Below are 50701 nucleotides of genomic sequence, written 5' to 3'. Positions count from 1 at the left end.
CCCCCCTTGGCCTGCCCCAGGGCTGGCAAAGCAGACCGGAGGGGCCCCAGCTCCAGAAATGGGCACCCAGGAGCCCCCAGGCTCTCGGCAACACAGTGAGGCTGGCGTGGGCCCCCAGCACAGGTCAGCCCAGCCAGGCCTGCGGTGCCCAGGAGTCACCGAGGCTCCCTGCCGGGGTCTGTGGGCACACGAAGGCAGCCTGAGACGCTGGGCCCCAGCCTGGGCCCGACAGGGAGACCCCCGCCCACCCGGGGACCCCCAACTTGGCCTGTGGGCCTCCCCACAAAACCTCCTGGGTCCCAGAACCTCGTCCTGACCTCTAAGGGTGCCAAGGGCAGGAGTGCAGGCAGAGCAGCCCTGGATGAAGGGCCCAGGTGACTGCAGTGGGAACACACGTGGATGGGCAACCTGTGCAGGGGTGACGGGGACCTGCAAAGCACAGACCACGAGGTCAACATCCAGTTCGTGCTCCCGAGGACCCTGGCGCCGGCGCCACTGCGGAGCGAGGGCCGCCTGCCCTCAGCCACCTGCCCCAGGATCCTCGGCTGTGCTGCTGAGACCCCAGGCTGAGTCGGGGAGAACGTTCCGGGTCAGACTTGGGGCCCAAGAACCAGGCTCAGAAGTCCTCCCAAGAAGGGGGGGGAGCCAGGCCTGTCACCCCTCAGGACGCGGTTGGGGGGCCCAGGTCACCCCGCAGGATGGAGGGGCTCAGCTCATCACATGGACAGGGGCTGCTGGTCCTGGGATGAGGGTGCGGCCCCAGAGGGCCCGTGTCCCTGAGACCGGGCTCAGCCCAGAGCCCAGAGGAGGCCCCCAGACCCATGTGTGCAGGTGGGGGGCTACCAACCACCAGCCCGCCCACCCTCTTTAGAAGGTTCCAGAGGCCCTGCTTTCCAGAGACTGACAGCACCCCACAGTCGGGGTGATTTTATTTCTAAAAAAGGTGACAAGCGCTACTCAGCCCCGGCGGCCAGTGCACACAGGGAGAGGGGCACAGTGAGGCGCGCCGGGGCACTTCCCCACCCTCCGGCACGGAGACCCAGGCTGCTGCGCCCCCAGGGCTGGTGAGGGTGCAGGGCCGGCTCGGGCAGAGGCTCCGGGCCACATGGGTACCGAGGCAGAGGGGCGGCGGTGTCCAAGCGCGGACGCCCCCACATACCCCTAGGATGGAAAGTGGGTGCCCAGGGTGCTGTGTCCTGGGGAAGAGCCGAGCGGACAGCAGGCTGGAACTGGGGCCGTGAGAGTCCCGGAGCCAGGGTGCACCCCCCGCCCGCCTGCCCGCAGGCTCCAGGCGGCAGCAGCCCAGGCTCCAAAGTGGGGGCGGGGGGGGGGCGGCAGGAGGCGGGCGCAGGCGGGGGCGGGGCAGGGACGCGGCTTCAGAAGCCTGTTTCGATGCTGAGGGTGCGGCGGGTGACGTGCTCCAGCTCCCCGGACACGTAGTCGGCCATGCTGATGCGGTAGTGCGCCAGCATCTTCAGCATGAGTCGCAGGTTCAGCCACCACTGCTCCAGGGGCATGCGGTGCCTGCGGCGGGGCCGGACACGGTCGGGGCGGGGGCGGGGTCAGGGCCAGGGGGCGGGGCAGGCGGGGCCGGGACACGGTCAGGGGCGGGGGCGGGGCCTGCGGCGGGGCGGGGTCAGGGCCAGGGGGCGGTGCCGGCGCCTGCGGCGGGGCGGGGTCAGGGCCAGGGGGCGGGGCAGGCGGGGCCTGCAGCGGGGCCGGGGCGGCGCCTGCGGCGGGGCGGGGTCAGGGCCAGGGGGCGGTGCCGGCGCCTGCGGCGGGGCGGGGTCAGGGCCAGGGGGCGGGGCAGGCGGGGCCAGCGGCGGGGCCGGGACTCGGTCAGGGGCGGGGGCGGGGCCTGCGGCGGGGCGGGGCAGCTCCCGGGTCGGCAGACCGCGAGCGCCCGCAGACCCGACCGTGGCTGACCCCACCCTCAACTCTCTGCCCCGTCGGGAGGAACAGGGACCCGGGGTCAGCCCTGGGCGTGGGGACCGGGCGGCCCTGTGGGATCAGGGGTCCAGGCAGGTCTGGGCCCGGCGGTCCACCCCTCTCTTCGGAGGGACTCACTCAAAGTCGGTGTCCTTCTTGAGCTCGGTGACGGGGCTGAAGGCCACCGCCTTCTTCTGCAGGCCGATCACGCAAGCTGAGTCGGGGGCGTTGGCGAAGACCCGCCCTGCGGACACAGGCACGTGCCGGCAGCCCCACACCCAGGGCCCTCGGCGGGGACAGGCCGCGCTAGCCACCCCCTCCCTCACGCACCCTTGCGGTAGACTGCCCGCAGCTTCTCCGACATCCAGAGTATAGCCTTCACCCCCAGCTTGGTGCCGTAGTTCCGGTCGAAGGGGGTGGGAGCCCCGCCCTGGAAACACAGTGGGTGAGGCCCGGTGTTGGCCCTCAGGGAGGAGCTGGGCCTCAGGCAGCCGAGCCCTGGCCCGAGCCCAGCAAGCAGGCCCTGCCGTGACCTCAGGTGAGCCCTGCCGGGCTGACACCTCGTCCCCTCGACCTGCAGCACTCCGGCCCCTTTCTCCGTCCCACCTCTAAAAACCCCTAAAAGCCACCTCCAGAGGCCGGGCAGTGGGCTGCCTACTCATTGACTGGGGGGCCTCCGTGGGCCCCTGCATCCAGCAGGCAGGTCCCACCACCAGTGAGCAAAGGCCGCCGGGAGAGGGGAGCCCTAGGGGTGCACACGGCCCTCAGTCTGCTTGGAACCCACAGCGCGGGCTTCCTGCAGGGCCTCCAGGGGGCCAGAAGGGGAGGGGCTTGTCAGGGTGGAAGTGGCTCCCGGCCCCGCCCCTTCCTCAGGCTGAGGCCTGGGCAGGAGCAAGCCTTGCTCAGGGGTGTGAGGACGAAGGGGCACCTACAGCTAGGTGCCCCATGAGGAGGGGCACAGAGAGGGGTCCTCATCCTGCCACGGCCTCCTGGGACCCGTCGGCCCGGCACAGCTGGGGGCCGGGGGCCAGGGAGCAGCCCTCCACGGAACCCGTACCTGCTGCAGGTGGCCCAGGACGTTCGTCCTGCAGTCGAAAATGCCCTTCCCCTCGGAGGAGTACAGGTTGTACAGAAACTCCGTGGTGTAGTGTTCGTGGCACTTCTCGTTTCTGGGAAGAAGGGGGTGGGGGCGGCCGGGGAGGCCTCCGGCTCGGCCACAGGCTCTCAGGAAAGCCCGACCCCACCCACTCCTTCCTAAGCCCCCCAGCCTTGCCCCACCCAGCTGCCACCCTGCTGGACCCTGCGGGCTCGCCGGCAGCCTCACCGGAGCACCAGGCCCCTCTGGATGTCCGTCTTCATCTTCTCGGTCATGTGCTCCACGTTGGCCTGTGGGGTGAAGACCTGGGTTGAGCGGAGTCGGGGGCAGCAGCCTGCACTGCACACCCCTTCCCGCAGCCTGAGGCTCTCTGGGAGGGCCTATTCCGGACTAGCCAACAGGTGGGGCTGAGAAGACCCAGATCAGCCTGGGGGCGGGGCGCGGGGACCAGGCTGTGGTTGCTGGAGGGCTGTGTGGGTGGTGCAGGTGTGGGCCTGTGGCTGGACCGTGAAGCCCCAGGGGGAGGGCCAGGGCCAGCCACGGAGGCCACAGGGAGGCAGGAGCACTGCCCGGTCGGGGAAGGGGTGCAGAGGGTCACGGGCTGTGTCCCCTCGAAGGCAGCGAGGCCCCAGCCTGCCGGGCCGCGGCTGCTTGGCAGGGCCCCGCCTCCTCTGCAGGCCTGCTCCACTGCGTCTCGGGAGGGGCCCCTTCAGCCTGGCCGGGAGAAGGGTACGGGCTCGGCTCACCTTTAAGTCCTGGATGTTGAAGGGGTCCTCGAAGACGTAGGCGGCGTCGGCCCCCACAGCGATGCCGGTCACGGTGGCCAGGTAGCCACAGTAGCCCCCCATGGTCTCCACGATGAACACACGGCGCTTGGTCCCCGAGGCCGACTGCTTGATGCGGTCGCAGCTCTGAGGGCCAGGGTGCGGGTCAGAGCCCTCCCCTCGGACCGCGGGGACCCACGACGCTGCGGGGACCCGGGTCTCTCTCCCAATGCGGCTGGGACAGCCCTTGCCCCACGTGCCCAGGGCACTGGCAGCCCTCAGCACACGCCCTCCACGCGGCCACACAGAACTGGGTCCTCAGCCCAGGCGTTGGTGCCCCCAGGACAAGGTGGGCGTCACCAGCATCTAGTGGGTAGGGGCCAGGGACACTCTAGGAGGCTCTCCCTGACCTTGGACCAGGGACACATTGGCCTTAATCGGCTCATGTGCCAATGGGGGAAGACAGTCTGCCACGGCAGGGTCTTCGTAAATAGGGGCCCTGACGACGTGAAGTGAGTGCTCTGCAGTCGCTAATGATAACACGACAAGTGATGACAATCCTAACTGAACAGTTCAACGAAGTTCAAGCATTAAATAAAGAACTGAGGAAAGAAATAAAACAGATATGTAGGTTACTGGTGTCTGAACTATGAGGATAGACCCCAGATAACAGATGAAGAGCAAAGTGGAGGAAACGGCTGCAATGTTTGGCAAAGGGTCTATAGCCTACATATGTAAACAACGTTTACAAATAAAAAAGAAAACGTGCCCAGAGAAAAATAGGCAAATGGTGGAAAAAGATAATTTCAAAAAAACCCCCTGACAATTGGGCAATAAACATATAGAAAAATATTCAACCAGAAATCAGAGCTGCAAATGAAAACCGAACCCTGTCCTCCCTCATCTGGTGAGGGGCAGGGGCACCAGAAGGTTCAGAGGGGCCGTGGGCGACCCACAGCCAGTTCAGATGGGAGGTAAATTCAAAGAAAACCCCTGAGGATCATGGGACTCTGGGTCAGGAGATGGGGGTGGGGTGGGATCTCCTTTAGCCTCTTGTTTCACTTGTATTTTCTCCTCCATCTAAAAACACGCAGCACTTGATTGAGCAACACGCCCCCTTCCAGCTTCAGATCCCCCCAAAACGGAGATAATGAACCCCTGGGGAAGCTAGGCTCATGTGGGGTTAGAGTCGAAGGTGGGAAAGGTCTAGAGAGTGGGGACAGCGGTGGGGATGCCCCCAGAGAGCCCCTGGTGGCGCCAGCCTGCTGGGACCCCTCCAGGAACCGGGCTCCCAGCTCCCACCCTCCCATGTCCCAGCCGGAGCCCTGGGTTTCCCCTAGAGCCACGTGTGGCTGCTTCACCGGACAGAACCGTGGCCCGACGTCCACACCAGTACAGTAGCTCAGTTAGGTCAGTGGTAGCCTTGACCACCGTCATCATCACACCCTGGTGACCCCAGAGTCACAACCTCTCTGCCATCCTTGAGACCTCGGGGGCAGCCATGTCCTGCCCACTCCCCATGCAGGCCGCCAGCCTCGATGGGGGCCCCGCACCCCATCCCACCCCTCGGCAGACCCTCTGGGCGCTCTCCCCCCCAGGCGCCCCGTCCGCCCACTGCCGGCCTAAGTGGGGGCAGCGGCCCCACGCCCCACCTCCATGGCGGCGTTGACGGCGGTGTCCGAGCCCAGGCTGAAGTCGGTGCCCGGCACGTTGTTGCTGATGGTGGCGGGGATGACACACATGACGATGCACAGCTCCTCGTAGCGCTCGCGGGCCTCCACCAGCTGCAGCACCCCCTCGTAGGCCTGCAGGAATCGGGGGGGGCCGGGCTGCCGGACGAGGCACGAGGAGGGGCCCCTGGGTCCTGCTCCCGGCTGTGTGCCTGGCGATGGGCGTCTGGGCCCACCTGCCACAACCCAGGACCGAGACCAGGCGGGCCCCATCCTGGAGCTCTGCAGCCGCCTTCACTGGGGAAACTGGACTCCAAGGAGGACAGGAAGGAGGCCCGCCCACCCTGCCTTGACCCCAGCCCACTCCATGCAGTCTGCGGGGGCTTGGGCTCCTTCAGGAAAGGGCAAGAGTGGGTATCTGTCATTTACGGGGGCTGACCAAGCCCCAGCATCACACCGACGTGCCCCCCACCACCCAGAACTCCGCCGAGAGACACTCTGGACCACCGCCTCAGCAGCGGGAGGCTGAGGCCACGCGACCCTCCTGCCTGGGCCGTCTCACCCCCACTGTCCCTCCCCTGCGGTCAGAGCTGCCCCTGCCTCTCCCCTTCCTTCTCCTCCCTCCTCCCCCCTCCCCCTCCTTCTCCTCCCCCCCTCCTTCTCCTCCCCCTCCCTCTCCTCCCCCTCCCCCTCCCTCTCCTCCCCGTCCCCTCCCCCTCCCCCTCCCCCTCCCGCCCCCCTCCCCCTCCTCACCAGCCCTGCCACACTCACCCTGGTGGCCCCATCAGTCCAGCTGGCTCAAGGTAACCTCCTGCACATGGGGCTTCCGGAAGGGCCACCTCGGCGGCCCACACCCTGGGGCCTCCTGCACCCCCGCTCGCTCCCCGGCAGCTGCCCCCTCACCTCGAAGCCCCCGATGACCAGCAGGGCGTGGATGTTGTGAATGCGGACGTTTTCCACAATTTTCTCCATGTAGCCCTTGGGCAGTGTCCTGCATTGGGAAATAAATCAGATGGACGTGCTGCATCTGTACAGAACGCCAGGCTGGAAGGACCCACGTCTGCACCGTGCCCGACCTTGGGAGAAGGCAGGCCTGGGGCGTGGCGGTGGGATTCCCGATTAGAGGTGGACGCAAAGGTGAGGCACCCGGGGGCGGCAGGGCCCACCAGCGGCCTGGCGCCTATTCAACGCCCTTGCTGGGCACTGGCCACCGCCCTCCCGACAGCCTGGCTGTGAGCCTCACTTCCTGCCCGAGGAGGTCCCTTCTGTAGGTGCGGAGCCGCCCGAGCAGCCTTCCTCTACACAGGTGACTTCAAGTGAGCTCTTGGCCAGGAAGCCCCAGGCAGGAGGGTCTGTGTCCCGCTCTGGACAGGCCACCAGCCAGAGGAGACCTAGCCCGGGGCCACGGGGCTGGTTTCGCCTGCATCCCACCCCCCTGCTGCCCTCGGCAGCCAGGTGCTCACCTCTTGGTCCCCAGCATGGAGCCACCGCGCCCCAGCCAGCCAGCCACGTCATGCCAGCCCACTTCTTGCACCTGCAGGGCGAGGCGCGGCTTCAGGGGGGGCAGGCCAGGGGTGCTGGCCCACCCCTCCTCAGGTGATGGACCTGTCCTCGGGGAGCGCACGTCCTCGGGGGAGGGGGGACAGAGGCCGTGCCTGGCACTGACCATCCTACCACAGGTCAGAGCGGGGTCTCGGGGCCTGGGCCGGGCTAAAGTGGACCCAGGTGCTCCCCCTCCACCCCAAGGAGAGGACCTGGCCTGGCCCTTATACCCACATGGCGAGCCCCTTGGTCCTTGTTTGCTCGTAAGCAAGCCGGGGACACGTCCTAAACTGACCAAAGACACACGGGCCCACCCCCGCAGGCCCCGCCCCCCGCCCGGCCTCAGGCACGGCTACACCTACCTGCCCCTTGGCCAGGCCTTCAAAGCCGTCGTGCACGACGTACACTGTGTGGCCCTGGGAGATGCCGGTACGCACCGCCGAGCGCACGGCCGCGTTCATGCCAGCCGCTGGGGCCCCCACGTTCAGGACGGCCAGGGAGAAGCTGGTCTTCAGAGAAGGTGAGGAGACAAGAGCATGAGCCCCAGCGCGGGGCGGGGGACCGCCGACCCGGACAGAAGTCAGCAGAGAGCCGCTTCCGGAGAAGAGGCCCCAGTCCCCGTTGCAGCCTGGACACGGCCCAGAGATGGGACTCCCCCGGGCACGACAAAGGCCTGTCCTCCCCCCAGTCCCCGTGGCAGCCTGGACACGGCCCAGAGATGGGACCCCCCCCTGGGCACGACAAAGGCCTGTCCTCCCCCCAGTCCCCATGGCAGCCTGCACACGGCCCAGAGATGGGACTCCCCCGGGCACAACAAAGGCCTGTCCTCCCCGCAGTCCCCGTGGCAGCCTGGACACGGCCCAGAGATGGGACTCCCCCCTGGGCACGACAAAGGCCTGTCCTCCTGACACCGCAAGGCTGTGCCCGAGACCACATGAGCCGCGGTGCAGGCCCCGCTCGCTACCGCAAAGTCCTCGGCCAAAGGTAGGAGCGGGACTCGGGCCGCTGTCGGCCAAGCGCGGCTCACGGGGCAGCAGTGGCTCAGGCCAGAGTCAGCGCCTGCCTGGAGGCCCTGGGCAACCACCCCACGCTCAGGGCTCAGGGCAGCAGCACCCCAGAAAGTCCCTGGCGAGCAACACGGGTGCGTGGAGGGAAGGGGGCCACCGCAGCCACAGTAAGAAAGTGCAAAGAAGCAGGCGATGCTCTTTCAATCCTAGGGTTACTGGAACCTGATAGAACCAACACGTCATCACCTCAACCCGGAATCAATGTAAGACATTTTGCTATCGGGCGCTTCCACAGCCGTTTCCCTCGCTGCTGCCCAGAACCTGCGCCAGCGTGGCATGCAGGGACCCCTCACTAGGACAGCCATGTTGCCAGCACTCCGCAGCCGCGTGTGGCCACCGGCTCTGCTGGGCAGCCTGGCTCTAGTGGGTCCTGGTAATACCAGCCTGACGTGCCCGAGGTGGTCATGCCCCAGGCGGTTTTTGAAGGGGATATGGGGACCACCCTGCCTTGCCAGAAGCTGATGCCCAGCCCTGACCAGCTCCCGGGATGAATGGGGGGCCAGGACCCCACCGTCCAAGACTGTCTCGGTGGGACCCTTTCCTTGCCCTTGTGGTTTCAGAAACGAAGCCTGCTGTCATCTTTATTTTGAAGAGAGTCCATTTCCTGAGGGTTTTACCTATTTTGGAATGTGTCATAACACTGTATCCCTCGTCTCCTGAGTTAAACTTCCTCTCCTAACTTAAATTCCTCCAGCTGTTTGATAAGCAACAGGCCAGCGTAATCCCCAGGCCTGTCTGGGACCTGCTGGTCAAGCAGAGGCCAGGTCTGGTCCTCTCAGCTCACAGCTCAGACCCCAGACGGGAGGGCGGGTCCTGGCTCAGAGGCGCCAGCTCCCCGCTCCCTGGCGGGGTGGCAGGGCAGGTGGGAGGAGGCCGAGGGCGCAGCCAGGTGTGGGCTCTGCGGCTCGCCCCTCACCTTCTCCTTGGAGATCTTCTGGTGCGCAAGCAGCTTGTAAATGTTCCAGTTGTTCTCAAAGCTCCTGGAAAGAAAGCGGGACAGCTCAGCACAGCACGGCGCCGGCAGCACAGCCTCAGAGGAGCTGGACACGGGTGCGGCCCACCTCCCCACTCTTGTCGCCACGGACCCTGGCTGGGCGCCGTCGCCGGGCGGCAGAGGCCCCCATGGACACGCGATCCCAACAGCCCCCTCCGCAAAGCGAGCGCCCGCTTTCAGCCTGTGTGGTCTCGGCAGCTCCGCAGTGGGGCAGGAAGCGTGGCCACGGGAACCACAGGAAGCAGACCTGCAGGGCCAGTTGACCTGGCCACCCCGGGCCTGCCTCGCTGCTGCCTTCTGTAGTTCCCCCCTCCCCCTTCCCAGGTACCCTCCGTGTGCTGTGTCTCCCCATCCCCCCAGCGCCCTGCAGGCCCCGCCAGCCCCGTGGGGCGCATGCACACAGCCTGCCTACCTCTCCGACACTGTCGGGCCCTGTCCCTCCTACACGATGCACGCCCCAGGAGGAAGGTCTCAGAGCGCCACCTCTGCAAGTGGGCACGTCCCCGTGTCGGGGGGTGGCCATGTGCGAGCCACTCGGAGTCTGCTGTGGCCCCACTGAGCAGACAGCTGCCCAACACCAGGCCCTCCAGGCCCTCACCTGCCTCGGAGCTGGATGGCCTCTTCAAACCTCTTCTCATCCATGGCCTTCTGCACCTCCTTGGTCTTAAAGAAAACAAGACGCACAGGCTGGAGGCGGAGGCCTGGCACATGCGTCTGAGCCCAACGCGGGGGCCTGACCCAGACCCGCCGGGCAGCTGTCGGAATCGAGAGGGCTGAGGGGCAAGGGGACCCCACCTGGCCTGCCAGGTCCTCCCCTCCCTGGAAGGGGCACCCGGGCCTCGCTCCCCCTCAGCCCTGGGAAGGGGGTGGGGGGCAGCTGGGGTCTAGGAACGAAGGGTGAGGCTGCTCTGGCCCCCAGACCCACCACCCACTGGCGACCAGCCTGCCCGAACGCAGGGCCCAGGGGAGGTCGCCGCAGGAGGATCTTCCAGGAGGAGCGCCAGGGAGGCCCCTCTCCCGCGCCAGCCCACCTCCCCTGGGCAGGCCCTGCTCTGCCCCCAGCTGCAGGGCCCCCCAAACCTACCGAGCCCCGTGCCCCAGTGTCCCCACAGCCAGCCTCTCTCTGCTCCCCACTCCCCGCTCCCGTGGTCCCTGCTCCAACCACATGAGACATCCCGGGGGCTCTGGCCACCCCCTCCCCCTCCCCCTCCCATCCTAGCCCCAGGGCCCCACCCTGCCCAGTTTGCAAAGCCAGTCTGTCCCACTGGCTCTGGGAAGCTAAGTGTCCTGGGCTCCCCCCAGCTACCCCCACAGGCCCCCCACGGGCTCCCCAGCTCCCTGCAGCTCCCACACCTGTCTCGGGCTTGTCTTACCTTGGGGGCACCTTGGGGATGTGCTCACACCTCCCTCCCCCACCTGGAGGACTGCAGGCCTCGGATACCCTGAGGCCCGCTGGGGGGCGCAGCAACACACTCGGAAGGGGGGCCACAACAGAAGGCGCGATGCACCTGCCCCTCGCTCCGTGTAACACGCACGGAGCAGCAGCCGGGCGCCCAGGGGGACAGGGCGGGGGGCTTGCAGCCGGCCTGCTGGCTGGGCCCTGAGGGGCCTGGAAGGACAGGCAGCGCCGGGGCTGTGGCGGGGAGGGGGCACGAGAGCCCCAGGCACCTCCCTGGGAAGCCCCCGTGCCGGCGCCCGGGCCGGCGGGTACTCACCATCTGCACGCACTCCATGAGGGGCAGCCGCACGGACTGGTTCCCGGAGAGACTGACCACGCAGGCCGGCGTGTCGGGCGTGGCCTCCAGCAGGGCCATCACCGCCTCCATGCCCATCTTGCTGCTCTGAGCGGAGAGAGGGGCGGGCGGGGCTCAGGCAGGCGCAGCCGGCACGGAGCCGGCCCCACGCCACGCACACGCCCTTGGCTCTCAGAGCCACACGCACACGGACACGCACACGCACGCACACACTAGAAGCTTCTGGAGTAAGCGATGCTGTTTATTCTAGAAACGGTGACTTAGCATGACCACGTTTCACAGCAGCCCCCCGGCACCATTTCACCGGGTCTCAGCCGGCCCTGCTAGGAGGGCGTGGCCCCTGCACCCCGGGGTTGCAGTGGCAGGGCCAGGGCTGGACTGGGGTTTCTGGAGTTCTCTCCACTATGACGAGGTTTCTCGCTTGGGGCTCCTTTGTCACAGCTGTCCCGGTGTGTGCGCAAACTTGGGCATGGGCTGGTGGGCTGGACCAGCTACAACTGGTCAGGTAAGGACCGCCCTCCATGGAGACAAATCACAAACAGGGGTCCTGCCACGGCCAACGGGAACAGACAGGCGCGCCAGAGACCAAGGCCCGCGGCTCAGCTCGGCGAGACACTGGCGCCCCCAGACCACGCCCCTGGCCTCCCACACTGGCCAGGTGGGTGTCGGGAGCAGCCCTGGAGAATGCTCCTGTGTCCCTCGGGAACCGTGTGACGGCCACTCTCCTGTAACCCACTGTGTGCAGGTGTCGCCCTGCAGGGCCTGGGCTCGGGGACCAGCGGTAAGCTGTGCCTCTGGAGCCCCTTTGCTGCCGACCCAGGCCTCCGGTGTCTCCACCATCTGCAAAAGCAGCAGGTGAGCCCATTCTCCTGCCACCAGGTGAGACCCCGGGGCCCATGCTGGCACTCGACAGCCCCTTCTGTGCGCCAGGCCTGGCGGAGGGCCAGTGCTTGACCCCCCGTCCCGAGTGCACCCCTGGGGCCAGACCCCCTCTGAGGCCAGTGTCCCCACTGCTCTGTGTGGGATGGGGACGCACTGAGGCCTCCTGGGAGAGGTTTGGTCCAGCGGCTCCCCCAGGCCCACGCTGGCCACCCGGCCTCACCCAGCACGGTGGCCCAGGCACAGCTCCGGCCAGCCCTGCAGTCTCCAGCCCCCAGCCCCGGTGACCAGTGCCTCACAGGCAGGCGCTTCACCACCTCGGGGCCTCCCTGGCCCTGGGCCCTGGCCCTGTGGGGCTGCAGCATGACTCCCACCCTGCAGAGGGTGGGGTGGGACCAGCGGTAATCAGGATTCGGCACCCAGGCCCCGGAGCTGGGCACCCAGGCCCTGGGCCAGACTCAGAACAGCCAGACGTCGACCTGCCGCTCACCCGGCCCTCCTTTCCCAAGGTCCTGCCAAAGCCGTCGCCAGGAGGGTGTGGCCTAGGCTGCCAGGCCGTGGTCTCACCCACAAGCACCAGCAGCAGTGAAGAAATGCTCACGCACACCCACGCATGCACACCCACCACGCCACCCGTGCACCAGGGGGACGCCCCACCTACCAGGATGCGGTCGAACGCCGAGGGGGTCCCTCCCCTTTGCACGTGGCCCAGCACGGTCACACGTGTGTCAAAGCCCAGCCTCTGGACTACTAGCTGCTCGTGGGGACAGAGAGGGGGTTCCTGAGTTTGCCACTCTACCCCCCTGTCCCACCACCCTGTGGCCCCCAGCCCTCTCCCCTCCCCCTCCAACCCTGCCTCAGGGATTTCAGGGTGTCAGCTCCCCAGGGGCCCCACAGAGCCAGCCCAGGGTTCACGCCTACAGCCTGAGCGTGTGCACGTGTGCTCCTGTGTGTGTGGGTGTGTGTTTCCATGTGAGTGTGTGGGCGTGTGCTCCCACACGTGCCGGCTGCAGGAGCTCATCATGGTCTCCAGCCCCTGTGGGTCAGGCCTTGCCAGGAACTGTGGCAGGAAGCAGAGCGCACAGGGTCGGCGGAGAGGCCAGCTCCTGGCAGCACCTGGCTGGGACTCAAGGACAGGGTGGGCGGCCAAAGTGAGGAGCGTGGAGGCTCCCAGGGGCTGTGGCCCACTGGGGGACAGGGGCCCAGGGCCCTGGGCAGAACCCGGCAGGTGGGTGCCGCTCACAGGGACGAAGGATTCCCCCCAAAGTTGTTCTGTTATGAATCTGGCACTGGATAGGCAGTGGGCTCCCCTGTCAGTGGGGGGCTGGACAGGGCCCCTAGGATGGGGGATGGTCTGAATGAAGACTGGAAACCAGAGGGCTGGGGGTTCCCAGCAGGCGGGAGCCACACCTCAGCTTCAGAGGGGCCGGGGCTTCTCAGGGGTCCCGGCTGCACCCACCCCACATCTGGCAATCGTTAGGGACAAGAAAGCTCCCTCCAGGAGCTGGGGGTGGGGCCCCAGCAAGAGCACTCGGGGACTGGAGATAAAGGGGAGCCCCCTCCCCAGGGCCCCCACACTCACGTCCTTCACGTAGCGGGACGAGATGGGCTTCCCGTTGCGGTCGATGGCGCCCTCTGCGATGATGATGATGTTCAATCGGGACCCTCGGCTCCGAGTCTGGGTCAGAGACGCGGCAGCGCTCAGCCGCCAGCCCGCAGACCCCGCCCCAGACACGGCCGCGACTGCAAGCCCTCCCCGGGTCCACGCCGCGGGGCTCACGTGGGCGATGGGTGGGCTGAGGCGGGTGAACCAGGACCCCGCTGCCCCTCCTGGGGGTAGAGACTGGGCGACTGGAGGACTCCTCCTCCCCCTCCCCCTCCCCGGACTGCGGGAAGATTCCCTCCATCAGCTGGTGATGGACGAATGAGCGTCACTTAACTGTCGCAAAGGCAAAGCTCTTTGGGGATTTGAAAGTACTTTTTGTTTATGTATTTCCTCAGCAAATGTTTGTGGGATTCACTCTGATCCACCAACCTCAGAAGTTTGCCCCACAGCACCCGGAGAGACTTAGAGAGAAAGATAGGGTCAGAGCAGCTCCTGCAAACCCGGGTACAGAGGGGCGGGGGAGCCAGGAGCAGAGGGCTGCCTGGAGCAGGCGGGCCGGTGCAGTGAAGGGAGACAGCCAGAAGAGCCCACACCTCCCTCAGCCTCACTCGCTGCAGCCCAGGAGGTGGGCAGGGCAGAGGGTGACACCTGCACGTAACAGGTGGGGAAACTGAAGCTCAGGGAACCCCGGGGCGGGGTGGGGCGAGGGCCTTACACACAGCAGCAAAGAACCAGAATGTGAGGCCAGGCCTGAGTCCAGGCCACTTCCAGGAAGACCCAGCCCCAAGTTCTCAGCGAGTAGGCCAAGGCCGAGGTCAGCCAGAGACCGTCACCACCAGAGGCCCCCTCTACCCAGGCGAGGCCACAAGGCCACCCTGGGGTGCAAGGACTTCCCCCAAGGAGAGGACAGAGACCTCTGGCCAGCTTCGCTGCCAGGCTCAGCTCGGCCTTACCCTTGTCTTCACTGGGGAAGGTTCCAGAGGCCAGTCATGGCACTCGGCCCCTCCCACGGCCCTGGGCAGGGGTACAAAACCCTGGGGTGCGAGTGGGAGGTGGGGAGAGCAGCCTCCGGCAGCGGACGGGAGTGATGCCACCACCTCGGTCACATGGGGACACGGACGCTCCAGAGCCAGCCCCGAGCCGCCGCCTCTCCCTCAGGAAACGGGGCCTGGCACTGACCTCCCAGAACAACAGAGCAAACAAAAGGCCCGGCCCCGGGCAGCCTCCACACTCGTCCTGCCCTTGGGCCAGGGTGCAGAGGACTTTGGGGGGTAGACACCGCCCGTTAGGGCCCCAGGCTGGGCCCGAGTGCGAACTGGGGTGCACAGTCTCAGGGGCTCCCCTGCCTTGAATCCAGACTGCAGCCCTCGAGTGCCCCCCGACCCCTGATCTGAAGGCGCCTCCCCCCGTCACAGCCCTCCAGTCCACCACTGGCCTAGCCGAGGGGCCAGCCTATCCTAGCTGGGGGGCCTCGGGGATGCCCGGGGCAGAGTATCTGCCTGTTCTGTGCCAGAGCCCCCAGCTCCACCTTGAAGGGCCTGGACAGCCGCGTTCCAGGCCCCCCGTCTCAGGCACCCCTGCTCATCTCTCCTGGATGAGGCCTCAGACCCCCATCTGCTCCTGCCTCCACAGCCTCTTCTGCTGCAGCCACTGCCCCAGGTTCCCGTCCACCCATCTTCACAAAGCCACCTCCCCTTGCCCAGGCTCAGTGGTCGGGGCCCGAGGGAGCCAGCTTGACCATGTCCCTGCTCCCACCCCTCGCCCATGTCAGCACTGACCACGCAGAGCCCAGCCTGGGGCAGTGGTGAGTGTGCCCCTCAGGCCCCTCTGCGCTCCGGGGCAGCCCCCGGGTGTGTCCATGGGCGTTGGCGCCCCCGGGGGGGATACGTGCAGATGCTTGCTGAACCAGAGAGAAGTGAATCGGCCAAAGCCGGCCACGTGACCCCAGGGACACTCTCGTGGGGGACACAGGCCACGCAGCTCACGGCAGGGACCCTGGGAGAAGACCCCCTGGCCCTCACCTCACCCAGCCGCTCACACATGAAGTTCTCCCAGCCGTCCTCGGGTGGCGCCTCAGGGATGAACAGCCAGTCGGCCCCGGAGGCCAGGGCGGACACCAGGGCCAGGTATCTGGAGGGGCAGGAGGGGGAGGGGCTGCAGTAGGTGGGCCCCGACCCGACACCACGGCCCCGGTCCCTGGGTCACAGGGGAGGTACAGCTCTGAGCGGCACCCAGCCCCACAGTCAGGACTCCCCACACCCCGGCTCTCACACCCACAGTGTCAAGTGAGCACCTGCCACGTGCCAGGAGCCCTGAAGGCGCTGCTCCCTGCTCCCACTGCCCCGAAGCCCCGGGCCCCCCGGCTGACCCGGGCAGCCCTCTTACCCGCAGTGCCGCCCCATCACCTCCAGCACGAAGGTCCTCTGGTGGCTGTGGACGTGGAAAGGGCAGATGGCATCAGTGCAAAGTCCCCCTGAGCGGAGCTGAGCCACGAAGCCTGGCCTCTCGTACCATACCACCCATGGCCCCAGCTCCGCCAAGGGCGTGCCCAGGAGAGACAGAGGATGTGGGAGCAACAGACAGCCTTGTCATTCCCAGGGCGGCCAAGGCCCTGGGCAAAGGGCCACCTCTGTCTCGGGCTCACGGCCAGCTTCACGCTGGTTTTCACCGATCTTTGCTCCTGAGGCTGAAGGCCATTCACCCTGCTGGGGCCTGGCCGTCACCAGCCAGCAGCCTGAGGACCCCCTGTGGGGTGCACCATTGCCCCAGGGCCGGAGACCTGTCAGAGCCCCTGCCCACCTAGGGCAGGGTGGGGACCAGACCCCCAAGCCCCTCTGCTCACCCCGCTGTAAGTCTCCCCCGACACGGGGGCTGGGGGCAGCCAGTACAGGCTCCTAGGGGTGGAATTACGCTGACAAGCCATTGACCCTGCAGAAGGGCAGCCTCAGCCCTCGTCGGGAGACGGGATCCCAAGCTTTCTTGCCTGGTGGCCTGGCTGGGCGGGGGGCCGCAGGCCTCACTCACCTCTGGGCGGTGGTGGTGATGGCGTCGATGACCTCCATGATGCGGTGCAGGGCCGAGTCTGTGCCGATGGTCATGTCAGTGCCGCAGAAGTCGTTGTCAATGGAACCCACCAGCCCGGCGATGCTCAGGTGCGAGTAGGTCTGAGCCGTGCTCTGTGAGATCTTGCCTGAGAAGGAGGAGGCCAGCCCAGCTGCAGCCGCAGCAGCCCCACCCGGCCCCCTTGGCCACAACACGGGGCCCGGACCCCGATCCCCACCCCCTCCCCCAGCCCACCCGGCAGTGCGGCCTGGTCAGGTCCCCAGGGCCCGCAGCAGGGGTCCTGGGGCCGGGCGGCCGTGGCCGAACCGCTGATTACGGACTTGTCACCCTCTGGGAGACGTCCAGGGGAGCCCTGGAGAGTGCACCCCTCACTTCCAGGTCCCCCACGAGCAGCACAGAACCAACGAAGCTCCAGCAGGTCACTTTCCGACTGGTGACCCCCCAGGACTCTGTGTCTTACGTTACCAAATTTTAACTATCACACTTCTGCAACCTGTGACAAGGCCGTAAGCCACGTTGGGGAATGAATCACTCACAGCGCAGGTGAGTCAGCCTGGGAACTGCCATCCAGCACCAGGAGGACAGCACTGCCTGGGGTCCCTGACGTTGGGTCCCCACAGGCCTCACTACCGGCCAAACCCGGGCCCGTGGCTCCTGGAGCCACCGAGGGTCCGCCTGGTCTCAGGCCAGGCCCCACCCCCGGCCAGCAGCCAAGCAGCAGCTCGCTTCCTCTGGTCCTGCCTGTTCCCGGCCCCAGCTGCTCCGCCGCCGACCCACCTTCGCTCACCAGCTCCTCCAGCAGGCTGCCCCACTCGCTGCGGAAGATGTTGGCGCCCGTGAGGCTGCCGTCCCCACCGATGACGCACAGGTTGGTGATGCCACGCTGGACCAGGTTGTAGGCGGCCGCCCGGCGCCCCTCCCGCGTGGTGAAGGCCTTGCAGCGGGCGCTGCCAATGACGGTGCCGCCCTGCACGGAGGAGGGGCAGCCTGGGCCAACGGGGCGCGCCAGGGGGACCCGGGTACTGGGCAGGGGCGGCCTGGGAGACCCCAAGGAACGGAGGGCCAAGTCCAGGGGCTCCTCGGAAGCCTGGGCAGGTGTCCGCCTCCCCCTGCCCCAACCCCCTGGACTTTCTCCTCACGTGTGCAAGGAGGAGACTGTCCACCGTCAGGCTCGGGGAGCTCGACAGGTAAGGGATGAGCAGGCTCTGAGGTCTGTAAGGCGTGCACACACGCACACATGCACGCACTCTGGCCCACACGGCCGGGCACCAACGCAGGGACGTGCCTGGGCAGCTTATGCCGTCGTCCGCGTGCCCCCCCTCCCCTGCCACCGGCTCAGCCTCAGCCCGGGCTCCCCAGGCCCTGCCCACAGGCAGCACTGCCGGCCCCTGCGCTTGGCCAGCTGGTGGGGACAATGTGCTGCTCCCCAGACCACCGAGAGCACCGGGCTGGGCCCCGGGCTTCACGGAAAACGCACATCAGAGCTGGCCCTGGCCCAGCCCAGCCTCCCCTGCGCCCCTCCCCGCTGCCCCCATGCTCTACGCTCCCCACCCGTCTCAACACCAGCCCGCATCCTCACCTGCCCACCTTTCATGCAGCTTCACACCCCAGCTAACACTTGGCCTAAGGCTCCTTCCCCGGGCGGTCTCTCAGGACAGAGGCCACAGCCGTCCTCAGACACAGGCTCAGAGCAGAGCAACGGCTGGATCCAGGCCTGAGGCGTGATGGCCGCCCTCCCTGGACCCCTGGGGTGGAGGACGAGGCACCCAGGCTGCAGCCCCACCCATGACGGGGTCAGGGAGCACCGCACCAGAGCAGAAGGACACGGGGTGGGGGGCTCTGATGAAGAACAGGGTTGTCTGTGCCCCACTGGACCGTTGAGGGCTCAGCAAACGGGCCGCTCCCACGAGCGCCTGGAGCGCGCGGTCCCCTGGGGACGTCCACCCTGGGCAGGAGGGGTGGGTGGCATGGCAGGGTTGGCTGTGCCTGGATGACCCAGGGTCCAGGCCCGCCGCCCACTGCTCCGCTGACCCATACATAGCGTGTGACGACGACAGGCCTCTTAAATAAGCAGGTATCAGCTGGGGGTCTAGGATACACAGGTGACAGGTGCCCCACAGCGGGCCCTGCTCTGTGGGAGGACTCGGGTCTCCCTACAGAGACCTGGTTCAAAGATCCCCGCTCCCAGGAACCCCTGGCCCCAGCGAGGCGCTCAGCGCCCCGCCCTCAGTAAGTAGGATGACGAAGGGGAAGGCGGGGGAGGCGCAGAGAGGCCGCTGAGGCCAAGCATGCCTCTTCCAGGGTGTCCTCCCCTCCCAGAGCCCGCAGCTGGAAGCTGAGACATTCCGGGGCCATCGCACCCCCACGACCTCCCACTCCCGCGTCCCCAAGGCGGTCGGACGACAGTCAGCCGGGAGCCAAGCCCCTGCGGGATGGCGTGTACGCCTGCGTGCCTGTGTGTGCGTCTCTGTGTGTGTCTGGTGTGTGCACCTGTGTATCCCTCTGTGTCCCTCTGTGTGCCTGTGTGTCTCTATGTGTGTGTCTCTGTGTGTCTCTGTGTCCTCTGTGTGTCCCTGTGTGTCTGTGCGTGTGGTGTGTGCACCTGCACATCCCTCCGTGCGTCCCTCCATGTGCCCGAGTGCATGTCCCCGGTGCACACGCGTGCTCATGGCGGGAAGGGCCGCGGGCCTCACCAGCTGGATGATGTTGGAGACGCTGAGCCAGTTGGCTGGCCTGATGTTCTCGCCCCCTTCCACGAGGCCCTCGTAGCCCTGAAAGTGAGGGGACAGGCGTGAGACGGGCGCCCACAGCAGCAGGACACGTAGAACCTCGGCCAAAAGCCCATCTGGCAGGAAGTGGGCCCAGGGGTCCTGAGCACAGAGGCCCCTCCACCCCCAGGGCCTTGGGGGACGAAGCCAGGGTCTGCTGGGGTCAGGGGTGTCAGGGGAGAGGCCGGGGTGCCCAGACGCCTCCCAGGCACGATCTGTGGGGCCTGCAGGGAGCGCGTTACAGACAGAGCACGACTTGCCCGGCAGCGCTCCTGTCGCAGGCAGCCCTGGACGTATGCCCACGAGCCGCAGCTGGGTCACCGCGCCCGGGTCAGAACCAGATCCAGCCCAGCGCCCGGCAGCCCCTCTGCCTTCCAGGACCCTCCCTGCCAGAGACACCCGCTGCCCTGCCTCCCAAGGGTGCCGATTAGATGCGGAAATGACAGCACAGCGTCCCCTCTGCGTCCCCCCTTCGCGCGGCCGGGCATCTGCGAGGCCCCACGAGGTCACGTGCGACTGTGTCTGCGCTCGCTGCCGTGCGGGAGTCCCCTGCGCACTCCCACAGTCTGTGACCTGTCCACCGCTGATGGACTCTGGAGGGATCCGGTTTGGGGCTATTGGAAATAACGCTCCGTATCTCCCGGGAAAGGACTCCCAGGTCACCGGGTGTGCAAGCAGCCACCGACAGCGCTGCCACAGTGCCCAGAGGCGCCTGTGGCCACCCCGTCCATCAGCAGCGCGGCCAGGGCCTCAGAGCGCCCCACCCCCGCGCCGGCCCTTGCTGGTCTCCATCCCGGAGGCTGGATGTGGTCCCTGCAGGGCGTCTCCCATCCCGGAGGCTGGATGTGGTCCCCGCAGGGCTTCTCCCCTGCGTTTCCCTGACGACACATGCTGTTTCGGGTATGACGTAAGCCACAGGCCACCTGGACAGCCTCTGCGAGGGCGACCATTCCAGCGTCTTGCCTGTTTCTGTTCTCGTGTGGCCAACCCCTTCTTATTAGCAGGAGCTCTTTATAGAGTCTGCAGAGAGGACACGTGCTTTCACAAATGGTGAGAAGATGAGGCGCCGCCGAGCTGCAGTGAGCGGGGCCACCTCCTCCGTGCAGCCCTCCCAGCACCTCCAACGAAGCAGCACGAGCCACCGCCCCTGCCTGGGTTCGGCTCTGCGACCCGCCTCCTCCGTTCCCACACTTGGCATTAGATCAGCCGGGGCCTGCAGGGTCCTGGGCAGCGGGGCCTGGGGGGCGGGCGGGGCAAATGCTCCCACCCCTGGGAATAGAGGGGGAAGCAGCTGGGAGAAGGGCCTCAGGACGAGACCCCCGTCTAAGGGATCGCCAAGCTACCCTCCCCAGCTCAGGCCAGGCCTGGCCCCCCCTCGCCCCCTCTCTGTCCGGTCAGGAATTTGGCCACTAGGACACCCCCCCCCCGCGCCCACCCCCTCCCCACAGAGAAGCAGGAAAGTAACCTGAAAACCCACAGCCGCTGTCCAGAGCAAGTGACAAAAGAGGCCACCCTGAGTCCGCAAGACCCCAGCCCCACGGTGCTCCCGGCTGGAGTCAAAGTCTCACAGACACAGTCCTCCTTTCCTGGCCTGGGAACCTTCTGGAATGTCTTTGCACACCTCCAGCCACTTTGTGTCACCTCTCCCCTCTCCCCTCCCCACTCCTCTGCCTTCTCCACTCCCACCTGGCTGGGCACCCAGGCAGCCTCAGAACTGGCCGCAGGCCCAGGGCACTTCCAGCAGCCATCCTTGTGGCAGCTCTGAGCCCGCAGGTGCAGTTTGGGCTGTCACGTGAATAAGGTAGCCCCGTTCACTGAGCCCTTCTCGGCGCCAGGGGCCGTGAAAAGTGCCTTAACTCTCAGTGTTGCATTAGCTTTTCGCCCTAACATCCCCACTTCATAGAAGAAACCAAGGGTCAGGGAGGTGAAGGGATGCCCCTGTCACATGTGTACAACCTCCAGGAGCCGCGCCCTGGACCCACCCCGCCCTGATTGGAGACCACTTGTTCACAAAACTAGGCGACTCCCTGAAGAATCTCACCCTGTCCTTCAGAAGGTTCTAGACCATTATCAGGGCATGGGTTCCACCTGCCCAGCTCCTGAGGCCACAGGTCCTGAGACTCTGAGATGTGCTCCTGAAACATGACCTAAGGCTCTGCAGGGTCCTGGTCGTCCCAGCCTGGCCTGAGGGTCTGGACTCTGCAGGAGGGAGGGGTCTGCAGAACTGCCCGCCCATCTGTTCACTCAACAGCCCCATACAGACAAGGCTGGGGAGGAAGGGCCGGACCTGGACCAGAGTGAAGGGACGGGACGTGGACACACCCAAGGTGGGAGGAGGGAAGCTCTGGGGAGAGCAGAGCAGGTTGGGATGCGCTACACTTTAGCAAAGAGTGAAAACAAAGTAACACAGTGGGAGAGAACTCCAGGACGTGTGTGTGTGTGTGTGTGTGTGTAAGAGAGAGAGAGAGTGTGTGTGCGTGTGTGTGTGTGAGAGAGTGTGTGTGTGAGAGGAGAGAACTCCAGGACTTGTGTGTGTGTAAGAGAGAGAGAGTGTGTGTGCGTGTGTGTGTGTGAGAGAGAGAGTGTGTGTGTGTGTGTGTGTGTGTGAGAGAGAGAGGAGAGAACTCCAGGACTTGTGTGTGTGTGTGTGTGTGTGTGAGAGAGAGTGTGTGTGCGTGTGCGCGTGTGTGTGTGTGTGTGCGCGTGTGACGTGGGGGGACAGGAACGGGGGCTAAGGCGAAGGGCGCACCAGCTTTAGCCGGAGCGAAGTGGCACCATGATTCTCTGCTGCTTTGCGTAAGGAGCCCGTTTTCTGCTGTCACGAGGGTAGCTCGAGCTCGGGTTAGGTGATGAGGGTACAGGAGGGCTGGGCGTCGGAGGACGGGTGGGGCTGAGGTCCCGGCCTCTGAGGAGAACAGCAGCTTCACACCCTCCTCTCTCTCAGGGGATGCGCCCACCCGTGAGCGCCCAGGCTGAGGGCGGACTCCCCATCCACACCCCAGAGCCTGGCAGCCCTGCCCCATCCGCCTTCCTCACCCCTCTCCCCGCACTGCTCCCTGCCAGAGCGTGGGGCGACGACCGCCCTGCCCGCACCTTACCTCGTAGATGAGGAAGACTTTGGCTCCCACGTAAATGCCCATGCGCGTCACGGCTCGGACGGCAGCATTCATGCCTGCGAAGGGGGCCGGGAGACGCCCGTCAGTGGAGACGCGGAGTGTGGGCGCCTTGGACCGTCCCTCCCACATCTCGGGGGGCGCCGAGCCAGGACTCCGAGTCCAGCACGGGGTGAGCCCCCCCGCATTGTATCGGCTTCACACTCAGAAATAAGCCGCCCCAGAGTTAAACTGGGAAGGTCCCCGCCAGGGCCCGACTCCTCCTGAGCCCGGAGCACAGGCACCTGCAGACGTGCGACATCGCTTCTGGCCGCATCCCCGCCACCACGCTCACCTGCGGCCTCTGCTGCCCAGCACAGCCCCCGGCCCCGGCCCCCAGGGCCCTGGGGGAATCGCAGCAGGTCGGGCACATGGCCCCAAGATGCAAAACGGGGCAGGTGGGACGCAGGGGCAGGCGCCTCCCAAATGCGCCTGCAGCCGCTGCTACTCTTGGGCCACCACCCTGGGGGGCAGCTTGGGGAGCACCCTGAGGTCGGTGCCTGTGGCCCTGGGGCCATGAGCCCCCTGCCCCTTGGCCTGCAGGGTGGGCTCCGCGAGACAGGAGAGGAGGACAGCACCCCTTAGGGCCAAGTTCAGGCTCCTGGGGGTTGCACGGCCCCAGTGCAGCTGAGTGGGCCGGCGCCCCTGCTCCCCAGCCTGCAAACATACGCCGGGGCCACCAGGCTCAGCGGGTCACCTCTCTTCCCTGTCCCCCAGCCCTGGGACCCCCAGCCCCCAGCCCCCGTCTACAGCAGCCACCGTGCAGTATAGGCTTCCTGGAAAGACGGACACTCGTGGGGCAGGACGAGGGGGCAGGAAATGCTCAGAAGAGCCCAGAGGAACCTCAGTCCCCTTCCCTCGTGGTCAGTTCTGAGACTGAGACCCAGAGAAGGGAAAGGTGTCCCTCCACGGGGGGCCGTCCCGCTGCGTCCCCGGGGTCTCGCACACAGTCAGGCTCACAAGGCACAACGTGGGCAGCCCCACGAGAGACTCGAGCACCAGCAGTGGCCCACGCCGTGGCCCGGCCCTGCCTGTGGGTGGGACGCGGCCCCACCCGGGGCTGCAGCTGCTGCGGGCCTGGACAGTGCCAGGTCAGGGGCCCTGTGCGGGCACCTGGGGCGGGCCCAGCCTCCACACTGACTGCCACCTGGCTGGGGCCCAGGGACGGGCGAGGGGCAAAGGGTTGCGGGGGCAGGAGCCTGGAATCAGTGGCTGCAGGCACTTTGCCTCAAACCTTCTTGCCCATCACAAAAGATGTCAGTGGTTCGATACAAAGGGGCAGGCAGGGCGGCCCCCACGTACTCAGAGAGGAAGACAGTTGGCCAGTCACCTGCCCTGGGCTCCAGCCTCTGACCCTGGGTCTGGAGGCTGGATCGCGGACATGACCTGCACGTGGTCTGGCCCAGGACCACCCCTGCTCCCCCGGCTTCCTCCTGGTGGTCCTGTCCCTAAGCTGTGAAAGCCTTTCCCTGGAGGCGGCGGGGCCCCAGCCAAGGGTGGCCGAGGCCCCAGGAGCCCTGGCCCACCCCCGGGCGCTCTGAGCTGGTGGACGGGCAGTGCCCATCAGCTTGGGTGTCCTGCGGGAGTGCCGTCACCCCCAGGGTCCCTCGTAGCTTGTGTGGTCCACAGGGTGACCCTGACGTAAAGACTCTCGACCTTTACCGTACTTACACTAGTCTCACCCCGTCTCCAGCCTGGAAGGCGGGCCCAGGGGGAGCCCGTAGCTCCCAGAGGACCGTGGAGGGCTATATAGCATATGGGCACCTCAGGAAGAGCCCAGCGGGCAGAGCCTACCCCAGTGCAGGCTCACGGCACCGGGCTCCCAGGAAATCAGCCCACTGTCACTGCCCCCATTTTCCAGATGAGAAACCGAGGTCCCAGAGGGAAGGCAGGGGAGCTGCTGGAACCCCGGCAGGTGAGGGCAGTGCCAGGATGTACCCTGGACCCTCCTTGGGCTCGGCAAGCTGCCCTGTCCCCAGCCAGCAGCCGAGGCTCCTGCTCTCTGACGTCCAGAGCCAGGGACTCCCGGGGCCGAGGTGCCCAGATGTCACGGCTGGCAGAGCACAGAGGCCAGAAGGGCCCTGAAATGGCCACACTCACAGCTGACACACCTGCCTTTAGCGAAAGAACCCCATTTCTAAAGAAATCATAAAAGTCTCACGGCCCCAAAACGAATGGAAGTGGGGTTTCAGTGACTGCAGTTAGGGGTAGGAGCCCAGAGAGTGTACCCCACCCCCACCCCCAGACAGCCCGGCTGCCCCAGGAACCGGATCCGAAGGGCTGACAGTCCTGCTGCCTGAGGTCAGGGGCCTCGAGCTGCAAGCTCCCTGCCCTGCCTGCCCTCGCTGGCGGGGGGCAGGGCAGGGGCACGGAGGGACATGAGACAGCTGCAGAGCTGCCCCCCCGGCCCCCAGCAGGCCCTGGTCCTGCAGAAGCATTCGGCCGCCTCTGGGGCCTTGGGCAGCCCAGGCTTTCCACCCTCAGGTATCTGCCTCCCCGGCTGCCCTCGCCGGGGTGAGGCCACTGTGGGCTCACTGCAGGCTCAAGTCCAAGCCCCACCCCCTGGCAACTGGAGGGAGGCCAGCAGTTCCGGATGGGGCGGTGGGAGGGGTGGGGGCAGTGGCTGGAGACCCAGGGACTGCAAAGGGCCCCAGGCTTAGGGTAGTGTGCTCAGTCTTGTAGAAAAGAACAAATGACCATATCACAGGAAAACTCTTCAATCTTAGAATGGAATTGTGCCAGCTACCATGGATACGGAGGCCTGAGGGCGTGGGTTTCCCTGTAAACCTCACTGTAAGCTGCTTTCCTGAAAGGGCCTTTTTTATTGCCCTTTAATCTGCTTTTCTTTCTCAAAATAAACCCAGGGTGGCAGCCACAAGCCCCACAGGGCCAGAGGAGCAGGGAGGAGAGCAGCTGCATCTCCCGCTGAAGGAGCAGCCCTGGACCCTCCACTCCACCCTCCAGCCTCCGATGGGCCAGGGACACTGCAACAGATGACTTCCTGCTGGAGGAAACCGACACCACCGCCAGACTGATGTCCGAAGGCGGATGCCCTTGTTCATAATTAGCTTCCGGGAAAACAAAATGGACAAGAAAGAGGTGATCCTGGCAGGACACGGGGCCCCGCAGATTCACACTTAGCATCAGTCGATGTGAAGACTTGGAGCCAGGCTGGGACATAACGAGATGGGGGCGGTCCTCACCCGCAAATACAGGACATCCACGTCCACACGGATCCACCCAGAAAAGGCAGGTCCTGCGCGTTACTGAGGGACAGGGTGGGGTCCGCCCCAGGGGCGAGACCGAGGCGTGGAACCAGTGGGCGGCGGGGCTGTGTTATAGTCTTCTAGTCACTTTTGCACAAAGTAACATCCGTAACGACCACCTTCCCTCAACGCACGGACACCTACTCCCTGCCAACGGGAAGGGCAGAGGACGTGACTTTCAGGCTGGTTGGAAGGAACCTGCCAGGTGGCTTGTCTTGTTTACAGAAGGGGAAACTGAGGCCCGAGGGATGTGCTCGGGTCAAGTCAGAGAGCTGGTCGAGGCCGGCCCCACCGGGACAGGGTCTGCCCGCTCCCCCGCCGCCCACTGCCGCGAGGCTGGCTGGTTTCCACTCACTCCAACAAATGCAGACCTGAGCCTCAGGGAGGCAAGTGCAGGTCGGGGTGGGTGCCCGTTCTCCACGGCGGCTGTCAGCCCCGCGCCCACCCGGGGGGCCCGCGGGGAGGGCCGCCCGGCAGCATCAGGTCCCTAGAGGTCGGCCTCTATTTGGAAGGCCCCGGGGGCCCCTGAGGGCAAACCGAGAACCCATCGCCTGGAGCCAGCTCCCCGGAGCAGTGCCGGCGAGAGGGCGCAGGCCCGGCGCGGACACCCACAGGCTGGCCTTCAGAACTTACAATACAGAAAGGCTCCCTGCCCCCCAGAGAGCCAGCTGGCCCTGGCATCTTCCCCCAGGCATCAGCCCGAGCCCTAAACTGGGGAAGCTTGCAGAGCCCTCCTCTCTCGCAGCCCCGATCAGAAAACCACGTTACAGCCAGGGGTCTAGGGAAGCGAGGACACAGCGCGAGGTGAGGTGGCCGGCCCAGCTGACAGTGCGCTGACGGCCACACTCCTGGGTGTCCAGGAAGCGCTGCTCGTTCCATGTGGGGCATCAGGGCCGGGCTGGCCAAGGGGAGACCTACAGGTCATACAGGCTTTGCCCTCCACTGGCCCGCCGGCCCAGGTCGGCAGCCTCTTCCTCCCTGGCCCTTCAGCTGCCCCCATGATCCCTCGTCCTGTTTAGTCTGTGCCACCCACCGGCTCGGCTCCCCTGCCTCAACGTGCATTTATCTTTCCCAGCCCTCCCTCCAGTGCTGTTGTCTCCATGGTGCAGACAGGAGCCTGGGTGGAGACCCCTGTGCCTGCTCGAGCCGGGGAGCTGGGGCCTCGCAGAGGAAGGGCCTCTCTGGAGAGGCGGGCCCAGCCTCTCAGGAAGTGTCTGTCCCCCACATACCAGGCCCTTCCCGTGGTCCAATCTCACAGGGCAATGCTTCCCCAAGACCACTCTCCTCCCACCTGGCCCCGGCCCACTGGCCGTGCCCTAAGAGGGAGCCGCCGCTGCCCAGCAACAGGCAAGCGCTCTGGCCACGCGGGGCTGCGGACGTGCAGCGGAGCACACTGTCCGCCCGCCAGACCAGGTCCGGAGGGCTCAGCCCAAACCCACACAGGCCGGGACGCAGACAGTGGCTGATGTCTCTGCCTTCCTGGGCTTGCTCCTGTGAAAGCTCCTTCTAGCTCTTCCCTGCTTCTGAGCGGGGAGCGGGGAGTCGGGGGCCTGAGGCAGGGAGAGCAATTCTGCGTCTGGACTTTCTGATCTGGAAGGAGGCAGATCAGGCCCGCCTGTGCAGCCTGAGAGTGCCGGCTAGGCTCCTTCCAGGCCTGCTTCCTGGGCTAATTAAGGTGTCTCCTGAGGTTCAAGGTGTGTGGTGTGGCCATGCGGCCAAGCCCGACAGGTGTGACACTGGCCATCCCAGGCCAGAGGCGCTGAGGAGAGCAGCAGTCAGGACAAGTCCAGGGCACCAGGACAGACCCCAGGAGGGGCACTCATCTAGCTCTACCAGGTCCCAGCTGCAGGACCCTGGGCAGGTCAGCAGGAAGGCCACCACCTTTGGCCTCCCCTGTACAAGGGGGGTGGGAACAGCTCTGCACTAAAGAAAATGCCCCAGAGCGGCCCTGGAGGCAGTGGTTTGGGGGAAGCACGGTGCCCCCGAGTCGTGTTTCATAACGACCTGGTTAGAGCCGGGGCTCTGTGGGCCTGCGGGGACCTGCCCATCCTTCACTGGCCTCCGCTCAGCTTGGCCTCCAGGAAATGGTGCTTCTGAGACGCGCCACCGGGAAGGGGTGCGGGGAGGGCCTGGGGTCGGCAGGAGCGGCGGCCGGCGAGAGCACCCTGTCCGGCCACGGCCGGCAGCGCGGACACACCCCCGGCGGGCCGGACGCAGAGGCCGTGGTGGGCGGCACGTACGCGGGCCCCCGGCGCGCGGGGGCGGGTCCAGGACGCGGACCGGGAAGGGGACCGGGGCTGGGAGGGGGAGGAGGAGGCGGGAGGCGCAGGCCGGGATGAGGACCTGCTGACCGCGTGCCCCAGGTGCCGCCGAGGGAGCGGGAGCGCCCCAGGGACCCGGGGACAGCAGCACCCCCGCCCGCCGGCGACCGGCCCCCGCGTGCCCGCGCCCACCTTGCGCATCGCCGCCGCTGGTCAGCACGCCGATGGCCTTGCCGGCCCCGGACATCCGCAGCTTCTCCAGATCCACGGTGGCCATGGTGGCGCCGACTCGGCCGCACTCGCTCTCCCGCCGCGCGCCGCCGCTGTCGCTGGCCCCGCCCCGCGCCCTGCGCTCCGCCCCGCGCTGTGTGATGTCACCGCTGTCCACGCCGGGGCGGGGCCGACGTGCACCCGGCACCTGGGCGGCGGAACTGGGGCTCGACCCGGCAGCGCCGGCCTTTTTGTTCAAGTTTCTAAACCTGTTCAGTCTAACAAGGGGCGCGTATATTGAGGGGGCGGATCGCGGCCGTCTGGGTCTGTTAGTCACACCCTGCGGCAAAGTTGATCAAGCACGGTGACCAGGCCTGAGGGAAGGCCAGCCAAGGGAGGCCAGACGAGTCCCATTGCCAATCGCTGCCTGCCCGGCTTCCCGCAGGAATTTCTTATTCCAGGCGCCGGTCTGTTTCAACTTCGTTCATTGCAGGAGCCACAGAAGCTCCACCCCGACTCGGGGCACCCCTGGTGATGGCCCTCCCACCCGGAGGGGTGCATGATTAAGATGCGAAAAGAGTTAAGAGGAAAACCAGCCAGCATCCATCCATCCATTCATGTATCCCTTACTTCAATAAATGTTTGCCGGACCCTTGGAAACCTGCACACCAGGCATCGTGTGGGGTGGGCACCTGGGTCAGGACAGGGGGCTCTACCTTGGGTGGTCAGTGGGTCAGTCACTCGGAGCCATGAAGCCCCTCCCCGGATCCAGGTCCCCCGAAAGGTGGGACTCCAGCCCAGTCACCAAACAGACTGGACCCTTGCCCTCAGGAAGACTGGTCGCTGGTGGGAGAGTCCCCGTGAACCAAATCGGGGGCTTTGAGGAAAGGCATCCATCGTGACAGGGCCCAAGACACCCAGTGGGGTGGGGGGCTGGGGGTGGGGGTGGGTAACATTCTGTTTCTTTCTTTGAATTAATTAATTTATTTTTTTATCTGGCTGTGCTGGGTCTTAGTTGCGGCACACGGGATCTTCACTGTGGTGTGCAGGGTCTTTTTTTTTTTTAGTAACGGCATGCGGACCCTTAGTTGCGGCATGCGGGATCTATTTCTCTGACCAGGGATCGAACCCAGGGCCGCTGCCTTGGGAGTGCGGAGGCCTAACTGCCGGACGGCCAGGGCAGTCCCGGTAGCATTCTGTTTCTTGAGCTGAGTGGTGACACAGGTGTGTTTGCTTTATGAAAATTCAACAAGCTGATCACCTATGATTTGTCCCTTTTTCTTTATATATGTTATGTTCTAATACAAAGTTTACGTAAAAATATTCCATTGTTGGGGCAGGGGGAGGTATGAGTCAAAGGGAGAGAGTTTCAGTTCTGCAAGACGAGTGTGTCCCAGAGCTCACTGTCCAGCCTGGTGCTGGAAGTTAATCATTCTGTAGTGGACACTTAAAACGTGGCTCAGAGGGTACACGTATGTTAAGTGTTCTTATCACGAGTAACAGCACATATTTCTTAAATTATCACAGAGGGGAAAGAGGGACCTCATTAGTCACAGCTGTGCCAAGTCAGGCGCGGATAAGAATCTGGGTTAAGAAGATGGAAGAATGGCAGGGTCTCACAGGCAGCCCTCAAACTCTCTGTGCCCCGAGGCCCCCCGCCCTTGTGTGGATGGTGGCCTCACCACTGGGCACACAGCTGTCATCCTGGGGTCTCTGTCACCATCAGTTTCCCTTGTGGACTTCGTGGTCACCAGCTCCCAAATCGTCCTCCTTCGTTTGGGCAGAGCACACATCTCCCAGGAGGTTCCTGAGAAAGGGCTCAGGGCGTTTTGAGATCCTGCCTGTGTGAAATTGGCCTTTCTCGACCCTGTTACTTGATTGAAGACTTGGCTGTGTGTAGAATCCTGGATGAGAAATCATCGTCCTACAGAACTTGGAAGGTGGCTTCCATCATTCCTTGATTCCAGTGTTGCAACTGGGAGCTCAAAGCCGCCTGACTCCTCTGTGTGTGCACAGGACCCAATATTTCCTCCCTAGAAGCGTGCAGGACCTTCCTTTCCCAGGGGCTGTGAAATTCCACAGGAAATGCCTTGTGTGGGTCTGCTTCCCAGTGCGGGGCCGGGCACGTTCTCGGTCCTTCCACGGCAGCAGTGCGTGTGTTCTATCCAGGACAAGTTCCTGCACCATTTCCCCGACAACTCTTTCCTCTCTGCGTTTTCCCTTTACTCTTTCTGGAACTCCTGGTATTTACATTTTGATATCCTATCCTTTACTTTCCATTTTTAGAAAGTCTTAGCTTGACTTTCCTATTTTATAACTCATTCTGCTATATGTTCAGAGAGCTTTCTTCAGCTTGCCACGCCAACCTGGTGTAAAGTTCTCCGTCTCTGCCGTCACAGTTTTGATTTCCAAGAGCTGTTCCTTTTAACAGAGTCTTGTTCTTGTTTCATGAATACAGGGCCTATCTCTCTAAGAATCTTACAGTTTTATTTGGTTTTTTTAACATTCATGCCTCCCTTCTGAGTCTCTCTTTTCATCTGTGCTGCTTTCTTTCTTTCCTTTTGTCTTGGTCTCTGCCATCCTAGGGGCTTCTCCAATGTCTGGGAATCCTTGGCTATCTGTGATTAAGAGGCAGAACCTCTGAATGTGACTTTTGGTTGTTGAGTCTTGCTGTAGGGTGAGCTTTCTGGGCCATTTTTTGGGTAACCCTCAGAACTGTTGTCCCTTTAGGTTGGTCAGATTCAAGAAAAGAATCTTCCAGCCTCTTGTCTGGAGGGAAGATCGCGTCAGGAGCTGGAAGAGGGGCTGGAGCCCCTCATGCAGCCTTCTGCCTGGTGATCTGGCCACTCACTTTCCATGTGGACCCCTTGCCTCAGTTGTTTATGGCATTCCCAGGTCCAGACACTCTGCCCGACCTCCAGAGTAGAGCTCCTGACCTCTGCTGGGGAGAGGGACGGATGGGGGCTCCATTTATCAGCCAGCCTGACCCCTCCTCTCCCACCAGGCTCATCGGCAGAAGCCTCAGGACCACTCAACGCTTGGCCGGGGGGGCCGTGTTTAAGCCCACCGTTCTTCTGGAAGACTGTGGGGGTAGATCGGCTTGCATACTGGGGGACCCCGACCTTGTACTGGCCCAGCCTGGTTGTTCACACCGGCTGCAGAAGCACTTCAGATCCCAGCCCGTCAACCACAGGGATGACCCTTTCCTGGGCTCCAACCACAAGCCTTGTCTGCCTGCTCCAGGCTCATAGTCTGTGAGCCCAGGAGACACAGGTGCTGCACATGGGGTACAAAGTTGGACAGAGACGCGGGGAGGGGACCCTGCCCAGGGAGGTGGGGGACGGGGGGACTGTGAGTGCCCAGGATGGCCCCTCCGGGAGAGAGGCAGGGCAGACCTGGCTGAAAGCAGAAGAGGGGTTTTGATCATCCCCCTGCAACTCGGGAGAGCCTTGAAGGCCTGTGGTCTGGGGTTTGTTGGCTTGCTTTTCCATTTTGCCGTCGAGGATTCAAGCATGCACATAGGCAGAGAGAGCAGTACGATGGCCCCGTGCCCCCCTCTCCAGCCCCCCGAATGTTCCGTTCAGGACAGGGTAGGAATTTCAGGAAGACGGCTCTGAGTGGAGGATGGAGGGAGGGGTGGCGCATCTGGGGGCCGTGAGCAGTGATGGCTGTTCTGGGGCGGTGATGGTGGAGAGGGGACGGATCTGTGAGGTGTCTAAGAGGCCCAGCAGGAGGGTCTGGGCGTGCAGGTGGGGAACGAGGGAGGGGGGCTACTGCATGCCGTGGGAGATTGGGGGGCAGTCGGGGCTGGAGATCCTCTTCCCCCTGACACCCTGCCCTCCCGGTCGCCCCTTTAGCTCTGGAAGCACTGCTGCTGCACCTGTCCCACCCCCATGCCCAGGGCTGCCCCTGATCGCCCCGTAAAGTAACGTCCACCCCCCTTGGAATGACGGGAGCCATTTACAGAGAACAGGGTGCTGGGAGTTCAGCCTCCTTGGGATGGAACGCTGCCCTTCAACACACGGGAGGAAGACGCCCTTGGCTTTCCCACATCCGCTCGTGCAGGGATCCGTGAAGCCAGGCAGCCGGGGCTCAGGGCAGAAGGGGGGCGACTGCCCAGCCACGGAGACCACAGCCTGGCCACCTGCTGCACCAGCCCGCCTCAGCCAGGACGCAGGGACACGGTGGCAAGCAGCTGTGCCTTTTGGAATTCATACTTTTTAAGTTATTTAAAAATCAACCAGAGTGACAGAACGGTTTACAAAGGAAAAATCATCTATAATCCTTGTTTCAACACAACTGTCCTCATCTTTTCAGTGTTTTCTTCCAGTATTCCCCTCTATATACACACACATACACGCATATACATACACATGTACGTATGCATGTCTACATGCGTGTACACACATATATTCATACACACGTCTATGTACATATGCTCTCTTTTTATATACATTCTGTCTCTATATAAATATACACTTTCTAAATGTATATGCATATACAGGGGACCCTTGAAAACATGGGTCTGAACTGTGGGTCCATTTATATGCAGACTTTTTTCAATAAATATATTGGAAAAACTTCTGGAAATTTGTGATCATTTAAAAAAAACTTGCAGACGAGCCACATAACCTAGAATTATCCAAAAAGTTAAGAAAAAGTTAAGTACGTCATGAATGCATAAAATATATATATATATATACATATAACATACAAAATACACGTTAATCAACTGTTTATGTTATCGGTAAGACTTCTGATCAACAGTAGACTATTAGTAATTAAGTTTCAAGGGAGTCAAAAGTTATGCTCAGATTTTCAACTGTACAGGGGTCACTCCTGAGTTGTTCAAGGGTCAACTGTACATACTCTGTCATAGATAGATAGGTAGATAGATAGGAAGATAGGTAGATAGATAGACACGTTCTAAGTACACACGTACACGCTCTCTATATAAAGAGATAAGGGGATGGACGGACAGAGTGTATGTACACACGTATGCACTCTGTGTGTATACATGGATTTTGCATACATATAAATATAATTTAATAAGTATCTTGTTCACCCACCGGGCTTTGGTTATCAGTCTTATTGTCTGTCTGGATAACATCCCAACCTCTGGGATTATTTCTCCTTGGATACTGAACGTTTAGTTCATTTTCAGAGTCGGATTCACTAATTGTGCGGCGCTGGCCAGCCTGGGCTCTGTGCAAACCTGCCCCAGGCCCGCACCGTCTGGAGGGGACGGTCAGAGAGCAAGTGACCAGGCAAAGGGGACTGTGTCCTGAAGGGATGGAGAGGAGGCCGTGGCGAGAACGAGGGGCTTCCCTGAGACTGGGGTGTGTTATGTTTGGGATGGGCGTCCTCTGGTGGGTGGTGTCTGTCGGAGGGCTGGGGGGCTTCAGCGGGGCTGCATGGAGCTCACCATTGCGGTCATCAGTTACCCGGCAGCTTAGAGCCAGGCTGCAGGAAAAGCCGCAGGTGGAGCAGAGCGGCTGTCAGAGCCCCCCCGGGGGCCTGGTCCCCCCTGAGTGCCTGTCCCCGGGATCCCTGTGAGACCCCTGCCTGCGGTGCTGCCACCAACCTCCCAGAGGGACTGCACGTCCTGAGAGAATTAACAGAGGTGAGGCGACCCTCCTGGAAGCTTCAGGTTGACAGTCAGATGACCGGAGCTCGGGTGACAGGGCGAGTCCAGTTCAGACCACCCGCCAAGGGCTCAGCCCCGCTCGGTTATCTCGACTCTGACCGTGTCCAGAGCGCTGTCTGCTCCCAAGCCCACCCAGCCCCCGACACGTCCGCCTGCACCGGGCTCTTCACCGCTTGTTAGTGATGACCCCCGACCCCGTCCAGGGGTCCAGCACGATAGGGTATGAAATTCACACCCCTTGTTCACAGATTGTTAACAACTTCAGAACACTGACAGCTAAGCCTCCAACCAAGTGCGGGAAAATAAGACCTTTGCCAGCCCCGTGCAGATGAAAAGAGCGACGTTGGTGTCACGGCCAAATCCTGTCCCTGTTAAAGAAACAGGTACTCGTGACCCTTGCTAAGGTGGTAAGGAACTTTGTTCTAGGGGGACCCCTGCACTGGGGTTTGCAGGAGGGGAGAGAGGTCCGGCTCAACTCTGAATACAACGTGGAAAGTGGGGATTTATGGCCAAGGAGCAAAGGCGAGGCCAGTGGATGGAAATTACAAAGAGCAAACACTGAGGTTAGGGGATGCGGCTAAGCCCCTCGACGGGGCCCTTCCTGAGGGCGGGCCAGGTGACCAGCTATTGAGGGTGGGGATGAGAAATGCAGCAGATAGTGAGAGACATCAGAGTCCAAGGGTGGGGATCTCCCTGAAACTGACTTGCAAGATTCTTGCCAAAACTAAGGACCAAGGACAGAGGCCAAGTCTGAGCCAGCTCAGAGGAGCCCGGGTGGAGTCTGGTCAAGGGCAGCGTCTGTGCCCCCACCCAGCTCACACGCTGAAGCCTCAGCCTGCAGCACCTCAGGACGTGGCCGTACTTGGAAGCAGGATCTCGTGGAGGTGGCCAAGATAAACGGGGTTGTTAGGATGCGCCCCGGTGTCCCCCTGAGAAGGGGAGATCAGGACACTGACCTGCACAGAGGGACAACCATGTGAGGACCCAGGGAAGAGACAGTGGTCCACACGCCCAGGAGGGGGGCTTTGCGAGGGACCAGCCCTGCCGCACCCGGATGTGGGAATTCAGCCTCCAGGACTGGGAGAGAATAAACATCTGTCATTTGAGCCCCCCGGTCTGTGGCACTTTGTCGCAGCAGCCCAAGAAACGAGCCCGGGGACGGGCTGTACACGTGAAACCGCCGGCTGCTGCCCCCTCACCCACTGGGCAGACACACGCTTCAGGGTGTCGCGTAGCCGGCAGTCGTTCGGTGCTGGATGTGCAAACCAGCTTCCGGCCCCACAGACAGACAGACAGGAGCAGGGGACGGACGGTCGGCCCCTGAGGAGCAAGCAAAGCGCAGGGGCTGCAGAAGGGCAGGGCCTCTCTGGACAGTCGTCGTCTCGTCCTTGTGTCCACTTTGCTTAAAATGCAGGACGAACACAGCATCAGCAAACTCAGGCTGCTGACGGCAGGGAAGGATGCAGCTCACGGCCCCTGCGTGCCTCCTGCTTCCCACACTTCCTTCCATGCACACCACAGACGGACCGACAGATGGGACTCGGGACTGCCGCGAGCCCCCCCCCCCCCGCCCCCCATGCTCAGCTCCCAAAAGTGACATTTCCTGAACTTGTGGAAAGTGACACGGGTGCAGTGGAGGCCACCAAAGGGAGCACTGAGCCCCCGGTGGAGGGTCTCCATGGACCCATCCACAGAAGGATTCTGACGAGGCCGGGTCTCCAGAGCCTGGCGTGAGACCCAGTGGTGCCGGGGCTGCAGTGGGCTCAGAGGAGGGCCGGCCACAGCTGTGCTCAGCAGAGGTGGGGGTCCTGGGAGGGTGTGACAACGATGGGCTGGGGGTCTGTGACACCTGTGTTCACCCTGGTCAGCTCCCCGATATACTCCTCCACCACTGCCATGGTACCCACACCACGTCGTCCCCACCGGCCTCTGCAAACTTCATCCAGCCCTGCTTCGTCCTGGGGGTGGGTGGCGGCCGGGGGCAGAGACAGCAGCTGGGCTCTGTGGGGAAGAGCAGCTCTCAGGTAAGCAGGCCCCCCCCCACCCCCGCCGCGTCGGGAAGGGCCTCCGCTCCATTTCCCCACCCCCCAGCCCGGAGGACCCTGCTCGGGGCATCCCCCCACCCCCACCAAGCCTCAACTCTGGTTTCCTCTCCCCTCTGGCCCTTCCCTTGTCCACAGATGTGCTCTGGCCTCCAAGCTGGGACGCTCCACGTGCGGCCACGGCTGCTGTGTCCCTCCTGCCATCACTGCCCACTTCCCTCGCCCCACTGCTGCCCACCTAGCCCGGCGCGGCCTGGAACAGCGGCCTACTCATTCATATGACGCTAGTGTCCTCACCAGTGCGTCCCTGTTTGAATAAACGGCTCGACCTTGTGGCCTGGGGCAGTTACCCCCTCCGCTGGAGGACATCGGCCAGCCCCTCCCCAGTACTGTCCTGGGTGGGCCGACACGCCCTGTGCCGCCCCCACAGAGGCCACCTAATGTGTGCCCGGCACAGAGGGGCTCAGTGAGCCATGAGTCCCCCAGAAGTCCAAGGGCTGTGTGTCCTGAGCTGGGACCCCCATTCCTGCTGCTACTCCCTGCCGGCCCCCACCTGGGGTGGGGACAAAAGCCACAGGTGCCAAATCAGCACACGTCCCACCTCTGCCCCCAGCGCCCATGAGGCCTGCAGCCACCCCTCCCTCCGCAGGGCTCTGACCCCCATCAGGGCTTCTATCACGGGGGGCTCTGCAGGTGGGGCTGCGACAGCCCTGGCATCTCCTTCAAGCAACACCACCCCAGCATCTGTGCCAGGTCCTGGGGACATGGCTGAGGGCCAGACAGGGTCCCAGGTCCCACAGTGGCCTCTTTAAGGGCAGACAGACACCACTAGGAAAGGACTCAATTCTGACGGGCTGTCTCCCAGCGGTGGGTGCCACGAGCGAAATAAACACAGCGCTGTCCACGGCGGCCATGGTGCTCCCATCAGCTGACCTCATGGCTGTCCCGGACACACCACTCTAGCTTCCAGCCCCCGACCCCATCCTCTTTCCTGCTTCTGTGTGAGGTCGCCCCCTCTTGTGAGTAGCCTGTCACCGGCATGTCCCTCCACGACCCCTAATGCTCAGCATATAGAAGAGCCACAGTAAAGGTTTCCCGAATAAATGACTCTGAATGAATGAACGAGGAGCTGAGATCTCACAGGTGAGAAAACAGACATGCGGAGCACCGAGGCAGAGGAGCTCCGAGCAGAGGGAGAAGCCCGTGCAAAGGCCCTGGGGTGGGGACGAACTTGGCCCTTCGAGGAGCACAGGAGCTAGGAGCGCGCGGTGGGTGGGGCCAGGCCACGTGGGGCAGGGGCTGTGCTGGGGGCAGGGCAAGCCCCTGGGGCTCCAGCAGAGGGTGGAGCAGAGGGACTCCTGCTCTGGGCATTCTCTTCCTGTTACAGCCAGCTCAGCCTACACGACGGGCACCAGAAACACAGGGGAACAGACCCCCCCCCGCCCCGAAACAAGCACACTGCACTGGAGAGCATGTCGAACCCACTGAAGTGACTTTAATTTCAGCGCACACGACGGCTTTGTGCCGCCACAGGCACGGCTGCTGACAGGCTGGCTGTTGACGGCACTTGGAACGTCTCAGCGCCTGGTCCTAACCTCCCCCTCGGTCCCTTTCCAAGCCAGTGGCCGTGCGTGTGAGGGCTGCTCTGGTGCTGGCAGCGTCCTCAGGTGCTGCCCGCCTCCTCCCACGCTGCCTGAAGGTGGGGGTCCTGGATCAGCAGGGGAAGGTGGGCGCCTCGGCCACCGGACGGGACATGCTCTGGATGGCCCACTGCAGAATGCCGTCGAAGGAGTGCTGCACGACAGAGCAGAGAGCGGGGCTTGGGCCAGAACCTCGGGGCACAGGCGTGCCTGCCCGGCCCACATCCGGCCTGCCCTGGCCTCCAGGGCCACCTGAGTCATAAACATCGTGGTGGGAAGGTGCTATCCAACCCAGCCCTCCCATACAGAGATGCGGAAATGGGGGGCACGCCTCATCCCACACTCCTCCTCCGAGCTTCCCGTAAGCCCAGGCACAGCCACCACGGCTGTTCTGTCAACTGGTGGCCTCTTCCCGGATGTCTCGGCAGGACCAGCTCCTTCCCTCACTCTGCCCAGCTCTGCGCAGGGCCTGACGCTCCAGCGGGACTGGAGGCGCCGTGGGAATGCCTGATATTCCAGCAGAACGGGGGTGACCTGCTCCACAGGGGCTGGTGAATCTGCCCCACTCTGCCCACCTATGTTGGCACCTCGGGTCACCCCTGGCCCTCTTGGGGCCTCTAGAGACAGCTTCAGTGTCTGGGACCTGCCCGTGCTTGGCCCAGCACCCAAGGCAGGGCCCCCGTGGTCAGCTGGGATCCCCAAGGTGCCACGCCAGGCCCCTGAGGACACGTACTGGCCACCTGGGGTCTGGGGGTGGCTGGAGGACTTTAACCTTTTCTAAAAGCCACCTTTTCTTCCCAGTGATTCTAGCTGTTCATCGTCGGGTGGAGGGGCCTGGGTTGAGGAGGGGGAGGGAGGGATGTGCAAGGGGGCGTGGTCCCAGAGTGCCTAGCCCCAGGGAAAGTCACGGCCTCCACATCAGGCTTCAGTGGCCCCGGCGCTGGTTCCTGCAGCTGCCAGCCCTCCAGGGTCCAGGCCCCGGGACCTCCAGGGCAGCTAGAAAGGGGAGCAGCTTGGGGCCCGCTCTGGCTCGTTTGTGCGCGGAAGGGCCAGCGCCATCTGGGGTGACGTGGGCCTGTGGCGTCCAGCGTTCCCAGCACAGGGGCTTCCAGCTGCTCCCGTGGCCTGAGAGCTGGCTGCTTCAGAGGCCGCGGAGGCGGAGGCGGAGGGGGGCGGGTGTGGCCCCAGCCAGGTGACGTGTTACCTCACTCAGGAGGGACTCCAGGTCATCCCTGTGCAGAACTGGCTCGTGAACAGCAGAATCGTCCCCCGCCTGGAACCCAGAAAAGGGAGGAGGTCAAGCCACCTTCCGCACCCCTGCCGGGCTCATCCCCACAGCAGCAGGACTCCCTACAGAGGCAGCAGCAGCGGTTAGAGGCGGTGTCCGCGCCAGGGCAGTGGGCTGCTGCGCGCTCCTCCAGGCGGGACCCCGGGAACTGAATTCTAACATCCGGCTCCGGAGGCAGAGTGGGTGCGGGTAAGCTCGAGGCTGCTTGGCCAGGTCCCTGCCACCCCTCTGGGGCAAGGACCAGCTGGAAGGGACCCTGTCACCGATGGGAAACGTGAGGCCCAGACAGGAAAGAGCCTGGTCCCACAGCCACCCTTCAGCCACCCAACAAGCCTGCGGGGCCAACCGTGCCCCTGAGGGGCGAGGGCCAGAGCTGGGGACGTGGCACACCCCCCCGGCTCGCGGGCTAGGCGGAGCGAGGCCATGCTAAGTGGAACCACATGCAATGGCCCAGTCTGTAGCTCAGATCAGCCAAACCTCGGGACCTTCTCCAGCCCTTGATGCCACTAGCCCTGGGTGAGGGCTTGGCACACACAGTGCAGAGGGCTGGGGATCCCGAGAGAGGCTTCCAGAAGGAGCGGAACGCCAGTAGGTGTGAGCCCTCTTGTGCCCGGCACCTGGGCTGCCCTGTCACCCACCATGCGTGCAGGGGATTACGAGGCGGGACTGGGAGGTAGGACGGACCATGGACGGGGGTAGGACATCACCACCCCGGGCCCCCAAGGATTCTTCGGGGGCAGGGATGTGGTCAGGAAGGCCCCTGCTGTGGGCAGTTGGGGCAGATGCGCCACCTTCCGCAGGCCTCTGAGGAGGAGACACACGGGCCTCCCTGGCTCTGAGGGAGCCCTGGGAAGCGAAGGTCCAGTGAGGCTGGTCCCTCCTCCCCAAGGTCCCAGGGCCCAAGGCTGCTGGAGGATTGGAGGCGAGATGACACGGGTGGAGTCACACGTCTCTCCTTCCGCTCTCCCCTGCCCCGCCCCACCGCGAGGATGAGGATGGCGCTCCCTGCACAGGGCACTCCGGGGGGTGCGGAAGGGGCCAGGGCAGCTGGGCGGTTAGCGGAGCTCTGGGCCTGCAACCAACCCCAACCGGCGGCTGCATAGCCGCTGTGGCTTGGGAGGGTTGCCTTTCTCTGCAGATTTAAGGTATCAGACGGGAGTCGATTTAAACAAATATATCGTATGTACAGAATAAACACATGGTCAGGTTTGGTGCACACCCGCGAAGCTGGCGCCCGGGCCGGGGCCTCCCCTGGAGATGCGGGGTCCTCCCTCACCTGCGCCCCAGGGCCGGCGGCGGCGGCTTTGGCGATGAGCTTGGGGGTCCCGGGAGCCGGGCGGGCGGGGCTCAGGGCGGGAGTCACGGCGGGCGGCCCCTCCCCGGGGGCCGGGGCGGGGTCTCCGGAGCAGGATTTGCAGCGCAGGGCGGCCCTGGCGAGCGGAGGAGAGGCTGCAGGCTGCCGGGGCTGGGGCAGGGCTGGGAGTGCCCTCTGCACCCCGCAATCTTAAAGCCGTTGGGGGGTCGGCGGCCCTCCCCCTCCCCCTCCCGGTCCCGGCCCCGTACTCACCCGGGCCGGGCAGCGCCGGCGGGGAAGTGGCAGCGCCAGTGGAAGGCGGCGGCGCAGTGCGAGCACCGAAGCGCGTCCGTGCCGTCCCCGCACACCCCGCACCTCGCGCCGGGCGCCGGGCCCTGCAGACGGACCACGGCGGGGTGACCGGGGGCCGGGGAGGGGCGCACGGCCCCGGGACCCCTCCGGGAGGGGCGCACGGGGTGGGGGGCGAGTCCGAGGTTTCGGGATCGAGGCCTAGAGAGGTCAAGGGCGCCCCAGCACCTTGGGGCTGCAGCTTGATGAAACTAGGTGTCCCGTCTTGGTCCCCCTTGGTGGGCCCGGACCCCCTTCAGGGCTAGTCAAGGGAACCCAGAAGGGCGTCCGTTCCAGAGGAGGCAGGAGGGCCTGGGAGACCTGGGGCTGCGAACTCTACCCACTTTATCGTCCTGCCCTTGTGAGGGGGCTTTCGAGAGTGATGAGAGAACGGTCGCGTCCTCTGGAATCCCTCCAGCAGCCCCCTTCCCTTCACCCTCCCCCGCAGAGCCCGCACCTCGTTCTGGGTAATCTAGCAACCCCAAGAGCCCCTGGGCCTCCCTCCAGCCTCCTCCACCCGCCCTCCCCGCGGCCCCCACCCCTAACCTCCATCTGAATCCTACCTCTACCCCCGCCTGTCACTGTCCTGTTTCAGGCTCACCGGGCTGCCCCTGTAGACCCTGAGCTCCCTGAAGACAGCCACCCTGACCCCATCACCCCGCTCACCTGCTGCCCCTCAGGGCCCACACACAAGAGGGGGTGCAGGGCCGAGGGGTCCAGCACAAGCGGGGGGGCTGCAGGAGGTGAGGCCAGCAGGTGCTTGTAGGTGACCGCAGCATCCATTCCAGCGGGGCGCTCGCTGGGCGGTCCCCTGGCCTCCTCTCCCGCTGACCTCAGTGCCAGGAGGACCTGGAACCGGAGGGTCGGTTCTGAGAGGTGTTGCAGGGGACTTGCCCAGCACCACCCAGGAGTTAGTGACCGCTGGGGCCCTGGGAACCGGGGGCTGGCATCGTGGGGAAGAGCGCCACATTGGGTGGGAAAGGCCCGGGTGCCGTTCCCGGCTCTGTGGTCCCAGCAAGTTCCCTGACCCTTTCCCCATCTAAAGGCGGGGCCCCGTGGCCCTCACGGGCTGTCGGAGTACACACTCGGCATATGCTGGGGCACGCATCGTATCCGTTGTGACTTTGCGGTAACAGAACACTTAGAACATTTTTGGAGAATGTTATCGGTGGTCGAGGTGCGTCCCCTGTGTTGGGCTGATAGAGCTGAAGGCCCCAAAGCAGAGGACTGAGAAGCGGGGCCGTTGTAAGGGCCGCTTCCCGGTGGCCTGCGCCCCCGTGGTCCCACAGGAGAAAGCGGAATTGACGGGGCCAGGCCAGGGTGGGGGGCACGTGGCTCTCTGGCTGGGGCAGGCCCGACCCACAGGAGTGGCCAGGAGGCGGGCAGCCGGCGGACAGAGGGCCTGGGAGTGGGCCTGTGTGTACCGGGGTCTCTGCAGGCGGCTCCTGGGGCCGGGGCTCCTCAGCCCGGGGCAGGTCCCGCTGGGCTCTTCCCTGGAGGCAGCTGGAGCACCTCCAGGTCCCGCTGGTCGCGTTGTCACCGGCCAGAGACATGCAGGGTGAGGCAGAGGGGACAGTGGACTCCCAAGCCCGCAACACAGGGGAGGCCTGAGGGCTTCTCCAGGTCACCCTTTCCGTTCCCCGATGGGAAAACTAAGGGGAACGGGCAGAGCCACGGGGGAAGGGCCTGCCTGGCCGGTGAGCAGGAGAGCCCGGGATGCTGGGGTAGCTAAGCCTGCTGGGGCGGCCCTCGCCAGCCTGACACGTCCCCCGAGTGCTTCTCGGATGAGCCCCAAGCATTCCCGACACCCGCGAACCTGCCGCGGCCTGGCCCGGGCCTGGCTCTCACGGGCCCTGCCTTGCAGGTCGGGCCTCCCTAGGCTGGCCTCCCTCGATTCCACGGGGGGACGGTGCCCAGTAGAACAGGGGCCGGTCAAGGGCAGGAAGGGAGAGAATGGAAGGCGGGTAGCATTGAGCAGAGCTGAGGGATGACCCGGCCAGAGACGTGACCTGGTCAAGGTCGTGCGGTGAGCGGGGCAGGGTCGGGGCGAGAGTGCCCGCCCAGCGCTCCGCCCCGCACCCAGGCCGCCCTGACCTGCGGAAGCTGCTGGTAGCGGACAGCGCTGTCCCGGGGGGCCGGGGCAGGGGGCCTTGCGCTGGACCTAGCCTGGGCCCCCACCGGCCCTTGGGGGGCAGCTCTGCGGCCTCTGTGCTCCCCAGCCCGACTTGGAGTCAGACCCTGCTTAGTGCCGCTGGTCGGCTGCTTGTGGCGCTCTGGGCTGGGGGAGATGGGGCGAGATGGGACGGGACGGCCGTCCCTTGCCTTGGGCCTCAGCGGCCTGCTGGCCAGGCTGGGGGGGACAGCGCGGCCACGCGGGGACATGGGTGGGAGGATCCCGGGCCCCAGCCCCACCGGCCGGCGACCTGAGCCAAGGCCCCCTCCCAGGCTGGCCTCACTGCCCATCCCTGGAGTGGAGACACTGCTGGGCGGCCTCCCACTCAGGGCGGGCCAGTGAGGAGGCTGGGCGGGGCCAGGCCCACCTGGGGATCTGGTGGAGCGGGGGCGTCAGGCAGGCCAGGTGGAAGGCGCGGGGGCAGCCGTCGCAGCAGAGGAGCTCCCCGCCGTCCCTGCACGCCGCACACTCATCCTCGTTCTTCTGGCGCGGGTGAGAGACACGCGGCGTCTGGAAGACCCGGGATGGGGCAGCGCCCTCCCCGAGAGACGCCCCTCGCCGGCTCCCTGCTGAAATCCCGCCCTGACTGCCTGCTCCCCAGGGCTCCCCAAGGCCCCCCCACCTCTGAGACTCTAGCCCCGAACACCTGCTGGCCCATCCCTCTTGGGAAGAACGGTCCTTAAGGAAGGCTGGTTCCTCGCGGGTGCCTGTGCTGCAGGCGGCCCCAAGACCACACGGCCACACCCACGGGGCAGCGGAGGGGCAGGCCCAGCGGTGTTCCCGTTGGCCCTGGTCACCCGCTGTCCCCTCCGCCTGAGGCCTGCTTGCGCCCTTGCCTGGATAGCACCCACCGTGCCCCCCTGGACGCCACTTCCTTCAGAAGCCCCCCGGGGACTACAGGGCTGGGCAGCCCCTCACAGTGATGAGCGCACTCATTGTAGCAACCCCCCTCCAGGCCCCAGCAGCCCAGGAGCTCCTGGGGGCAGGCGTGAGTCCTTCTCATTTCCTCGTTCCCCGGGGGCCAGCACAGCGCCTGGCGGGGGTGTCGGGATCCCCGGCAGAAACGGTGCTGGGAGCCCAAGGGCGTACGTGATGCTTGGGTTCCTGGCTCCTAGCAGGGGACACAGCCATACCAAGGGCCCAACTGTGAGGCGTGGGACAGCTGGCAGCCGGACCGAACGCTGTGCTTTTAAGAGCCTGGGAGGACTCACGTGCTCTAACTTATGTGAATTTTTACAATTGCGTATTATCAGAAAAAAATGCTATTAAAAGTAAAGTGTTCCACCCTGTGAACAGAAGCTTAGACCTCTGTCCTCCGGTCCCTGGAGTGACTGCCCTGGACAAGCAGCAAATCGGCAGGAGGCCCCGCCCTCAGGATCCTGGGGGCGCTCTGAGCGTTACCTGGTGCAGCTGGGGCTCACTGGGAAGGGCAGGGGGTCCCGGGGCCCTGTCCCGCTGGCCTGCCCTCGAATCGCCTCCACCCTGCCAGGGAGAAGAGAGAGGGTCACCAGCAGGGGAGGCATTCGGGCGGGAGGGGCAGTCCCCAGCTCCAGCAGAGCTCCCCACCAGAGGTGACAGGACGCTGCTGCCCCGGGTGCTGGGGGAGGGGGCGGAGGGCCAGGCCTCCCCAGGGGCGGTCCCAGCAGCGCTCACAGGGGCAGGAGCCTGGGTCCCCTTGGCTCGGACCAACGTCTTCAGGCTGCTGCCGCTTCGGGTCTTGTTCTTTGCCCCACTGGGGTCTTCAAACTTGCTGGGAGTGTAAAACTCCCCCCCAACCTGGATGCACTTCTTGGAGCCACCTGGGAGGAGACGGGGGGGGGGGGGGCCTGGCAGGGAGGCTCTACAGCTGGCTGTTCCTCCCCCCACAAACCCCACCCCAGTCAGCTCTGGGCCCCGGGTCCTGAACACAGCAGGGATTCTCTGCTGGGGGGAAGCACGTCTCCCAAATTCTCATCCACTCGGAGTCTCGGAATGCAGCCTTATTCGCAAGTAGGGTCTTTGTAGATGTTAAGATGGGCTTGCACTGGACCGAAGTCCAAGGACAGCATCCTTATGAGAAGACGGGAGGACGCAGAGAGACACAGGGAGGAGCCTCTGTGGCGAGGAGCTGGAGTGATGTGACCACAAGCCGGGGCATGGGGGTTGCCATGAGCTGGAGGAAGCAGAGAAGCCTCTGCCCTAGAGCCTCGGAGGGAGCAAGGCTGGCCCCGCCCACACCTTGATTTTGGTGTTTCTGTTGCTTTAAGCCACGCCGTTTGTGGCAACTCGACATAACAGCCCTAGGAAACTGCTGTAGGGATTCTTGGGACCATCCCTAGTGGGTGAGACTGGAGCCCGCACCGGCTCCCAGGGTCCTCGGCGTCCCCAGAGGGTGTGCGGCACAGGGAGTGGAGGAAGGAGGAGCTGCAAGGATGGGGCGGGCGGGGCTGGGGCCGCAGGTTGTCCAGCTTAGAGTCCAGGAGTTCCCCAAGCCCTGCCCAGAGCATCCGCTCCAGAGACGGCAGACCCACTGCAGGGAGTAGGGGTGCCTCGTCCATGCTCCGGAGCCACTGGGGAGCTGAGCGGGGACGGGGATCCCCTGGCAGCCCCTCCCCAGCGCCGTCTACCTGCCTCAAACACCTGCTGGATAAGGATCCCCTCCACGGCCCCGCGGGCTCCTGGGACGTCCCCAGATGACACGGCCATGGCTCTCTGGACCGAAGCGGACATGGTCTGAATTCCTGGGGAAAGGAGCACCAAATAGGGGGTCACCTGTTGGGACGATGAGCACGGGCAGTGGGGAGTGCAGGGCGTCTGGGCAGCAGAATCCTTCCTTCTTTCCACACAGGGCAGGCCGGGGAGGGGGTCCAGCCCCTCCACAGACAGACAGCCAGCCCACATGTAAGTGCAGAGACGGGCCATGGAGTGCGTGTGCGTGTGCGTGTACACGTATGTGGTGTGGTCTGGTGTGTGGTGTACGAGCTGTCCGAACCCAGCTGGCGGGAATGAACAGAGACGCTGGGATGTGGCCCTGGGCTGGGCTGGGAGGGAGGCAGGGTCCCCAGAGCCTGCCCTCAGGCCGGCACCAGGGGCCCATGGGAGGTCTCCAGGTCCCAGGTTGCATCTGGCCAAGGGACAGGGGGTATTCTCTGGAGGAAGCAGGGTCGGAGCTGGCCCTGAAGGATGGGGCACTCAGAGGGGCATAGGTGGGGTGACCCCAGGCCAGCATGGTCCCAGCTCCCAAGACGGACCCCTGACCCCCAGACCTGGGGCCTGGCTCACCGTTGCCCAGCGGGAGGCGCTGTGGCTCTGCGTTGCTCTCTGACTTCTTGGAGGGCTTGGCCTTGACGTGGGAGCCTGTGGGGGAGCAGGGACAGCCTGGCCCTCCTCCCGCTGCTGGGTCAACGCCAGGGCGCAGGTGGGAGAGTGCCAGGTGGGGTCTCCCGGACTCTGGTGTGTCCCCTTGCTTTACCGGGCTCTGGTGTCCACATCAGGAGACAGGAAGTACACCCACCTGCCTACTCACAGGGCCCGGGGGTCAACAAGGCTGCGGGGCTCATACAGGGTGTCCGTCCAAGTCCCCAGAGGGACCTCTGCCAGGCTGACTCTGGGCCAAGCAGGAGGGACAGATGCTCCCGGACCAGGTCAGGGAGGGGGAGTGGTCAGGGGGTGTAGGGCTCCGTGAGGGGATCTGTGAGCCCACCGGCTCCTCAAGCTGGGTACCTGGGCTGGAGGTGCCCCTCGGGGACAGAGCTGCCGGCGGGGTGGCCCTCGGTTCCTCCAGGGCCTTCCTCTTGGTGGGAGGCCTGGGCAGCAGCACGGTGGCCTTGGGGCCAGCCGGGGGCCTCCTCCCCTTCCGGGGCTGGCTGAGGTCCACATCTGCGGGCGTGTGCAGGGCCGGAGGCTGAGCTTCAAGCCCAGAACCGACGCCCCGTTCAGGCAGGTGAGGCCTCAGCTCTTCGCTCTTAGAAGCCAAGATGGTCTAGGTGATGTCCGGGGCTCCCTAAACAGCCCCACGCCTCCCCTCTCACAGTCCAGCTGGGGCTCAGAGGATGACTCCTGCTGCCGGCCCCAGGGAGGGAGGCCGAGCCGGCCGGGACCCAGCCCCAGTGCCCCCACCTTTGGGGAAGCCGTCTAGGATGGGCTGCAGCCGGGACCCAGCCCCCAGTGCCCCCACCTTTGGGGAAGCCATCTAGGATGGGCTGCAGCCGGGACCCCGCCCCCAGGGCCCCCACCTTTGGGGAAGCCGTCTAGGATGGGCTGCAGCCGGGGGTATCTCTCCAGGTTGTAGTCCTTGAAGAGGACCCTCCAGAAGTCCAGGATGACGGCCGCGTCCTGGGTCAGGAGCCACGAGACGAGCGCGTGGAAGGCCTGTGGGCAGCCCTCCTTCTCCTTCAGACGCAGCGTCTCCTGAAGCAGAGCGGGAATGGGGGCCCCGCCCTTCCCGGGTACCCCCCTTCCTGCCGCCTCCACTGCGGGACCAGAGGGCAGATGCTGACCCCGAGGAGGCCGCTGGAGACTTGGGCACCTGTGTCCACCCCCTTGGCTTGGGGCAGGTGGGGGATGGCAGGGGGTGCTGGGGTGAGGTGGGGGCCCACCTGGAATTCATCTTAGGAGACTGGGCTCAACTTGGAGGGAGGCTTGGGGAGGGCTGGGAGGGGGCTTTGGGGATCTGGGGGGGGCACCGGAACTTGTCTTGGAGACCGTTCGCTCCGCTGGCGGGTGGGGCGTGGGGCAGGCTGCGGGTTAGCGGCAGGGACCTTACCCTGGCGCTGGGGCTTGGGGGCGGGAGGGGCTTGGGGGCGGGAGAGTGGGGAGGGGCGGGGCTGGGGAGGGTCCCTCTGGAACGGGTCTTCCGCGACCTTGCCCGCTCCTGGGCGCGGGCGTGGGGAAGGCTGGGGCGTGTTGCTGGGTCGCTGGTCTGGATAGGGGCCCACCTGGAATTTGTCCTCGGGGACCACGTCGTGGTCGACCAGCGCGTGCAGCAGCGGGAAGGCGCTGTCCACGGCCACGGCTATCTCCGTGCGGTGCAGCCTCAGGAGGCGGCGCAGCGCCGGGTCCCCACCGGCCCGGGCCTCGCCCATCATTGCAGGGTCGGGGACACGGGACTGGGGTCCCGCTCTCCCCGCCTGGGGTCCCGCGGCCTCGGGGTGCCGCTGGACTTGTGGGGTGTCTAGGCCGTGTCAGCCTCCTGGCCCTGGCGCACCCCCTGCGCCGCCGGCACCTGGGTGGGCACGCCTGGCCCGGGAAGAGGGAGCCCCAGGTGCTTCCTCCGGCCTCCGCGGGTCTGAGCTCACGGCCCGGGTTTCTATTATACCGGGCTCTCCTTGGAGAGAGCAGAAGCCGCTCAGCCCGAGCCAATCAGGGCCCAGGGAGCTTCCTCAGGGGCAGGAACGGAAACTTCCCTGTAACCCGAGTGCTAGATGGTCCCATACACCTGCCAGCCCCCTTGTGCACCCGCCAGCAGGCTGCTGGCTTTTCTTTCCTTTTTAAAGAAGCCTCTGGACTCAATTCCCAAAATGCGGTTGCAGCCAGCATCCCACAGGGCCCTGTTCGAATGGGGAAAAGCCAGGACAGGTGTCTTCCCCTCACCTGGGGCGCAGTGTCAGACACGAGCAGGGGCTATCCAGGTGCCCCAGCAGCTGGGAGAGGCAGCACGGGAAGCCTCCACGGGACTGCGCGGGGGCAGAGTCCCTGGTGGGGAGTGGGCACCGCTGCCACCGTCGCAGCAGCTGCTCAGGGTCTCAAGCCTGGGGCTGTAGGAGGAGGTACCCACCTGATGGGGTATGACGAGTGCATGTCAGTGGGTTCAGAGCTGGGCATTGCCTGGAGGCTGGTGTTGCTGGGCAAGTTGCTTTCCTTCCTTGACCTTCAGTCCTCTCATTTTTTTGTCTGTTTGTTCATTTTTTTATTATTGGGCTATAGTTGTTCTGCAGTGTCGTGTTAGTTTCTACTGTACAGCAAAGTGGAGTTCCCTGTGCTATACAGCACGTTCTCATTAGTTATCTATTTTATACACAGTAGTATATATATGTCAGTCCCAATCTCCCAATTCATCCCACCCTCCCTTTCCCCCCTTGGTGCCCATACGTTTATTCTCTGTGTCTGTGTCTCTATTTCCACTTTGCAAACACAGTTTCATCTGTACCATTTTTCTAGCTTCCACATATATGAGTTAATACACGATATTTGTTTTTCTCTTTCTGACCTACTCCACTCTGTATGACAGTCTCTAGGTCCGTCCACATCTCTGCAAATGACCCAATTCCATTCCCTTCCATGGTTGAGTAACATTCCACTGTGTATATGCACCCCGTCTCCTTTATCCATTCACCTGCCAGTGGGCATTTAGGCTGCGTCCAGTCCTCTCATTTTTAAAATGAACACACTCCACTGGGAGTCCCCAGCTGATACCCACCTTCTACTTCCTCCAGGTGTGTTAGAAAGTAAGGCTTCTAGCAGGCAGCTGGCCCCATGGACAGACATCCTGTGTATGGGCCATGGGAACCTCTGTCTTTGTGGGGCTCACAGCCCAGGAAGGGGCGCCCCAGGAGTCTTCCTAGGTGGGGGACAGAGGCTGGGGGACAGAAGCTTCCGGGGGGAAGTAGGGAAGGCTTCCCGGAGGGTCGCAGCAGGGGTCCCTAAGTCCACGAGATGGGAAGAGCATCCCAGGCAGCTCGTGGGCAGGGGCAGTGGACTGGGGCGTCCAGAGATGCTGAGCTCTCGGGGGTCTGGTTAGGGGGCAGGGATGCAAGACACAGTGGGAAGGACCATCCCTGTGGTCAGCCTGCAGAGTTGGGAGGACTTTTGGAGGAAGCTGTCTGGCCAGGTTGTGTTAGGGAGAGAAGCTGGGCGCCTGGGGACGGGGCTGGAGGGTGGGTGGGGGCTCCAGGAAGCCTGGGGTCAGGGCCAGCACTGGGCTGGGACCGGCCGCACGGGGCAGGGGGAAGGACTCGTGACTGATGAGACGGGGCTGTCACCGAGACTTCTTGCATGCGTCGGCCCTCATGTGTTACACTGAGGTGGGAGTCCGGGGTGGGGCGCTGTGAGTCCCCTCCTGACCTGGGAGCCCGGCCTTTGTGTCCCCACCTCCAGGCCCGGGCCCCTGACGGTTCAGTTCTGGGCCTCGGGCTGCTCCAAGCCTGGGGCAGCGGTGTTGGAGGTGGAGACGTGAGCTCCGTCAGCCTGGGGCCGGCACAGGGGGCGGTGGTGAGGGCTGAGGGCACTGTCATCTCCAGGGCCAGGACCTGAGCATGGAGCTCTTGGGCTAGCTCTCCTGTAGAACGTTCTGGGGACTGAGTCAGGAGCAGGGCCCTGGCACTGCCCACCTCCAGGGCGCTGAGCCCACAGGCTGCAGTGCCGTGGGTGCAGCTGTGGAGATGTGGGGCTTGGGGGCCTTTACTGCCTGTCCTGCAACCCCAAATTTCACACGCAGAAGCACCCGGATGCCAGGGAGCTGTGTTTGCGGCCTTGGGGTGACTGGCCCACAGCCCCGATTCTTTCAGCATCATGCTCCCCCAGCGTCACTCCGCACCCAGTGCTTTTTCTCCCTGGGGGGCTGAGCGGTCCCTAGGGAACGCTTTAGTCACAGGCCAACTGTTCAAGGGAAATTAAAAACTGCCAAGAAGAGCAAAGTCTTCACTTCACTGTTTAAAGCCCTGATACCCTTGCAGGTGCCTCTGTCGTGAGGCTGGCCTGACTGCTTCGGGCGTCACCCAGGCTCTGGCTTGGAGATTAGCAAACAGGCTCCTGTAGAGTTTCGGACTTTCCACTACGCAGGGGGTTTCCATAGCAGCCCCTTACCTGGAGCGGCCCAGGGTGTGTGGAGGCGAGAGGGGCCCCTCGAGGGCCGGCACTGCCTTCAGCCAGGTCACTGCCCTCGGGGCTGAGCCTCAGCCCCTCCTCCAGACAGCGAGCAGCCCAGCAACTTGCCCACCCCTCAGTAGTGAGTCTCTGAGCCTCTGCCGTCACCTGCAAGGGAGCAAGCACAGGAGCTTCTCCTGCAGTGCAGTGAGGCTACGTATGAGACACACCAGCCCCGCTGCACACTAGGCACTGTTCTGAGCTTTGCAATTGCCCTTACTTAATCCCAGAACCACCCTGTTCGTTCAACATTATTATCATCCCCATTCTACAGATAGGGAGATGGAGGCACAGAGAGGTTAAGGAACTTGACAAAAGTCACACAGCTAGTAAATGGCCTTGGATGGATGGTGTCCAGGTGCATGCTCTCAGCACATAGGACACTCCTTTGCTGCCCAGGTCATGT

At 64.4% G+C, this 50701-nt stretch overlaps 2 protein-coding genes across 3 annotated transcripts; both read right to left on the bottom strand.

Moving 5' to 3' along the window:
• Positions 1-890: 890 nt before the first annotated feature.
• On the bottom strand, positions 891-28162 carry PFKL (phosphofructokinase, liver type). 2 transcript variants are annotated; one of them, XM_067739636.1, is made up of 22 exons: positions 28004-28162; positions 22231-22304; positions 19058-19135; positions 17142-17331; positions 16326-16491; positions 15687-15731; positions 15323-15431; positions 13278-13373; positions 12357-12449; positions 10778-10903; positions 9661-9725; positions 8985-9048; positions 7364-7510; positions 6923-6993; positions 6363-6450; positions 5442-5594; positions 3772-3936; positions 3254-3315; positions 2987-3098; positions 2260-2359; positions 2068-2173; positions 891-1524 (listed from the first exon to the last, which is right to left on the bottom strand). In XM_067739636.1, the coding sequence occupies exons 1-22, from the start codon at positions 28086-28088 to the stop codon at positions 1377-1379; spliced, it is 2343 nt and encodes a 780-aa protein (XP_067595737.1). In that variant the 5' UTR covers positions 28089-28162; the 3' UTR covers positions 891-1376. The 2 variants fall into 2 exon arrangements, with proteins under 2 accessions (XP_067595737.1, XP_067595738.1); XM_067739637.1 differs by having other exon boundaries at positions 17152-17331.
• A 9261-nt stretch (positions 28163-37423) lies between these two features.
• AIRE (autoimmune regulator) lies at positions 37424-47516 on the bottom strand. The gene is made up of 14 exons (XM_067737190.1): positions 47370-47516; positions 46668-46842; positions 46156-46311; positions 45715-45789; positions 45060-45173; positions 44107-44252; positions 43855-43935; positions 42821-42936; positions 41705-41804; positions 40947-41129; positions 40206-40327; positions 39972-40068; positions 38555-38623; positions 37424-37504 (listed from the first exon to the last, which is right to left on the bottom strand). The coding sequence occupies exons 1-14, from the start codon at positions 47514-47516 to the stop codon at positions 37424-37426; spliced, it is 1662 nt and encodes a 553-aa protein (XP_067593291.1).
• Positions 47517-50701: the final 3185 nt, after the last annotated feature.

This window comes from Pseudorca crassidens, chromosome 5 (genome assembly GCF_039906515.1).
Source record: "Pseudorca crassidens isolate mPseCra1 chromosome 5, mPseCra1.hap1, whole genome shotgun sequence".
NCBI classification, from domain to species: Eukaryota; Metazoa; Chordata; class Mammalia; order Artiodactyla; family Delphinidae; genus Pseudorca; species Pseudorca crassidens.
Note: the sequence above shows the minus strand (reverse complement) of the source record. Positions and strands in the feature narration are given on the sequence as shown.

What these genes read in the sequence shown, in the direction of transcription:
- PFKL (XM_067739636.1), bottom strand. Translation starts at nt 28,088, where the DNA reads ATGGCCACCGTGGATCTGGAGAAGCTGCGGATGTCCGGGGCCGGCAAG. An exon ending in GCCATCCAGCTCCGAGGCAG is followed by an intron (nt 9,049 to 9,660) that starts GTGAGGGCCTGG and finishes CTTTCTTTCCAG; the next exon opens with GAGCTTTGAGAACAACTGGA. An exon ending in TCCTGGGCCACCTGCAGCAG is followed by an intron (nt 2,360 to 2,986) that starts GTACGGGTTCCG and finishes CTGTGTTTCCAG; the next exon opens with GGCGGGGCTCCCACCCCCTT.
- AIRE (XM_067737190.1), bottom strand. Translation starts at nt 47,516, where the DNA reads ATGGGCGAGGCCCGGGCCGGTGGGGACCCGGCGCTGCGCCGCCTCCTG. An exon ending in CCTAGACGGCTTCCCCAAAG is followed by an intron (nt 46,312 to 46,667) that starts GTGGGGGCCCTG and finishes ACACGCCCGCAG; the next exon opens with ATGTGGACCTCAGCCAGCCC. An exon ending in TGGGCCCTGAGGGGCAGCAG is followed by an intron (nt 40,328 to 40,946) that starts GTGAGCGGGGTG and finishes GTCCGTCTGCAG; the next exon opens with GGCCCGGCGCCCGGCGCGAG.